The sequence below is a fragment of the Leptinotarsa decemlineata genome, unplaced genomic scaffold (assembly GCF_025532065.1).
Source record: "Leptinotarsa decemlineata unplaced genomic scaffold, Ldec_3_MD MMD2_tig00026340_RagTag_RagTag, whole genome shotgun sequence".
In the NCBI taxonomy this organism is placed as follows: Eukaryota; Metazoa; Arthropoda; class Insecta; order Coleoptera; family Chrysomelidae; genus Leptinotarsa; species Leptinotarsa decemlineata.
The window spans coordinates 16,398,412-16,459,050 of NW_027412694.1; the positions used below are offsets into that span (position 1 = coordinate 16,398,412).

The following is a 60,639-nucleotide window of genomic DNA, read 5'->3' on the forward strand; positions in this document are numbered from 1 at the left end:
TTTAACTATTTGTTTAAATTGGTGTATCACGAAACTTAATGTGACGGACCGAATTCTACGCTGGAGAAGCCATGGGTAATGACTGAATGTACAATATTTCTACTGATTATTTGAATGTTTTATTTTTTATCACTAATGCCACAATGTATTATCGAACATTCCATATTACCTACCATTCCTTGCAGTCTCAATACATTTATTACAGTATCAATGAGGTTTATTTCACGTTTTTTTTTGCATAATTCTATGAAAAACTTCTAGAAAAATGTCGTATTTTCGTATTTCACAATATAATTGAAAAATCATATTGATACTTTTTATGACAAAATCAAATATTTGACTCGAATTAGTTGAAACATAAATAATGTTAAGAAAATAACAAAGGAGAATAGCAAAAAATTGCAAGAATGATAATTTGTGTAAAAAAATTGTGACTTGAAATGAAAATGAGTTAATAATTTGTCAAAAATTAGTAGCATGTAAAATAAGTGGATGATATGAAAATAATTAAAAAAAAAAATTAAACTGAGTTCACGACATTTTCATGGTAGATATCCACAATTATCTTCGTATGATAACTGGTCCATTTCTTCCGGAGAGTTGAGACCATTCATAGGTCAATCCTGAAAACTTCACCTTCTATTCTTCCGGTTTCAGTTGACTGCATCGTAGACTGTTTTTTTTATGGAAAGCAGCTTCTTTGAACGTACACTTGAACCAGGGCTGTCAGTCCCCATGGATGAACTCTGCTTTGGAAAATTTGATGCATTGTTGGTAATACCAAATATATTCCGCTTTACTGACTTGCAGGTTATCCTTGCTGTTTTTTTTGTGCCTGCTATTATGGACTTTCAGCAGCTTCTTGGTTTCATGAATAGAGTATTCACTGCAATCACAAGGATACGTGTTGAGTCCTTGTTTTTTGCATTTTTCATCATTCATCTCAATTATTGTATTTCATTTTGTTACAGTTTTCATTAGTTTCATATGATTGTTTCTCTACTCATTATTCCACAAATGTATGATTCATTTCCAGTTGTTATAATAATTAATGGCTTTTTTCACAAATAAGCATTGTCTCAATTTTTTGCTATTCTCACTCACTAATTTTTTCACGTTATTTTTGTTCTCACTAACTCAACTAGCGAAGTCTGGTGACAGATCACGAACACTTCATTTTAAAGATCTGGCCTCGATTGATTGTCTTGAAGTAAAAGCTGGAGACAACTATAGATTACAGTTATCTTTCGGTCGAGGTCGATTTCGAAGCTTAGTTTTGTGAATAACTGTTTTCTAGAACACCGTTCAACATTGACATCTATGGATTGAGTCTTCCTTCGATTCCGTTGGTGATGTTTTCGTATAAAATACTCAATTGTCTCTATTCGCTCATATACTCACCTTTGAGGACAATTGAACCGAAAAATTATTCCTGGCTTGAGCCTACCACCACTAATGAGACATATGGCGAATTAAAGCAGCACTTTGTGGTATTTGATCGGGATTTTTTGCAAGTCGTTTGGCGGGCCTTTAGAAATCACGCATTTCAATGAAATTCATCAATCGCATAAATCTTCCTTTTTTGACAATTCCTCACATTAGTGACTCCATAGCAAATGAATATCTATTGGTATATTTCCCCCGATGACTATGTGTATGATGACATTCGAACGAAATGTTGAAGTACAGATTTGAAAATGAGCACATTCTTACATTCAACTACTGCTTCATGTGATCAAAGTGAATGGTGGGCAAAACTTTGATATTTGATCAAACTTGGCGTGCTATTTTTGGCATTAGCTCTTCTGGGCTCTTCCATTACGACGATTGGACTTTGGTTTTGATATCATCACCATATACCCATGATTAATCACCCATTATGACCTTTTCAAGCAAATTTGTCATTCAACAATATCTGAACGATGCAAATGCAGTGTTTCTTTGGTCAAAATCCATTACTTTTTTTTTATTATATTGATCACAAGTACACCATGGTGTCTGCACAAGTCACATAAAATACACATATATGACATATATACATTGTGAATTATAGATTATTTACAACGCAAAATTACAACATGATTACTAACACATGACATATGAAACAAAATTTAAAAGTGAAACATAAACATATTAAGGTCCATATAGATTATTAACAAATCTGTAAGTCATCTTTATAAATATGAGTTAGGAGTATTATGTAATAATTTGAAACGAATTCAACCGAAAGAATGAAAAAATAACAGGAATTGTAATTCAAATCAACTTAGGACAATTCGAAATAATTTACTTCGTAGCAGGCTTTCCTCAACAGAATACTCTTTATTTTCATTTTGAATATTTCCAGGCGTGTATCTTTCAATTTAATAGTTACTTTATTAAACAGTCTCATTCCTAGATAATTGCGACTAGTACTTGCTAATTTATGTTGTGGAATCAGCAGGTTGTCTCTATTTCTTGTATTATAATTATGAGTATCACTAAGTGTCTGATAGTTTCTGATATTTTATTTTATGAATACCAAGTTAGTATATATGACTGATGAAGGTAACGTCAAAATACCTAGCTGTACAAACCACGGCTTACAACTTTCCAATCTGTTTAAACTTACAATTGCTCTAATTGCTCTTTTTTGGAGTGGAAAAATAGGCTGTAAGTAGATAGAGTGTAGATAGTGAATGGTATGTCATGATAGCCGCTTCCCTAACTAAACTAATTTCAACTTGTCTAATAGCATAAATGGCCTTAGATAACCTACTCGAAAGATTGTCTGTGTGAGTTTTCCACGACAAGTTGCTGTCCAAGTGAATTCCTAAAAACTTTAATGACTGAGCACCATTTCCTTGGTTTAAGAATACCATAGAAGCTGTTTTCGCTTTATTGATTTTTAATTTATTTACCTTAAACCAATCATTAGCTGACTCAGTTATGTCCTGGATAACGGTGGTTTCCTCTCCTTGTCTTACCCTCGTATGAAATGTTGTGTCGTCAGCATATAAGATAGTCTTCATATCAATTGAAGAGGTCGAATCATTAATATATATAAGAAACACCAAGGGTCCAAGAATACTGTCTTGTGGTACTCCATATTTCATTGGGGATTGTTAACTGAATTCATTATCATGGTACACAGATTGTGTTTGATTTGTCATATAAGATCGCATCAAATGAAGAGATATACCTCTGAGACCATAGTATTCCAGCTTTTCGAGTAGAATATTTTTAAGACACAATCGAAAGCTTTACTCAGATCAACAAATACTGCCAAAGTGGATACTTTGTCTTCGAATCCCTCTCCTATGAAATTGGCTAGCTCAAAAACTGCCCCAGCAGTACTTTTCCGCTTTCTACATCCAAACTGCGAACTCGTGAATAAGTTATTTTGTTCTAAAAATGACGCTATTCGTATTGCAATTATTTTTTCAGCAATTTTACCCAAAATGGGGACCAATGCAATTGGTCTGTGGTTTGATATCGATGTTGTGTCTCCTGATTTGAATATTGGTATCACTTTTGCGATTTCTAGTTTATCCGGAAATATTCCAGTTGTTAATATATTATTCATTACCTGAGTTATTGGTTTGAGTAATGCATCTAGGTTTTCTTTATACATACACACTGAGTGGTTGTAGATGTCAGTTGAATTGGAATTCTTGAATGATTTTACTTTTGGAACGAACTTTGCTAATACAGGCTTCATGTCCAAAATTTTCAAAAAATTTACATGGCATGAGCCATCCGATATGCCGACATGCTCAGCAACTTCTCTAATAGTGATTTGACGATTCTTCATGAAAATATTCCTTACTTCGTTAACATTTTCATTGATAGTTCACGAGTTGGGACGTCCAGGGCGTAAGTCGTCATTCACAACTTCTCGATCTTCTGTGAAAAGCACACTTTCAACTTTTATGCCTCTCACCAACAAACTCAACTTGCCGACAACTGAAACTGTGCTCCTGGCCTGCAAAATTCAAACAATCACTGTATTTTTTGAACAGCCCACGTATGTCGTTTCATAAAATTTTCTACGCAACATAATTTCCATACGAAAATGAGTGTTGAAATTTTTATTCATTTCAATTCTGAATTGTCATGTTATCACTGAAATGTTTCATTATAGTAGCCGTGAATTATTCAAAGAAACATCATCATGGCATCGAAAATGTCAGTGGGTAGGGTATGTAATGGATTTGGTCAGTACTACATAAAGATCCATAACGTATTCAAGTAATATATCGGTAGCCAGGCGGTTCGACGTGGGTGCTTTCTTCACAAACTCGAATTGACTGCCGGGTTGGTCGATGATTCAAGCCCTAGTCTGAACGATCGATTTTCACCTAGTATCGTCCAACCCGTGTTAGGAATCACACGTTAAAAGGTAATACCTCATGAATCCTCAGCTCGTACAAGTTTCGACTTCTGAGGGTTGTCGTTCGTAGGGATACGACAGCTGGTTAATGAAAGAACAGATTTTAAACAGACAGGTTCCATAACGATAGTTATGGTATTAATAGAAAAAAGTGTTTTTTTTTTGTATAATCCAGTGAATAAGTATTTGCTTGTATAATTCGATGATCATATAAAAGTAACTGTTTCGAGATGGCTTTTTTCAGTTTGTGTCTGAAAGTTACTTCTTAGCATGATCCAAACATCTTTGTATACAGTTAATTGTTGAAATTGGTTGCTTTCTTTTTTTCTCTCTTCTTTTCGAAGTCAAAACACAAACACTATACCAACATCATAAATACGCTCTTAAAGAGGTGCTTGTACGAATGTAGTGATTCACATTGGATTTGAATCGCTGTAGATCAAATCCATTTGGAAAAATGTTCTCAAGAAGTTTATTACACATCATTGCAGTTCTCCAGATGGAATACTCCTTGAAGAGTGACGTTCGAGGTGTACTGAGTTGAACCTCGAAACGATGAGCAGCCACAGTTCGTCGCTCTTGGTGAAATAAAATATGCCAAGTTCAATTTCCAATTGAATCCAATTTATTCATTCAGTTAACATTCAATTAAATATTCAGTTAAATTCAGTTAAATAATTAGATAACATGAATAACTATTTTATGTGCTATTTTGAATTAATTAAAAAGTCGAGAATTACACCTAAGCATAGAAAATGCTTGTATTGTGCCTATTCTCCCAATTTAAATGAATATTTATGACTATAGAAAACAAAACAAAAAGTTTTCATATTATATGTTATATAATATATCGGAGAGAGATGGTGAATGCAGTGGACCAAAGAAAGGAGTGAGAGCGGGTATTTCATGTATAATTACTCCCTGGAATTTTTGTATGATATAAATTTGTGTCAGATTTGTACTAGGGGATTCAAAAGATATTGTTAAATATTGTTGCATTTCCAGCAAGGTATAATTTTTTATTTTTTTAATTTGGGAAGAGTATTGATATTTTTCAGAGGTGCTGGGAGCATATTGTAGAGTTTTGGACCAAAAAAGAATACAAGTCTCTTAGTGTGAGTATTGTGAAACAATGGTAGTTGCATTTTATTAGTTAATCTACTTATTTTGGATTTACGTTAATCATATTTTTCATTGTTTGAATAAATCACTTGAACACTTTCCATGAAAGTATCCATAGAATAGAGTATCTAACACTTCTTTGATGTTCCAGGCTCTCAAAATTACACGTGTTGTTCGCATCTCCAATCAGGCGAATGGCTCTTTTCTGGATGGAATACAGCAACTTCAGGGTTTGTTTAGGGGCAGAGCTCCATACATGAGAATAATACTTCAAAGAAGGTCTGACATAAGCTTTATGAAGCATCAAAAGTTGCTGAGGTATGTACAATTTACTGATTCGAAACAGTGTTCCAGCTTGTGAGAAGCAGCTTTTGCAATTCCAGCGAAATGATTGTGCCAAGACATATTGGTATCCAATTCAACCCCCAACAAACTTATCGAACCAGAAAGCAGAATTGTCTGACCTGACGTTATTATATCCGGTTCGGAAGCATTTATCTTCTTGGAGAAAACCGATGCTCCAATTCGAAATCACTTCTAGATCCCCATCGAGATATACAACCTCCTGCTGAAGGAAAAGATGTGCCACCGTAGCCGATGTCCTGGAATCCAACTGAAACGACGAGACAAGTGTGCTGTCGTCATCATAGCAATATACTGGATTATAGGTTTCTTCCAATAAGTCGCTGATATAAAATGAAAAGAGAGTTGGAAACAATATGGATCCCTGGAGAACATCAGCATTGATGGTGAATTATTCGAGAGATACCCAACGACGGCCACTTGCAGGGAACGTTTTTTCAGAAAGCTGAAGAGCCAAACACAAAAATGATACGACGAGCCATAGCATCGAAGTTTGACCAGCAAACCCTTATGGCACACCCAGTCAAAGGCCTCAGAAATATCAAGCACAACAGATCTTGATCCTTCATGTTTTTCGGTTGCGTTATTTCGAATATGGGTGACATACGATAGAAGGTCGCCAATCGATCTTTGTTTCTGAAAGCCATATTGATAATCGCTCAAAATGTTGAAGCCTTCCAAATATTTGAGGATATGGTGGTTTACGACTTTCTCCATGATTTTTCATATCACTGATAAAAAAAAGCGACTGGTTTATAGTTATTTGGGAGATTTTTCTTGCCCTTTTTGGGAATAGGCTGAAGCGAGCAGTCTCCCAACAAGAAGAAAAAAACGCTTTCTTGTAGGACAGGTTGAAAAGTCTGTAAAATTCGCTCATTTTCTAAGTACGATGGGCACTTCATCAGGGCCAGATTGCAGCTGTTTAGAAACTCACCCGACTAGATACTGTCGAAAAGTAATTTCCGGCATGGTGGATTCTAGTCTGAGAATAGTGGAATGGAATAGTGAAAGATTTCCACAGTTTTTGTATAAATATGGTGGAATAGAAAACCAAAACCTTCGTTTTTCAAAAATGATCCTCTTCTGAAAATATACCCCTTTCAAGTAAGATTCCACTGCAAGATTCTCATGCGTTTTCATTATATAAATATGTAGTACATGAATAGTGAGAAGAATACTTTTATTCAGTTTCTCAAGATACAACTTTTTCATCTATTTCACTTGTGAATTTCATGATCATTGAGGTAATATAATTTTCAACAGATTTCAATAATTATTTTTGAACCACAACATTTCTCATGAACAAACAGAAGATGTGGACAGAAAAATTCCTAACAGAACATTACTACTCCATCGAATATTTTCATACAAGAAAAATCAAAGGAATATACTCGAAATGCACGGATGCTTCAAGGAATCGAATTTCGTGTAAGATAAAGCCAGCGCAAATATTTGGAAATGTAAGCTCCGTGCATTCCTCAAGTGATAGCTAGCAGGAATACTGATTCGCTCGAGGTATTTTGCTAGTCATGTGCATTGACAGGATTCTAAATGATGTTTGTTGTTTTCATCCTGTCCTGAATGGTGATAGCTTCCGGGAATTTTTTGGTGCAGTAGTTGGTTAACATGTCGATTGACATTTACGAGGAGGTCATTTTCACATGTTAGTCTTAATTAGAATATAGCAGGCCTGACTTATTGATTTCGTCACTATACTTTCTAAAAGTCACTAGCTCCAAGGAAAAGGCTACTAACGCCAGACGAAGAATAATATATTGGCAACTCACTTGTCTCCGGTCACTTGAGATATGCGAGGGTACAAAAATTCGCACTCAGCTCAAAGTTGGTGAGATTTTTCAAACCACAATCATGAATGGAATCTAGAAAATCGTCGTAGATCCGATACCCGTGAAAAAAAATTATCGCGGTCAAATTTCACAAAAGCGGGTTTGTCGCGATTTTCAGCGTAACGGAGAGTTTCATTATGAAATTATTGCAGACAAAAATTGAAGATCAAATAATTGTCTATAATGACATTTTTCTCTTAGCGCCACGGTTTCTGAGATATAACGATTCAGAAAGTTTGAAGAGTTGTTATCGTCATAATATGCACAGATTTCCTCGCCACCTTTGAGGTAGGTGTACTTAGCGCGTTTTTTAACGTGATTTCCTTGGTAGGCTTATTTCACGAATCTGTTGTGATTCTGTTCAATTTGAAATTGTTGAATAATGAAAGATATTCGCCTTTGTCTTATTCATATTCATCTAATACTTTTGCTTTCTCTTCTTCTCGTTCATCTTGCTCTTCTTCTCTTTGTTTTTGTTTCTCATTCTAGGTGCGAGTATATGTATCTGTAGAGTAGGGAGAGTGAGTGTTTGCCCACAGCACTGAGGTCACATGTGACCCATTGTACATCCTCCCGAGGAGTCGTCTGTCATGTGAGTTCTAGATACGACCCTGACTCATCTCGTATTCATAGAATACTTTTTATGTTGTTCTCGATTCGTGTGCTCGGATATGGCATTTCAAATAAAGCAGTTGAAATATGAACGAGTATTATTTGACATGGTGTCAGAAGTGGGATGATGTCATTCATGTACCTACTATGTACTACCAAATCAGGTAGGATTGTGAAATTACCTGATAGACTGCATTATGAATGATATTGTTGTGAAATTTCAAAATTTTTTTTTATTCAAATTATGATTATTATTGTATTGTATTGTTGACAAGTTCTTTCCAACAAGAGAAATGTCGTGTAAGTTCTAGATACGCCCCTGGCTTTTGTCAGTTATTCATATTTCCCAGAAAACTTTTTATGTTGTCCTCGATTCGTGTGCTCAGATACGGCATTATAAACGAAGCAGTTGAAATATAAACGAATAATATTTGACATTGTTCTCATAGGTCATCGTACATCCTGTCCTTTTCAGGAAGTTGGACAGGACACTAGAAGACATCTCCTTCACATCGGCAGGTGTTGGCCAAGACTCGCCGAACACACACTCTCTTATTGACGGTAACTCCGACTGCCTGACAGTCTCATCTTCCTGTTCATATATTCTGTGTTCCCTAGCCCCATATTATGGGGGTGTTTTCTTAGTTGACAGTGGCCAGTGAGAAATCCTGCTATTGAGCGTAGATTTTTCCTGGTCATCGCCAGATATTTCTTTGGCGCCAGCTTCTCAGGGTCGCCCAAGGTGATCCTGGCAGTATTACATCCTTTGATTCAATCTCATCTTTTCAAGGATTGAGCATGGGTGTAACATTTGGCTGGTACCGCAATTGTCGAAGTCATCAGGCCGTAGGGACCACTGGGTCCCAAAATTCTTAGTCCAGCCACTTCCTTGGCTGAAGAGTCGGCAATGCCATTACCTTTACTCCTGTCGTGTTCTTCAACCCATTTCAGGATAATGTTATTTTCTACCGAGGCTTTGGCTAAATCTTGGTGACACTCTAGTACTAGCCTTGAGGTTATACGTTGTCTGTTCAAGACTAATAGGGCTTGTTTGCTACCAGTGTAGATTGTTATGTTTTTGCCAGAAATTCCTTTTCTGGTTATTTTTTTTTGTGGCGATTGAGATACCAGCCAGTTTTTGGACCTGTTTGGACCACGCTGGTATTTCTTCCCATTTCCCACTTAATCCTTTTGCTAAGTGATATGGAGTACACTCCACATCCTGAGCCTTCTTTGGTTTTTGTGTCGTCTGTATATATGCGTATTTCATTTGTAGCATCTGACTCTGTATTCGTTTTTATTTGTATTTTGAAACTGGGTTCAATTGCATCACTGGTTGCCTGCAGCAGATATTGCGCAGTAAGCGCTTCTCGCTCTGACCCAGCTTCAATTGACCCATTCCAACTTCAAGGTTTACACCAGCAGTGCGCAATCGTACCATGGTCATTAACAAAGCCTCCTTAACGTACAGGTCCAGAGGGGTCAGACCCGTAATTAATTCCATTGCCGCGGTTGGTGTTGTTCTTATGGCTCCTGTGATGTTCAAACAAACCAGAAGCTGTATTCGTTATAATTTTTGGATGGCCGTTGCTTGGAGAACTTTCGGTCCCCATAATAAGTCCCCAACGTAATAACGTTTGATTCCCATAATAAGTCCCCAACATAAGTCTTATTATTGCAGTATAGATCCAGGTGACCAGACGGGGTGAAAGACCCCATGTACGTCCCACTGTCCTCCGACATTGCTCATAAGCCACATATGCTCTTTTTGCTCTACTCTGTAAGTGAGAGTTTCATGTTAGCCTCCTGTCGAGGAAGCTAACAAACAAAGCAAACAAAAGCAAACTAAACTTCAGAGGAGTTCAGTTTGCTTTTGAAAATTTTGGGAGAATTCAAGCCCGATGAACTTCTTTTCCTAGTGAAAAGAACCATCTCCGTCTTCTTGGGATTGATTGACAGTGAGTGTTTTTCACACCAAGTTTTTATTAATTTGAGCCCATCCTGCGCTCTATCGCAGAGTGTGTTCACAAATTTGCCGGTCTGCACGATAACTATGTCATCTGCATATGCAATCAATTTTTGTTAGGGTGATTAGTCAGGGTATCCAGAACTATGTTCCAGAGAAGGTGTGGACACCTCCTCACGCCAGTCCTTCCACTGTGATGTCTCCTACATTGATACTTATCACTCCACTAGAGAGCATTTTGAGTATCTATTCGCCTACTACCAGGGATATATTCCTGAAGTATAGTTGCTGGGTAATTGTTGCAAAGGTTGTTCTATCAAACGCTCCCTCGATATCTATGACTATACCCAGGGTGGATTCTTTGTTGTCCAATGATCTTTCGATTCTGGCAACCACATGGTGAAGGACCGAATCAGTAGACCTACCCGGAGTATTTGCATGCTGATATGGATGAAGTGGGTTGTGAACCCACTTCACATATACCGTAAGGTTCTGGTAACTTGAAGGGGGAAAAGCCCAGTATGACCCATCTTATTTTGTTCTCGTCTATTACTGCACTAGCAGATTACCAGTCGTATTGTGAGGGTGTTGTTGGTACATCCGTCCAGTTCGTTGTTCCAGGAAAGACAGAACCTGGAAAGTGAGTTTTCATAAGAATTTCACCACTCTCTTGGAGGTTGGTGGCTTTGTCGCCATTTTCACTCGTCAGAATGCCGATACTCTTATGGTGGTAAATTGAGAGTGCCTTCTGAATCCTAGAAGCTAGTGGGAAGTCTTCGACTGCCTCACAGTATGCTCTCCAGGCTTCTTTTTGTTTTCATTTGTAGACTTTTATGAACTCTCTGAGCTTTGCTTGATATATACTCCAGTCCTCTTCGAGTCTTGTACATTTCGTCTAGTTGAAAGTCGTTTTCGCTGTTTTTCCTGAGGTGTTCCAGCTCAGAGCACCAACCATGGTAGTGCCATCTGTTTGAATCATCCTCATTCGGACAGAATTCCTTGCAGGCAATGTCTATTTTGTTATGGTCCTAAGATCCTGGCTTACCGTATAGATCAACCTGCGGTGGTCTGACATAGAAATATGGTCTGAGACTTGCCAGTCCTGGATTTTGTTTGATGAGAAGATAATTTTCATATGTAAACGCTTTTCACTTTCACGGGAGGCGCCCCAGTTAGAATATTTGTAAATCATTTGTTAGTACGCATTTGAGACCTAAAAAGCATATTAGATCTTAAGTCTTAGCTTCTTGGGACTTACACAGTAAATTCATATCCAGCGACAAATAAAATGGTATTCGATTGCTGAATCTCATTTCGTTACTGAAATAATATATGAAAGAAATATTCTACACTAGAATCGAAGAAACAACAATTTCATGCGAATGAAATAAAAATATATCTCCAGAGAATACAAAGACACGAGCAGTATACGTAGTTCACCTGTCTGGGTTCAAATTTATACACGAGGGGTCTCTCTGTCACATAAAACAGAAAAAAATAAAGACAGCTTGAAAGCAACACTCCCTTCGCTATTGTTTATTCTTGTAGAAAATGCTGAGGTTTCAGAATTTCAGTCGGAGGATACAGTTTATAATTTATGAGAGCATTTTTATAGCGACACTGGAAGATATGAGGTGTGAGTGGGTAGAAAACAAAACATGATAATATAATGTTATATTCATAAAGATTGTGGTGATTCACCCTTCTCCTGAATTTTCTGGATACGTAACAGGGAATTGTGAGTAGTTGAGTGTAAAAAATGTGAACAAAAAGTAAACAGGATTAGTTGGCATTTCTCGAATGAAGTAATATACATCTGGATAGGGTTGTGAAGTATTCGTCAGGAGGTTCAAAATGATGTGTCACAAGACCTCCCTTTCCATTTTATTTTTTCCCAGATGACGTCCAGTCGCCATCTTGAAAGTTTCATCTGTTAATTTCACTTCAAATTGAAGTATTTAAGCATTAATTTCAATAACCCAAATTTCAATTCTTTTTTGAGTTGACCCGTTCAAAAAATAAAAGGGGGGACATTAAAAAAATGCACTGTTTGTACTAAGAAACACCAAGTTGGAGATCAAACAAGAAAGGTTCTGAACATATTTTATCAATATCAGATCCATGAAGAATCTAGCAAACATATTCCACTCGAATAATAATACGAGGAAACTCAGTTTCACGCAATATCTCTGAACTATTTGGGATTATCTCATACAACTTCACTTATAATAATTGTAACTAAAAGGTAATATCTGAAAAACAACATAGTTCTCTATAAATCATCGACATCATTTTGGAGGCTGAAATTTTGTATAGAGGTTTGTTTTGAGTTGTGCATAATGAAAGAGTTTCAAATATTCCAACTGGGGCACTTCCACAGGAAGTAAAAGGGGATCGTTAACATATGAAAACTACATTTTCATCACTGTTTCGGAGGCTGATATTTTGTATTTGGGTTCGGTGCATGTTGTAGATGTGCAACAAGAAAGTATTTTCGAATATTCCAACTGAGGCGCTAGCCGTGAGTGGAAAGGAGCGTTCATAAAATGAAGTTACCTTTTTATCATTGTTTCTCTGTACCGCTATATTTTCGGAGGCTAGAGTTCTGTAAGTAGGTTCATTTCGTATTGTAGATGTGGTGGAAATTCGTCTTCAGTTCAAGCAGGTTGGAGCCCAGCTCCCTTACCCTTTCAGCTGGTTTTTGTCTAAGAAGGACAAATGGGTTCATGACTGAGGGGATGGCGGTATAAAGTCCTCAGACATCAGTACCGCCCTTCACGGGATACCCCTACCTGGCTGGGGTGAGACATGAGGGCCTCATTCGACAAAGTATCGGGGCCTTCTATATCGAGAGGAGTCGTCTACAGCATAGTCTACAGCTTTCCTAACTAACTGATTTTCGTGAGTTTCCGCACCTTCAAAAACTCGCCGATTCCTCGCCTGAATGGACTGCCGAATGGAAGGCAGCTGCAAATCTATGCGGATGGCTTCATTCCGCACGCACCAAGAAGCATTCACAATTATCCTCATTAGTTAGCTTGTCCCCAGACGCCTGAAGCATACATGATGACAGGCTTGAACATCGTGTTGTAGATGGTTATCTTGTTTTTCAAGCTTATTTTTGATTATCTGTTGATCAGAGGGTACAGACTTGCAATCCGATCCTCGATCCTAGATTTGACGTACATAATGTGTGGGTTCCAAGTAAGCCTACGGTCTATCAGAAGGCCGAGGTACTTCACCCGCGCTTGCCAGTCGATCTTCCTTCCAGAGATTCTCACTTTTCTGGCCAGAGAAGACTTCAATCTTCTCATGATTATCGCCTGAGTCTTGTCCGGGTTTACTCGGATCTTCCAATCGAGGTACCAGCGCTCGAAGTCGTCCAATGCACGTTGCACGTAGACGACGCCGAGCTCTCGATCCATGGAAGATGAGAGAAGAGCCGTGTCATCGGCATACAGGGATATCTTCACACGCTCGGGCCTTGGGAGGTCACTGGTGGAAACAGAATACAGCGTCGGAGAGAGCACAGCCCCCTGTGGCACCCAGCGAGGATCTCTCTGTTATCAGACAGAGAGCCCTCTACTCTAACCTGAGAAGTTCTGTCTTTCAGGAAAGACCCAATCCACCGGATCAGGCCCTGAGGCAGGTCGAACGAGTTCAGTTTGTGCAGAAGGCATTCGTGCCAAACACGGTCGAAGGCCTTCGAGATGTCTAGTAACACAATGAGCACTTTCTTATTGTTATTGAGCTCATGGATGGTGTTTTTGACCATTCTTAGAGCCTGTAACTCAGTGGAGTGTTCTCTCCTGAAGCCAAATTGTTCATCAGGCAGAACATTTCGGTCCTCAACTTCTTCGTTGAGTCTTTGCAGAACAACTCTTTCAGCCAGCTTAGCCGCTGACGAGAGTAGACTGATCGGGCGATAATTCTGTGAGAACAGCGGGTTCTGACCCTGTTTTGTGATTATGACGACGATCGCAAGCTTCCACCTTCTGGGGAAGTGTCTGAGGGCCAACAAACTGTTTATAATGTTTAGCAGACAGTCGACGCAGTTAGTATTGTAGATGTGCAATAAGGAAGGATTTTCAAATATTCCAACTGAAGCGCTAGTCGCGAGAAGGAAGGAGCGTTCATAAAATGAAGTTTCATTTTTATCATTGTTTCTCTGTACCACTATATTTTCGGAGGGTAGAGTTCTGTATGTAGGTTCATTTTGTATTGTAAATGTGCAATAAGCAAATATTTTCCAATAGTCCAATTGGGGCGCCAGCCGCGGGGGAAAAAGGACCGTTCATGAAACAAAATTATCTTTTCATCACTGTTTCTCTATCCTTCAAATTTTTGGTGGGTGAATTGATATTCAGTATCAGCATTCAGGTGACCCCGTCCATACGTATCAATGTGAAAAATTCGATGATGTGTGTATCGTTGTCAACAAATACCCCTGTGGAAAAGTGCCAAGAAATTGCTGCGTGGATTTGTATTATTGTACGCAGGCATTCGACGGCCGGTTTGCTCAACCCCCAGATCTCAAACCAATGCACTCGCCAAAAACAGCATGCACAGTGGTTCAGGCGGTGAGAGATGAACAAGGACACCCAACCCGCCCCTATCAGCACTAACAGTTATACTGAAATTATTGTTAATTGTAGAATGGAGAATGAAATGACTACACTTATACAATGAACATAATGCTCATAATTTCCCTATGGTGCTTATTTGTAGTGAACTGTTCAAAAAATAATGTAAATATTCAAATTTCGGGATCTACGTACATCCGATTAGCGATTTTTCAATTTTTTTTTTGCTTTTCCATTCGTATCGAACATAATATGCTAACAGTTTGAGATGTAGAGCATGTTTAGTTTTTTAGTGGGAGGCATAAAAGTGAGGAGTGTTTTGAGTGTTCGTCGTTTTTCTGCTATCAGAAATAAAATGGATTGATGATGATTCATGTATCAAATTTTGTGTTAGAAATGGAAATGAGTGAACAAAAATACTTGAAATGTTAACAGTTTTATGCTGAGTCAGCAAACTGCTTCACAAGTGGTACATGCTTCTCAAGAGGATCGCCCTGGATGCACCTGTACATCAACAACCGATGAAAACTTTGAGAAAGTGAGAAAAATTCTAATGGAGAATAATTGAATCACTATCAGAGAAGTTGTTGAGAATGTTCACATATCGGTTGGCCATGCCATGCAGTTTTTCTGAAAATTTTGGCATGAAGCTTGTGGTAGCGAAGTTCATTCCAAAATTGTTAATTGAATGACGTCAACGGTATTTTGGCATGAAGCTTGTGGTAGCGAAGTTCATTCCAAAATTGTTAATTGAATGACGTCAACGGTGATTCAAATTTGCCTGAAAGGTTATAACTGCTGACGAGTATATGGTCATGACATCGGAACCAAAGTCCAATCATCCCAATGAAAGAGCCCAGGAGGACCAAGACCAAAACTAGCACGCCATCTTTGATGAAATGTAAAGGTTTTGCTCAGGGTTTTTTCGATTATCGTGGCGTAGGGCATGGTCGTTCGGTCGATAAGGAGTATCATCTTGAAGTTATGCGCCGCTTGCGGGAAGCAATATGAAGAAAATGTCCGATATTGTGGAAAAATATTTCATGGCTTATCATGCATCATGATAATCCACCTGCTAAGTCGACATTACTTGTTCGTAATTTATGGGCCAAAAATAACAGCGTAATCATGCCCCAGTCACCATATTCACCAGATTTGACCCCCCGTGACTTGTTTCTGTTTCCGAGATTGAAGGGACCCATGGAAATACGATGTTGTGCCATGATTGAGTGGATGAAATCTGAACCGCTAAGACATATTAAAACTGCAGAAGTGCTCCGAGGATTGGGAAAAAACGCAAGCACATGTATGTTATATCTGAGAGGGTCTACTGAAGATGAAACAAAATTATCAAATTTTTCACCGTATCTGAAGAGATACCACAATTAAATTATCGCGATGATTATTTGCTAAAAGAACCTGCGAAAATGTTTCTCATATATTAGTGAGATATTAACTGATGACGATTGAGAATTGTTAGTCAAGATTAGTCTCCAGTATGTGGAAGGATGAATTGATGAGTTTTCAGTGCAGTATTACCAACAATGACCCTCATTGCATGTTGAATGTTTTTGCCTTTTTTGTTTCACACATTACATTCGCTTATTCGTGAGGATTTCATGACATATTGCGTTTTGGCTTCCATCTCTCTTCGTTCTCATTCCAGCAATTTCCTTTCCACTTCATGTACCCTTTGTTGGATAGCTGTCATATTTTTCTGAACATTATTTGGGTTGTCCATGAATTACTTTTCTCTTAAAATCCAGTGATGACATTCCCTGTGTGGTTCCTATTGTCTGCAGATAAACTCTCCATCTGTAACTCTGTATCGCCATATATCAAAACTCTGCCTAATTTCCAAACTTTTCGAATCAATCATTTGTGACTATATAAACTTTGATGTTGGATCCTCAATCAATAATGAACAGCATGGATTTGTAAAACATCGCTGGATTGAAATCAATATATTTATTTATTCTGAATATCTCTTGAAGAGCATGGATAAAGGCTACCAGGTTGATGCCATCTATACCGATTTCAGCATGGCATTTGACAAGATAGATCAGGCAACTTCACTCAAGAAGCTGGCGGAAATCGGTATACACGGTGATCTGCTGAGATAGTTTCAGTCGTATATTACAAATAGGTCTCAGACAGTCACTCTGGAAAAATTCAGTTCTAGATTCATTAATATTACTTCCGGAGTCCCTCAAGGATCCCATCTGGGGCCTCTCCTTTTCAAGATTTATATTAACGATATATCTAGTTGTTTCTCCTACTGCGATTCACTCCTCATTCAGAACGACATCAATAATCTTGTGAAATTCTGCGAGGAAAACTCTTCATTACTCAATTTTAAAAAATGCCACTTTATTACATTTACAAGAAACAAAAATATTCACCACCACCAATATCACATAAACAGACATCAACTAAAGAAAACATATGAAGTCAAGGATTTAGAAGTATTATATGACTCTAAGCTATTATTTGACCCACATATTAACTTTATTGCAAAAAATCCAACAAAGCTCTTGGATTTCTGATCAGGACCTGTCACGACTTCCGTAATACTAACTCTGTTTTACACTTTACATGATTTATGTAAATAGCCAGCTCAGTTCTGCATCAGTTATTTAGAACTGAAACACCCTCTTTATCTCGTATATTGAAAGACTTGAATCTATACAAAGCAAATTCGTCACCTATATCGATGGAAAATTCTTTCATAATCTCAAAGATCCATTATAAATTGAAATACAACTCAATCTGATATCTTTGGCGGATCGACGCCAAATAGCTGATATTAAGTTTGTATTAATTGTATTAAAAGTATTAATTGTTTGGACAGCAGTTTTATATTCAACCAACTTTTGATAACCATTAAGAGAGTCATAGTTACGACCGCACCGGGGGGCCTGGGGCCGGTTAGGCCTCCCAGACACACACAGGCGTTGGATGCGATCGGGTGTGGAGGGGTGGATTTTCGGGAAATCCTAGCGGGTACCGCCCCTCACCCCACATCAACAGGATTTCGCAGGGTTTCCTCCCGCTCACCAAACCCGGAGTTGCCTCCTTACATCTACTTAGCGTGGCTAACCAAGAGACAGGACCATTGGCAGCGTTCGGCCGAACGTTCGTACAAGTTAACTGAGCGTGTCTAGTCTTGGTGCCCTCCAAGACTAGACACGGATACTAGAGCCCGGAAGGACCGCGAGCCCCGACACCTCCAACGCTCGGATCCGTACAGAAGCAGGCGAGGATCACGGAACGGCATAAGCCGTCCAGTACCTTGGTATGGGGCTGCAATGCACCCATGAAATGGATTACCGCAACCCGTATCTCTTCACCCGCTAGTGGAGCCGCTGCCGCTAAGAGGCCAACGCCAGTTGGAGATGAGGCTCACTAGCCTCCAGCCGCGAGCGGGCACTCACCTCCCCCCTAGAACTCATGTTAGGAAAGTTCCCTTTCCAACGTTTGATGAGTAACCGTCGAGTACTCTTCCGAGCATCCTCTACCACACATCATATGTCGAAGATGTCGCGCCCATTACCCGTGTAGGTGCGGGATAGGGCGGTTTATCAACAACTTTTGAGTGTACGCTGTGTGGTCTGCACTGCATACCCTTACGTTACCCCGAGGGACACTCATGTTAGGAAAGTTACCTTTCCAGCGTTGGATGAGTAACCGCCGAGGGCTCTTGCGAGACACCTCTCCCACACATCTAGCTTGAAACCGGCCAACGCCTGTTACCCGCAGGCGCAGGATTGGGTGGTTGACCGATAACTTTACTGGGAGAGTGCCGTGTGGTCTGCACCGGGGGACTGTCAAACACCCATAAGAAAGAGACAGTGATTCCCCGCCGCTCACTCACCTCTTGTATAATACCAGAAGATTATATCAATTTTAACTAATTACTATTTGAATTCTCCCCTGAATAGGTGTTGTAAATCCCACAACTCTGTATCCAAATCAATAGATACTGACATATTTTTTAATTCCCTTGCAATATTCACCACGTCCCTCAAACGTTTATACAATCACCATTTTCATATTTAACTTTTGTGATTTGCACTGCACTACAGTGTTCATAACACGATATTGCATATTATTTATAACAATCGAATCATTTATTGTTGTTTTCACCTCATCATTTGTGAATATATTTTTTAGGTTCGTCTCGTTTTGTATTCCTCTGAAAATAAATGAATAAATACAGTGAAGGTGATGACATCTGTATCATAGCCATCTATGGGATCGACAAAAGACTCAATCTTTGAATATCGATAATGAACAGTGTTTCCAAGGTGATCAGTTACAAAGACAAGCTCTGACATCAACCGCCTGAGGAGATTCACTTCTATCTTTCAATTCAGTGGAAGCTGCAGCTGTCACTGCAAAGCAACTAGATGTTTTTGTGATTCAACTCCAGACAACGCTGTTTCCATACACCAAGGTCTCATCAGTGGATTCAGGATAAGCCATTCAACAAAAGTAAAGGTGATGGCGTTTTCCCTGAAAAGACGCCATCACCTTTGGGTTCAGGTTAATTCATTCACGATATCTGAGTGATTCAGCGTAGCATCACTGGAGGGTCGAAACAAAGCAAGCTGCTGTTGGATCACAAGTATAGTCGAAGTAACCGGAATAGTGCACAGTTAAAGCTGTCGGCGAACTCTCAGGTCAAAAAAACCAATACTGAAAAATGAATCCGCTACCAACTAGTCCACGTGGACTGTCGACTTGGCGCTTCGTATTGGATGATTTTCACTAACCGAGTCATGAAATTAAATATGAAATCATGTTACGGTGACGAATAAAATGCGAGGATGGTTATAAGAGTCGTGTTGTCAATGTTCTGTTCAGGAACTGATCGCGATTTGAGTATTGAAATTCGATATTGGTGCAGTTATAATTACTTAAAATTTTCGTTATCTGTTTCAAATGTGGCGTCCTTGGACTAGTAAAAATAGTATTAATGAGTGTGATAACAACGCATACTTTTTCTTGTGTAGCGATTCCAATAGTGATGGCGAACAATGCGAAATAGAGTTACCATGCATTTGAATATTGAAACACAGAGAGTGAGTTTAGATGTATATAAGAATCTACATCTCAAGTTTGGTTTCGAGGGAGACAAGCTATCACAAGCAACATCAGATTTAACAGAAATTCCTTTCTCAACTGTACGTAAAATAGTCAAAAATAAACCTTATGAACGAAAGACGCAATGTGATACAGGATTACCAAAAACATTAGATGTTCATCTAATAAAATCATTGGAAAAAACAATATACCACTGTTATAAAGCAATGAGATACCTACAATTGAAATCATAAGCAAGAAATTGAATACTTCCGGCCATAACATGAGCTGCTATGACAAAACTTTTGAATAAAGAAACTGGGATTTAGATTCAAAATAATAGCAGTTATAGAAAACAGAAGAATTGTGGAATTGCGTAACAAATACTTTGAACAAATAACCAAATATAGACAAGAACAACTGCAAATTTTTTATTTGGACGAAACTTGGTATTACACTCATGACACAGTAACGAGAGGGTGGACTGATGGTTCAAAAATGTATACGCTCAACATGCCTGCAAACAAAGGATCGCGATTAATCATTGGATATTGTGGAAGGAGTAAAATATGGGTCCTGAATTATTTAAAATTATGTTGATCTCAAATTTGGATGCGAATAATGTGATAATTTTTGACAACGCTTCCTATCATTTGCGACAGCTCATCAAAGTACCGAATAAAAATTCGAGGAGAGATGAAATACGAAGTTTTTTTGATGCATAACAATTTGTATTTTGAAGATAACTATACCAAAAACCAACTACTTTAAGTTTCACAATAAGTAACTTATTGGAATTACACCAAAAAACTCAAGGATAATAATGAAAATTGTATCAATCAACTCTCCCTTTATAGTAAAAGATTATCAAATCATCATGCCCATTAATGAGATCTTGGTGAGTGGAAATAGCACTGTCTGGTGTTACAAGTTCGTTTCTCTATGTTACACCAATGGACTATAAAATAACTTTTGCATGAACAGACTTCGGTGAACAGCCCTGTAAATATTTTGAGTTAATCCATGCCCTGTTCTAGCAATACTTTTTTCATAAACTACACCTTAAGATTTTATTTCCACAAACTCCATTTGAGAAATATATCATGACATGTTTCGCTAACACAGTAGTTTCTTCCACAGTGATTTGAATTCAATCAGAAAATTTAAGCAATACCCCAACTTTTTCCAAACGTTTCTGTTTGAATAATTCCCTGTAAACCCTGTTTAGGTATATTTTTTCATAACTTTTTATCTTTCAAATTGACCCATTAGGTACCTCCACATTTGTTTTATGGTTCATATATGGAGCTAATGATTCGTATCTAGTAAGCTTTTTCGTTTGCTGTGAGAAATTTGCAAAAAGAAACAGCTGATTAACGGAAACTATTTTGATTTTTCTCCATTCATTTTAATTTTATGTTTTAATCACTTAGAATCACTAAGTATATCATGAAGAAATATTCCGCACGGTCACCAAAACAACTGATATCAACTGTTACAACCGAAACAGAAACAACGCAACAGTACCACATTCAATAAACCTCAAATCCCGCTTTCTTGTGCTCTTCTAATTGTTTGCGGCAAACATTACACGTACGTGTAAATAAAGAGATATCCCGGCAGGATGTCGGCTGGATAGCCTCGCAATTATACATTTCCTATTTCCTACGGTTGGTGTGTTCGTGATTCCGGTCTTCCGGAATGCTCCGGTTCCTTTAAATTGTATTGCGAATGTGAAATAGGCGCCTCTGTACAATACTGTAATAACACAATCTTCTCTTTTTCAAGTTGTTATGTGAGTAATTGTTATTTCAGATGGAGTTTTATGATTATTATTTATGATTATTATTAGATGTTTATTATCATATATAATATTATAAATTCATGATGCAAGAGTGAAACTTCGGTTTTGTATGAGCCAATGATGAAAATCTCTGTTTATCAATTCCTATCGACAAAAATCATGGGAATAATTTAATCTGAGGTATATAAAGGATAACTAAATCAGAAGGAGCACATCTGTTATGAGCGGTTGGCTTCTGTTGTTGACCCCGTGCATATGAGTTGTTTCCTGCTTTCGACAAACAAGTGTTGCTCATCTTCATACTTGGCTGCACCGCGCTGATGAGGCCAATAGCCAGAAACACATGTCCGCGCTTTGCCCCCCTTGTTGTTTCATCTTGTCATCATCTTGATTTGTATCATTCACACTCGATAAAATCTGTATCTGTATATATATATATATATATATATATATATATATATATATATATATATATATATATATATATATATATATTAATATTACATTTCACAAAAAAGATTTAAAGCTCCATATCTTCTATTAATTATCTGCGAGCGCTTTCGACAGCTGGTCGTACTGTCATCTTCTAGGCCTCTTTATACGGTCAGAACGTCTCAACTCAGGTATTTCAGGTACTTTAGGTAAATTTGCCTGTATCTGTACCGTTTCAGGTACTATTCTTTGTGTTAGACCTTCTATAGTAATGTGTATGGTTTTTTTAATATATTGAATGTGAGATCTTGTTGTGTTTTGATTTGTACTTATTCCTCGATAAGTTATTTATGACTGTTAAATTTATGGATGTTCAAGTTTTCCCAAATGTCCATGCGGTTTCCCTTGTTGACTTGTTTTATGAATTTTTTGTTCTCTGGTGAGAGGAAATTATGTTTGTTTTGTATGGCGTGTGTTGTGAGGTTTGATTTATATACTATTGGATTTATGTATGCCTTTTTGTGTTCATTGTACCTTTGGATCAGTTTTTTCTTGGTTTGGCCGATATAGAATTTGTTGCAGTCCGAGCATTGTATACTGTATATCCCGTTTTGGTCTTTGTCTTCTTTTTTTTTTCATAGTTGTTCATTTTTTGTGTTATCTTCGTGTTTGGCTTGTACGTGATGTTAATGTTCAGTGGTTTGAAGACGTTTGTTAGTTTTTTGGTTTGGTGTCCTACGTACATAAATGCTGTCCATCGTTGTGTTGTTTTGTCTGTTGGGGTGGCTTAATCCTTGTTCTGTATTTTTTGTTCGATTCTGTTTCCTAGTTTATCTATTCTCTTTTGGGTGTATCCGTTTTCGGTCGCTATTTGGTATATGACTTTCCGTTTTTTGTTTCGGGCTTCATTGCTGAGTGGTATTCTTAACATTCTATATATGAATACGTTATAGGCAGCCATTTTGTGTGATAGTGAATGGTTTGAACTTGAGGGTGTGGTGGAGCTTGTTTGTGTAGGTTTCCTGTATGACACAACGAGACCTCACATTCAATATATTGAACAAAACCATAGACATTCCTAGAGAAGATCTAACACAAAGAATAGTACCTGATGCAGTAGAAATACAGCAAATTCACCTAAAGTACCTAAAGTACCTAAAAAAAGTTGCTGCATCATTCAATATATATATATATATATATATATATATATATATATATATATATATATATATATATATATATATATATATATATATAGAGTTTTTTATCAAGCGCTTCCTGTTTTTGAATTTGGATAAAACAAAGTGTGTGTGATGTATCATCAAGATTTTGCATTCATTTGAAAAAACTATTGATGCTGTGATATAACATCCTTCAAATGTCTGTCACGATTTCTTTGGGTGGAGCTGCCTGGGTGGAGCGCATCCGAAACTCCCAATTTTCCGTGACTCTGGCGCATAAATCAGGCTGAATTCTACCGACGGTATGAATTATGTTGGATTCGAGGACCACTGTGTTTTTTCGTTTATTCGCATATACTTGCGACTTGAAAAAATCCCATAAAGAAAAGTCTACCGATCTTGGTGACCTTCGCAAACATTCCCTCAAAGTGCTCGTGCAAAATATCCAATCTGGCAGGAGATGTTGAAAATACATATCGTTGTTATCCAGATCTTCAAATTCTGGTAATCATAGACCAATAGACCTTTAACAATGGTGCCCTTGCTAACGTCGTTGTCACAGAAATATGGACCAATGAGGCAACCAGCCCAAAATCCACATCAAACAGTAACTCATTCGAGATGCATTGAAAGCTCTTTCATTTCATGTGGATTGGTATCGTTACAAATTCGACAATTTTGTTTTTTCACGTACCCAACCATCCAGAATTGGGTCTCATCGCTGAAGATGATTTTTCGATGGAAATAAGTGTCAGTTGCCAACTGCTACAGAGCCCGTCCAACAAACACGTCGGTGTCTCTGGTCCTTTACCTTCAGTTCCCCGATCAGTTGAATTCTGTTGCTGAATTGTGATCTGCGGAAAGACGAGTTTTTGTGAGTGACGCGAAATCAACTGTCTCGGATTCTCCCACGCGTTCTCATAGACAGCGACAATATTTTTGGCAGATCTTGCGTTTCATCGACGTATGTGTATTGATCGATCGTTAACTCAGCCGATGAACTCAAATTTATTCACCACATTGCGACGGACGATTATAGAGTACGTAGAATTGGCGAAGCACGCGGTACGTTGCCCGAAACCTATTTTGATTAGACGCTCTTTCAAGAAATTTTCGACTCTGCCTGACTGTTTTTACTAGTCAATGAAATTGCTCGTAGATTTTTTCTTTGCTGTTAATATTTGTTGTTGGTGACGAATTAAATTCAAGAGAATTACTCCCTGTATAAATCATTCTTCTGCACATTCACATTCAACAAAAGTGAATGTGAAAATGGAATTAGCTATTTGGAAATTTGCGATGTGCTTCTTCATTCATCTCATTTGCTTTAATTGGTATGCATATTATACATAAGATAAATATATTTTATCCAGAAAACATGGTCATTGGGATACGTAACGTTTTGCATGTTGGACCGGTTAATCTTAATTCCTCTAGATATCCACTTTTATCTCCAAATGAATTATCACCCCAGAAATGAATTTGAAATAACCTTCAGACTCATATTCATATTCATTAACGTTATACTCACACACTTTTTGTTATTTAAATCTCAGTTTCTTTACTCCTTCTCAACATTATCGACGAATTTTGGTTCCAGTTGAGAACAGTAAGTAGAATACCTTTCATTTTGATATAAGGCAACTATTATTATGGAAGATGAATTATTTTTTCCATTTTACAACAACAAATGCTGATTTGTTGGATGTCGAATCACAACATTTTATTCAGTGTATCAATTGATAACACAACTCAACTGAACAAAAAATTTGAAGTGACATTTCGAGCTCGGTATATTTCAAATACATAAAAGGTTTTTCTTAAACTCAATAATGAAATCATTTTCAACAAGGAAAACTAGTTATAGGGAGTTTGTGATATTTCTGAAAACTAAGTTCCAAACTATAGAACAAGATTTACCATTTTATGACTTATCTGAACAATTTTGTTTGAATTTTTTTTATGTTTATGTTCATAGCTTTTTCATGGCTTGAAAAAACTTCATTCATTCAGACAAAATAACTATACTAAAAGTCCATAAGAATAGGCGCTAAATTACCAGAAATGGTATTGCGTTGAAACGAAAACATTGTTGTTAGATTGTGATGGTATATATTTCATCATCTTCTATTTGAATCATAGACACGCAGCTAAATGGTCATAGAACAACGGACAACGTGTTCTATTCATTGAAAAAACTTCCTGCCAATGAATTGGAAATACCCTTTTCAATACTATGATAATACAATGAATAATGATTTTTTTGAAGAACACCATACAACAGGTAAAAACCCAGACATTTTTTCAAACACGGGATGGAAAAAGGAAAATATTGTTATAAATCAGTTTAATTTTGTACTGTGAATTGTGAGCGATATGGAAAGTTAATGCAGTCAAAGCAAACGCAGACGTCCGAATTTATCTGAAGGAGAAAAAACGCTTATATACAATGTGTATTGTGCGCTCCGTGAAAGGAATGAAAATATGTTGCATAACAACGTATTCAATTTGTGTATCGAAGTAACTAAAGTGTCGACGAGAAATGTTCACTGAATTTCAAAAACTTTGAAGAAAATGTAGGTAAATGTGACTGAATGCACCAAATTTTCGTAAAAAGTTCCAAATGTTCTTTTTCCGAAATGAAATTCCAACATTAAAAAAATTCACAGACGAAATAACTTCAAATAAATCGATGACAGAAATATCACGACGTGTTTATGGCGCATATTGAAGAAAATGAACATTCAATTTTTGAAAGGAGGTTGAAAAAGTGCTCTTATAGAAAGAGGAGAAATTGTTTTGTGGCGGAGAAATCAATTGAAAAAAAACGGAGAGTACCGTCTTGAGGGTAGAAAGATTTAATATTTGGATGAGAATCCAGGCCATACTGTGTCAAATGTATGGCAAAATTCAGAAATGAAAAGCTTTCATTGAATGCCTCTCAACCGGACCGAAAGCGTTAGCTGGCAAAGGATGGAGGCTCATAATAACTCACACAGGCAGTGACAAACCTGAAATGAAATGATAGTGAAATAAAATACAGTAAAAATAAAACAATTGAACAAAAAATTAAAATCGAAAAATCAAAATGAAAAGTTGAGAGATTCCAAGCGAAGTTACTTCATTCGAGTACTTTCACTTATCTCCGCTTTCCTTTTGCTGCGTCACCGGTTTAGTGAAAGATGACCGTTTGGCGGGAGTTGGTCACTTTTCGTTTATTATGGGTTTCCATATGTTGCATATTTCTACGCCAGCTTGGCTGAATACTTTGTTGGACAACATGTATGCGGCTCCATTGAAATTCCTCTTAAACCAATGTTCCTACCTGTGTATGATCTCAGCTTGGGACCACTCGATGTTATGTTGATGGGTCCAAACATACTCTGCTATTTCTGATTCGCTGGTTTCTCCTGTGTGTATTTTTCGTGCTTGGCAATGCGAACATTCAATGGCCTCTTGGTTTCACCGAGATAGGATTCTCCGCACTCACAAGGTATCTGGTAAATGCAATTTTTAAAATCGCATTCCGCGTTTATTGGCCTGGTTTTCGTGAAGCTGCTACGGATAGTGTTTCCGGATCTGAAGCAGGTTCTGAGGTTGTACTTGGATCCAATTCTTTCTATCTTTTCCGATGAGCTTCTGATGTAGGGAAGTGCAAGCACTGGTTGTGACGGCTTCTCTTCCTTGCGAGACAGGTGGGTACTTTCCCTTCGACTGTTGAGGAGAACAGACGTGTGTAGGAGCTATAGGAATACGGTAGGAATACAGTAGAACTGTCAAGAACGTGTTTAATTCTTATTTCAATGACATGAATCGAAGTTGAGAAGACTGCGATAGGACATTTACAAGTATTGATTAATAATCTGTGATAGTGACACTTGGTACATCTGTATCTGTAGAGAAGGGAGGGTGACTGTAGACCCTCAGCACTCAGGCCACATGTTAGCCATTGTACATTCTTCAGAGGAGTTTTCCTCCTAGGTCATCGTCCATCCTGTTCTTTCCAGGAAGGTGGATATGTCACCAGGAGACATCTCCTTTATATTGGCAGGTGTAGGCCAAGACTCGCCAAACACACACTCTCTTTGGCAACCTTGAGGTGTCTCACGGTGGCCTCCGCGAAAGTTTTGGAAGGTGCAGCGACATAACTGTCGTTGCGCAGCTTCTTCAACCTTCTTGGGGTTCCCTTCGTGGAGGTGTACAAGTGAGGGAGCTTTCCTACAGAGGCAGCCGGTTCCTTGCCTACATTCAAGGCGGAGCTTTCGGCGCCTGACGCAGGAAGTGCCCTTGCTGTTGGAGGTGGGATGGGAGAGGAGGAGGGTGCACTTATAGTTGCTGCCACTCCTGCATCCTTCGCTGTATTTCTCTTTTTGGCCTCGGCTCCAAAAATGCGCTTACGCCTTGGCCTTTGTATTACATCACGAGGTGATCTGCTATGTCCAGCCTCATTCCAAGCGCCTTAGATTGAGGTGAGCACTTCTGTAGAACTTGGGGATTAGTTTTCGTTTCTGTTGTTTCTGTTTTTGTGTTTGTTCCATTCATGTGTGTTTCCACGAGGGAAGGGAAGAGTTGGTCTCCTCTGGCAGAGCCCCGCATTACCAGAGGTAGGCTGATTACAATAAGGTTTTGCCCAGTTCTCCATGGGGATCGTTTGTAACCGCATATCACCCTACGGCCATCCAGCTGTCGGCACGATTCCTTACACCTTAGCTTAGGTAGGCTGGTCCACGGTGGCATGTTTCGCAAAGGCTCCTGGGGATTCTTAGTTCACCTCACCAGCCACCAGGGGACGCGCCCGATAGGCAGCCCAACCCACGGGACTTGCTGCATATAATGAATATGAAATACAGAAAATGTGAATTGATTGTTTTTTGTCACAGTTATTGACACTTCATATCCATGAATATGAAAAATAGACACATACTTTTCGGAAAACATTTTCTGTTGAAATTCATAATTCCAATTATCAGGAATCCATAAAACACAGATGGTATTTTAAATCGTTCGAACAAACAGCCAAAAATTATTTCCCAAAAAGGCGTGCTGATAAGGCCATAAGCTTATAGGCCATAAGCTTATAAAAAAGAAGATAACGATTGGAACTGTAATATATATTGGTATTTTACAAATAAACTATATTTCAAAAAGCGTAAAAAACCTTGGGTATAAGAGATTTCTCCAGCGATTAGTCGGAAGTTTTCGTAGATTCCGAGAATTATAGAAATAGACTTCTGGGGAGTCTATTTCTCGGAATCTAGGAGTCTAGGAAACAGAAAATGCTTAACAATGCGATTCAGGAGGCGAGAACTGTAATGGAACAGACGGTCAAGAATATTTCAAATCAATCTGGTGAAAGAATCGAGCAACTGAGGGAAAAACTAAACAGGACAATTCATATAGGTGGAGAAAAGTAGACTGGAATGGGAGATAAAGACTTTGAAAACGGGGCAGGGTTCAAGCGTTTTCTAGATAACAGGAACACACACTACATGCCGTCTGATATGTCTGACAGGATAGGGGTGCTGGTGGAAAACAATCACCGGGCTACCACCAGATTTTCTGGAAGTAAAGTCCAGTTTATCAAGAAGGAGCTAACTGCAGTGAGTGGCAGGTTGCAACAAATGGGTGGACGCATAGGTAAAATAATAACTGAACTGGAAACAAGAGAGATAATGGTAATGGACAGCACTAACAGTAACGTTGGAAGGTATGGTAGGCTGGATGAATTAAATGGGGAATAATGGAGAGCAATGAAGAGGATACTTGAAGAGGTTAATGGGCAGCTTTAAAAAGTTAGGCCAAATGATATGCAAGGAAAGCGTAAGCAGGCGAAACCCATTATGATGTAACCTATGCCATCTGGTGTCTCGGGACTCACCGACGGGACTGTACGGCACACCACTGGAGGAGAGGCCGATATGGACACAGATGTGGGTTTTCAGGTGGTAGAGAACGAGAAAGAAAGAAAGAAGAGGAAAAACAGGAGTGTGCGTACTTCATACGACAGAACTTGGGATGGAGAGGGAGAGCAAATCTAGGTCAGGGTAGAAGACTCCTCCCCCGTTGGAGGAGGAGATCATTGTAGTCAAAGCCGTGGGAATTGTAAGCGAGCGACCACGAAACGGGGGGTGTATGTGTTATGTGAAGGCTATTAACCGCAATCGATCCGGTGTTGTGGTAGTGAAAGGAAAGAATGAAGATGCACAACAGAAGATACGGTACGTGCTCCAAGATGAAAGTTGGGTGAACGTAAAAAAAGTCACGAGCCTAATCCCCACGTCCTTCTTACTGGAGTTGAGCAGAATTCAGCGCTGAGTGAGGGTCTCACGCAGTTGGGAATGGAACGCATGACTGTGCGTAAAAGGAAGGAACGCATTGTGAATACCTGGAAAGAGAAAAAGTTCTAGAGGTGAGTGCGACGCTCTTCCCGAGATTGATGAGGCTGGAAATGGTGAGTCTGGACCATCGAATGATTGAGTTTTGCTCAACGGGGCTACCAAAGGTGAGAAAAGTTATGGTGACGAATATTAGAGGAGCCAACTGGGCGGGTATGGAGCGAGATTTGCAGAACTACAGTTCAGGGAGGCTTGGAATGATAGAAGAGATTGAGCGAGGAGCGGCTATGCTGCAAGGAACAATGAGGGAAGCGTGCACGAGGCATGTGCCTAGGAGAAAAAGGACGATCGGAGGAGCGTGGAGTGGAAAGCTCGCATAGGTATATGACGATGATGAGAAGAGAAGCGCAAGGAATCAGGGACGAGGATGCAAGGAATAGAAGTATAGTTAAGTACAAGAGAGAAAAGAATAGGTATGAAAGAATGATAGGGAACGCTAGGATGGTGTGGTTTAGGAAGAGGGTGGAGCGGATTCAGGATGAAAATCTGTGGGACCGTGTCTACCGTCTCCTCAACGGTGTTCGCCAGAGAAATCCCTTTTAATGTCGAGAGAGATGATGTATTTTCTACCGAGGGGAAGAAAGAAACCAGAAGGTATTTGCTGGGAAAGAACAGTTACCTGTGAAACAGTCTTTGAAACAATATACAGAGGCTGTCTATAAAGTTCTAGTCTAGGACCGATCATATGGAAGAATGGTTCGAACGAATGTGAAGCATGAAAAGACAAGGCATTGAGAGTATCGAGAAGAGATGGAATCTGGTCCGGAATGATTGCAAAGCATGAGAGGAAGAAATCTGGTTGGGGTGCAATGACATGAAAACATAATGCATATATATATATATATATATATATATATATATATATATATATATATATATATATATAGGCCGGAAGGGATGAAACACCTTCGGTCAAAAGAATGAATAGCAGGGAGGTTGAGATCAGAATGAGTGTTAGATACCTGAGAATTGTGTTGGATTCTGGATTTTTGTTCGTAGACCACCACAAGGAGGCTAGAAAAAAGCAGAGTGCGCTAGCAGAAAAAACAAGAAAATGGACCGTGCGGGACATCGGACTAAGGAGAGAATGTGTCAGAGTAATACGAGAGGTTAGCCAAGCCTGCAGTCATGTATGGAGTGCAAGTATGGGGGAGCAGAGTGAATGATAGCAGAGTCAGGAGACAGCTCAGCGCGGCCCAGAGTCCTTTCCTAATCGCCTCATGTGGGGCGAACAGGACGGCACCGTTGAAGTTAGGGTCAGATACTATGAATGGAGAGCAACTGGGGAAAGACAGATTGAGGACAGGGTGAAAGGGGTGGATAAGGCACTCCCCTGAATGCAAGGGATATAAGTGGAGGAAGTGGAGGACGAAGGTATGGCCGAGGTGTACGTGGATGCCGAAGCGAATATGGAAAACGGAAGAATGGGCATAGGTTGGGCGTATGAAAGGAATGAAGGTGAATGGGTATGAGGAAATGAACGAATCACCGGACAGGGTATCGTGAACGAGGCAGGACTGATTGCGATAGAGAAACTGATAGTTATACTTGGAATATGGGGAGAATGGACAGTAAGAATGAGTAGACAAAAAAGATAAAAGTGTGCATTATGGAAGAATGACAGAGGGAATGAGAAGACGGAACGACTGATCGGCTGTTATACATATATTGTAAAACAGGTGGGTTTGAATTTCTCAATCTGTCGAGAAAGAAAGTTATTTCACAAAGACATTTCGATTATTAGTATCCACAATCGTCTTCCACTTTGGTGGATGATCCTTGTACAAATGAGGCGACACCAACAATCCTGCTAACTTTGGGTCTATTTGTATGCTACCTATATCTGCTAAAATTATAGAAAAACTTGTAATACGAAGAATCATGATGTTTTTGAGTGGAGTAGCAGTCAGTTCGGGTTTCAGAGTTGAAAAACACTGATTTTGCTATGTTTCATCTACTAGAAAACATATATCTTCATTTGTGTGATAGTGAAAAGGCAGCGGCAGTTTTTTGCGATCTTTCAAAAGTTTCCGATTGCTTCATTAGAGATATATCTTAGAAACGGTTCAGATCATACCTGTCAGAACTCACTCAAAAATATTCAACGAAAGTCATTTTATGTGGAGGAAAAAATCAGTTTTTTATCGACTTTTTTTGGGTAATTGTTACCTTCCACAATCTGAAAAAATATAAAAATTATAATGGAGAACTTTATACAAGTGTAGAAGGGCAAACTTTTTAGTTTGTACTTTGTATTACATCGAATATTTCAGTTGTCAATCAACAACATTGACATAATTTCATATTTCAAAACTTCTTTGACATCTGTCGAAGAAGTAAAGAAATAAGCTCTCAAAAAAGGTATAACTGCATATTGTATATTCGAATTTTTATCCATCCCTGAAGACGGAGGCAGATTTTGGCCTCCGAAACGTAAAAGATAAGTATTATTTCTTAATAATTTTTTTGATAGGCAAAATTGTTAAATACGACAAGTTACTGATAAATAGAAGATTTTTCTTTGTGAAAAATACTTTGATTTCTACGCAGTAACTTATCGGGGTAAACTAAAAAGTTTGCCCTTCTACACTTGTACAAAGTTCTCCATTATAATTTTTATATTTTTTCAGATTGTGGAAGGTAACAATCACTCGAAAAGTTACAGTTACAGAGAACATATCCAATTCCCCCACAGTTACTTGCGGTGTGCCACAAGGATCGGGTGTAGGCCCAAGTCTCTTCTTGTTATATATTAATGATCCACCCCGCATTGATAAAGCTGCAAAAAAATAACCCAATTCACAGATGACACTACATTATAGAAAGTTATTGACCTTCTACTTCTCTGTTTTGATACAAAAATGTGGAAATCTCCTAAAGAAATGAAGAAAGCAATCAATTTTGAAAATTTACTCTATACTCTTTGCGTAGATTATCGTGCAAAGAAAGAACTTTCAGACTCCTATTGATCTTTGTTTCTGAAAGCCATATTGATGATTGTTCGAGCAGTTCAAGTTTCTCGAATATTCATGGATATGGTGGTTCACTGTTTTCTTCATGATTTTTGATATCACTGAAAGCAAATTGACTAGTTTATAGTCATTTGGAAGATTTTTCTTACCATTTTTGGGAATAAGCTGAATGCGAGCAATCTTCCAACAAGAATGGAAGCTAGTGCGAGTTCATTGGCGCTCTTTTAAAGTACGATGATGAACACTTTATCGGGACCCTACGCATTGTTGATATTAGGCTGTTTCAAAATTCACCTGACTGGACGTTGTCAAGAGTAATTTTTGGCATTGTGGACTTTAGTGTAGGAATAGTGGGTGGTGCCATTTCCAGAAAATCAACTGTGGAATGAGACGCGACTTATTCAGCTAGTAGATTTGCTTTTTCTATGGTATATTCATCTATGACTCTGTATCTAGTGCTGCTATCTCTTCTGAAGAGTGTTGTGTTCCATTTTCATGTAAAACAAAAAAATAATGGCAGCAACTACAACTATCTTCACCTGTAACAGTGGGTAATCAATTTCCTAAAATATACCCATTCGTTGAACTCTGATAACGGAATAAGTAATTTCGAAAATGACCATGGAAAATATTTCATTACATTACAGCACAAAATTTTATCTTTTCGAACAACCGTAATCTGTTCGAACTTTAGCATAGATATAATGATTTATGAATGAGACATTTCTTGTTTATTCAAATCAATGACCAAAAGTTATCAATTGGAATTTATATCTATATGTCTGATTCGATTTTTTTTGACACTATGTACCAAATTGTATTTTCATTCGTTTTTCAATTTCACCTGCGATAATATATCATGTTAACAATCTACAGGTATCAACTACTCATATGCTTCATTTCATCAACACTTATCTTGCGTGTCATGATATGTAGTCACATTGTAGATAGACACATCTTTTCTGAAATTTCGAATCCAACCCATATCTAATTTGTCTCACTTTCGACCTATTACTATTTCATCATCGTTATCTCGACCACGATATACTTTGTTTGAAACTTCGCTTCCTTGCAATTAACTTCGTAATGAGTTACTTGAGTGATTGCCATCGAAGAATATATAGATGGAGCAGTTTCGGAACTATTACTTGTGTCGAAGGGAGTATCACAAGGATTAATTATTAGGCCCTCACTGCTCAGTGTATATATTGTGCCTTCTGCAAACCTATGAGAAAATCTAATATCACTCACTGTACAGATGCTACTCCAGTTTCAGTAATTATCGTCTTTTTCTCCCAGTTTTCATTTTGGGAATTCTTCTACATGTCTTCTGATGGTGAATGGAGTCGATTCATCATTATTTTTAACAATTTTTTTCAATAACTTGATAAAAAAATAATTAATTTGAGTGGAACTTAGTAGGACATGTGAATACTTACACGTGGAATACATCACCAAAATCTATCCCATCATTATTCCAATATGCATCTCATTTTATTCCGTAGTTATACCAATAACATTATTTCTCACTCTCCTCTGTATCATACAAGATCTTGAAATAAGAAATTCCAGTAACACATTTGCTTTTTCAGCTGCAGGAAAACCGGAAAAACCTGCAGCACCATATTATATGAAGATCTTGATCCGCCAAAGTCCTCTCTCTCATAAAATAAAATGTAGGGTGTCTCCGGAGGCTCCAATAAATTCAATATATCGCTAGAATACTTAGTGACACGACTATTGTCAAACTTAAACCAGTACGTTTCGTCTTTGACCATAGCGTAATAATGACCAGGTTCAACGCCAAAACCACAGTAAACAATAACTGCATGAAGATTATAATAGTAGTCTGCTAGATTGAAGAGTTTGGTGCTTCCGTCAGAGGTTGAGTCATGTTCAAAGATCATTAGTGTTATTATTAGATCGACTGGTGCCTCAGCTATACTTATTGTTTTTTAATAGTCAGTCAGTTTGGCGCATGTTCAGCAATACAATCGATCATCACCTGTTGAATGTTCCATTTTCAGATGATTTATCAATAAGCTTCACATGGACTGGGTATTAGGAAACGCTAGTTGAAGTTCCAGAAATTCACATAGTTTTTGCTACCTCTTGAATATTTACTACAAAGTAGGTGAGTGGGGATTTTTCCAGCAGGAGATTTACAAACACAAGACGAGATACTGTACGGAATCATTCAATCCAGAGCAGTCAGGAGTATTGAATCTGCTTTTGTTTTGCTCACGAAGAGTATTCAATAAAGACGTCAAGAATTTGGAACAATCCTCTTATTGTCCTAACGAGTATCTAGTGGACAAAGACTCCGGGAAATCGGTTGGAGGGGAAGATGATACATTCTTACAAAACTGCAGCTGCATGAACAGGTGTTTGAGTTTGGTGAATAAGTAGAAAATATTCTCGTTCTCTTCCATCATTGAAACATCTTGTGATATAGAAGAGAAGGAGAATTATTGTTATTGGTGAATTCACGGAATAAAATGGGATGACGTGTCTCCCTACTCGAGAACTAATCTAAGGCAAACGCGCACCTCACTCCACATCTTCCAAACTTCCATAGAATCATGAAATGTGATTTCACGTATCACTTTTTTTTCAAATATTTCAAAATTGAGGAATAGAATACAATCTTCTAGTCTTCAACACATTCAGTTTGAAAACCAATATTTTCAATCATACCAATGAGAGTATATTACAACAAACCATCCATTTCCTAAATTGAAAGGGGTATATTTTAGAGAGATTGATTTTTGGGAAAGAAATGATTTGGATTTCTACTTCTGCATCACAGGGTGTCTATTGAACGTGCGGCAAAAATTTAAAGGACTAGTCTAAGGATATTTTGTCCTATTGTGACTTTTGATAGGGCGCTATGTTTCGAAAATACAAAGCAAAAAACACTTCCGATAATAACAATGTATTATAAAAAAATACATGTTATGTTCCTTAATCTACAAGAACTGTTGAAAATGACTACCTCCCGCTCGGATGCAATACTCCAATGTTCTCCTCATCGACTTCCGAACTCTTTCAAAAATATCAGGTTCACTTACAAGACATACTATTCAAATTGAAGAATTTTTCTAGTTCGGACTTCCATTGTCTAATATATAAGATGATTTGGAATCCCTGAACCAACTGTAGAAAAAGAAGAATTAAAAATGAATAGCTGTAAATAACAATTATATTAAGCAAAAAAACCTGATATTAAATAATAGTGAAATAAAATACAAGTAAAAATAAAACAATTGAAAAAAATGAAAATAAAGATATACAAAATGAAAATAAGATGAAAATGAAAAAGTTAAGAGATTTCAAGCCAAGTTAGTTCACGACGTTTCGATTGTTAGTATCCACAATCGTCTTCGGGTGATGACTGGACTGATTCCTCCGAAAGATTACTATTTATGGGTCGTTCGAGTACTTTCACTCATCCCCGCTTTCCATTTTTTTTATTTTCCGCTTCACTGGTGTTCAGTGGGAGATGACCGTTTGGCGGAATTTGACCATTTTTATCTTGATGATGGGTTTCAATAATGTTGTTTCAGGGATTTCAAATCATTTCATATATTAGACAATGGAAGTCCGAACTAGTGAAATTCATCATGAAATATTGTCAATCACCTTCAAACAAACATTCAAATTGAATGTCTGCAGCTGTTTGTAGTAATCGGAATTTTATTGATTGGTACCAATGGAATAGTTAGTTTTTTTATCACTTGGTAGATCTAGTGTAGTACGCTACACTTTCATTTCAGCTACGTTAATAATTAAATTACCAAAATTGTTATTGTCGAAATTCTTTCCCGCCCCGTATCTTCGAAACAAATCGCCCTATCAAAAATTATCATAAGACAAAATATCCTCAGAATAGTCCAAGGAATAGTCGCTCAAAGTTTTGCCGCATGTTCAATAAACACCCTGTAAACGAAACGAAGCAAACCATTTGAAAAAATTAACTCTATGCAGATTTACTTTTCTGCATGAAATTGATTGCTCCCTTCCTTCTTAAGATTCCAGATTTTTGTATGAAAATGGAGAAGTAGAAAGCCAAAACTTTTTCTCTCCCAAAATTAATACCTCCTGAAAATATACCCCCTTCAATTTAAATAAGATTTCTATGGGTGAGATTCAATCAATGAGCGAATGTCATAACGTACTGTCTTTGATGACAAAAGTATATCAAACTCTTTCGTAATATTAGATCGTAATTTTATGAATGAATTGAGTGGCTCGTCTTATGATTATATCCAAATTTAATGCTGAAGAGACAATAAGACATGTTTATCATCCCGAAACATGATGTCAGTGCTCTTCCACTCACCATATTGTGAGTGGAAGAGCACTATGAATGATATCTGATTCAATTCCATAACGAATATTTGGAATACAAACTGATAAAAGAGAAATATTTTTTGTATAATTCAGTGTTGATATGAAAATATTTGTTCCGAAACATATTTATATCAAACTTTTTTCAGTACATTTGAGAACAAAAACAATTATTGCAGAATGGACAAAAAATATGTCTATATGGCAGACATAGACATAGACGTAAATCAGAAATGTCATTCTCCTGACAAGCTACAATCTTGCTTATCTATTTTCCTTGTGGTATTTTCATTGTTTCAGTTGCTGCGTAGCTTTAGATACTGTAGCTTCAGTTGTTTATGTCGGGCAGGAAAAAGTTTTTTTGCATAAACTTCACATCATTTTCCATTGGAATTATTTGCTCTCTTTCTTTCTTTGGAAGTTTCCCATATTTTTTGGATAAAGAAACTTTCTTTTCCAAGAATTATTTTCTGCTAAAAATATATCACTTTCAATTCAAACAACACTATGTTTCTTCACTATGGTACATACTGCTTCGAAGCCTAACAAGAATATCTAGAACCAAACTGGCAGTGATGTTATCGTTTCTAATTCACGTGCCATCTTGCTTTTGCGATAATGTGCTTTTTCTTTGATTATTTTGTTCAGTAATCCATAAAAATGAAATTAATTATCATTACAGCACCGATGGAACATCTTCCAATGAAATTTCCAATTATTTTCTCAATAATCAAAATAGTGTATGATTCTCCGTCAAATTAAGTTTTCTTTTTAGAATATTTAAATGGTTTTGAGTTTTTGAATGAACTTACAGATAATCAGACCATTATTTACTAATCTCAACGTTAAAGCATGAATATTCATTTCACAATCTACTACCTACATAAGAACTTTCAGGAATGATGGACATTTTTATTCAAATTGTCATTTTATTGTTCTATTCGATGGTAGCCACACGCTTTGCCTCTTCAATCAGCGTGATTTCTCGTAAGATCTTTCATAGTAAGTACAACTGCCATATATTCATTGATGAAAATATTGTTTCTTTATAATATAACCCTCCAAATTTATCAATAATAATATTAATGAAGTCTTCAAAACGCTATTCGTGGAAAACATGAGTCTTCCATGAGAACACATTTTGATAAAAATACTGATTCAGATCTGAGAGATCGAAATGGAAATATTATTGCATTCCTGACAAAAATTATCATCATTATTTTATTATTATTTATCATTATTATAGAGCCTCCCTCCCTCCATCCCGCGTTTTAACCGCGTTTCTTTGATCATTTTCAGATGATTTTGTGAACTGTTTTCTTTTATTTCTATTACTCGTATCTATAGATTATTTTATAATTATGAGTAACATCTGTGTTCTTATTATGGATCAAGTTATTATTTGTTCAGTTCAAAGTTTTGTATTTGAACTCCTCACAATTTTTCAGGTGAAATGGTTGATTTGGACAACTGGCTAAAAACAAATAGAGAGTTAGTGCTGGAAAATTCTTTGAAGTCTTTGGGGAGAACAGAAAAACAGCTTCATGAGCATATCAAAATTCTTGAAGCATGGTTGGAAACTCAACCTCATCTACCGGAAACTCCGAGTGAGTATAATTTTTTCTGTTTATTGTACTACAGAATTGAATGATGAGAATTTTATATCAATTGACAAGTTATTTTTAACATGTGTTCGTCTTGGGTTCTCACGGTTTCACAGTTTTTCACAACACATAAAGTTCGCGACATATTGATGTTTTTTTATTATTAGAAATGATTAAAATGCGACTTCACAGTTAGTTTGTGTTTGAAAAATTTGTAGAAAACAGCCCTCTCGTCATGTGCAACTCTGAACTTCACACTTTTCTGTAAACTCAACATCAAGCTACAGTTTTATGACTATTGAAATGACTCGTTTTAGCAATTTGTAGTAAACATGAACAAGTGTTATATGATTAACCAAATAGTGGAAGTGAAACAGTGACTCAGTCAGATGTTTAAAGGCAGAGTCATAGGACAAGCTTGAGAAGATTATTGGTCACCAAGATCACCGGACTTATCTCTCATGGGCTTTTTTCTATGGTGTTATCTGAAACGAATAATGTATAAGCACAGAACATTTGCAAACATAGAACATTCAGAGAGTACCATTTGGGAGTGTCGTGCTAACATAAATCCCCTATTTATTAAAAATGCCACAAAATCTGTGAATGAAAAGACTATAATTTGTATAGAACGGGATGGACGGCCTACTGAATGTTGAATACAGGTTTCTTATAAGATTATTGAGATTAATCGACACTGTTGTAACTGCATCAAAATATTTAGAACTCATCTGCAGCTAATGGAATACAAATCTGCTTGAAAACGGAATACTAATGTAATAAGAACGAAGAGATATATATTTATTTGATTACTGACAAATTAACGTCAATACATTGAGAATCCAAATCAGTTTGACAGTGAAATGAAAAACTAGATGAACTTTGCTACAACAAAGACGAATTTCTGGAGGTGTATTTATTTTTTTTTCTGATAACAGGCCAATGCGAATATTTTCTGGGCGAAATATGACGTTGAATTCTCGTATTCATCAAAATGATAGAATTTGAATCATGTTCCATTCGAATCGATAGAGAGATAGATTTGAAAATTAAAGAATTGGAAAAACATTTAAGTGACAGTAGAGAGTCCAAATTTCGAGCAACGGTATAAAATTGGAAACTAATCATCTTTTTTTTTGGCATTCTCCGAAACTTTCAAAAAAGAAAAATTTTCAAATTTGACAGGTTCACAGTAATACATGATGAAAGGAAAGAGGCTGTTTTTTACTCATTTGCCAAGCTAAACTAACTGTGAAGACAAATTTCCATTACACCTTCAATGAAAAAAAACTTCCATATGTCCAGAACTTTATGTGTGACTACAAAACTTAGGAACTATCTTTGGGTGGTCAACAGAACGGAATTGTACTCTTATAACACAAGTTATTCCAATATTTCGATAAAGTTCATTATCATTATCAAGGAAGAGCTACAAAAAGTGATACAATAATATGAATTTGTTACATAATTAGGAAATATATGGACTATAATTCAACCAAAATCTTAGCTACTGAAGAAATACTTCCAAAAAGTTGTTTTTGGAAATGTCATATCACAATCGAATAATTGCCTCAACAAAAGATCAGACATTGATAACCTCAGTGACATTTATGTCTGCCTTTCTACTCAATATTGATAAAAATTCACATTATTTTCAAATCAACAATGATGCTGAATACTCATTAACCTAACTCAAAACTAAAATTTTCAAAATTGCAACAAATTTCCAACCTCCCTATGGCAGGGATTCACTTCATTTTAATAACACTTTCTCATGTATTCAACATTGGGTTTTCTTATTGATAATCTCACAAAACAGCAGATGACTCCGATCACAGTTGCACCATAGTTGTTCTCTTGTTCCATAGTTCAACTGTTTCATTAACTCTTTCTGTGGTCTGTAGTATCCTCATGGCTTTTACCAGTATTTTATAATTTCAAATCGTATAACGATTTCATTATGTAAATTTAAATGATCTTCTTTATATCAGTGAGGAGTCAAACCATTTTTAATGTAGTGATTTGTTTTATTTGATTGACATGTTTCAACTGTTTAAATTAACATTGTTTTCGACACGGACTTCTTCACGAAATGTTAATTCTTGTGCATTAACAGAACATGTTAATTCGGAGGATCATAAAATGAATTTTGAAAACCCACATATTTTAGATAGAGAAATTAATACAACTAAAAGAATATTTTTGAAAATGATACATATCGATCACGAATAACATTCAATGAATAAAAGAACTGATATTGAGAGTCTCAGTAAAATTTACACATACCTACTGAAATATGATAAAGAAAATAAAAGATCTAGTAATTCGAGTATTTCATGTTTTTTTCTATCTATCTATCTATCTATCTATCTATCTATCTATCATTTTATATTTTATTCTCACGTTAGTAAGCTCTCCATATTTATATATTTTCCACAAGAATAATCTTATTATTGTAGTTGTCCTGACGAAGGTGTGAAATATACCGAAAGCTTGACATATAACAAAGAGTTTTTTTTGTAACAGCTCAGCTATTGACTGCAACCTCACAAATGGAACCGATTTTTGATTAACGAATGAAGGTGGTAAATGTAGGTAGGGATTAACGGGACTTTCAGTTAAACACGTTCAAGAAATCAACTCTAATGAATATTGGAAGATTGTTTTCCAAAATAATTGAAGTTTTCCAAGGTGAAACAATTATCAAAATTTGTTGATGACATCTTTAAAAAAGAAACTGTTTCTGAAGTAGTACTAATTTTTGAATGTTATATAAGACATGCTCTCTGATTACGATTTTGCTAATTTGAGACAAAGAAGTTTTAACTTGATACTATTGGTCAAGGAGAAATGTTGTTTTTATGTTATTTTGGTTGTCCATAGAATTTTGGGAAAGTTGTGTTATGTATTTTGAGCGTTTGTCTTGCAATTCAATTGATTGATTGTAACGTAGTCTATTCTATTCAAAATGACAGATTGATAGCGTTTGTCTAGTTTTAGAATATTTCATTGTTATTTTCGAAAGTGACTTTGTTTTTTTAAAGTTTTTCGTTAGTACTTTCTAGGTGGAGTTGAAACATTTTTGGTTGAAATAATTGATTAGTGTTTGCTTTTCATTTTGTTTCTATAATTTTAATAATAATAATAATGATAAATGCTTTCATTGAGAGATCACTCAGTAGAAGAGATACTGCTCTAACCTAACAAATGTCAGAATTCAACTCTGCACATGACAAATCAAGGCAGAAATTGCTCTTCCATCCAACCTTCTATCTTGGTATATTCTCTATGTAACTTTCGATACTGGCAATAATATCAACAGGCCGAATATCTTCTGGAGTAGGCTATATTTTCTTGAATGTGATCATAACTTTTGTTTTAATGAATCATTGTATTTTTAGGTACCTTTTCATTTTTTAATGATTCCGTACAGTCCATCTTGTCTTATGTTTGTAAATCTTCTGGTGGAAAAATCCTCACTTGTTTACTTTGCAGTAAATATTCAAGAGGTAGTGGAAACTTATGTGAATTTCTGGAACTTCGACTAGCGTTTTCTAATATGACTAATAACCAGTCCGTGCAAAGCTTATTGTTGAAAAGTCTGAAAATGGAATTTTTAACAGGTGATGATCGTCTGTATTGCCAAACATGCGCCAAACTAACTGACTGTTATAAGGAAACAAGTATATCTGAGGCACCAGTCGATTGACGGGTGCCTCAGATATACTTGTTTTCTTCCAGATATACTTTAATAATAACACTGCTGATCTTCAAGCAAGACTCAACCTCTGACGGAAGCAAAAAATCTTTCGAAGGTTCAAATCTAGCAGACCACTATTATAATCTTCATGCAGTCATTGTTCACTGTGGTTCTGGCGTTGAATCTGGTCATTATTACGACTTGGTCAAAGACGAAACGGTCTGGTTTAATACTGACTATAGTCGTATCACGAAGTGTTCTGGCGATGTATTGAATCTATTGGAGCCTCTGGAGACACTCTTCATTTCGTTTCATGAGAGAGGACATTGGCAGATCAAGATCTTCAGACGATGTGGTGCTGCAGGTTTTTCCGGGTTTTCCTGCAGCTGAAAGAGCAAATGCGCCACTGGAATCAATGAAGTCGCCCTGGAGCGCCAATTGATTTTCATTGTTGTTTTTATTTTTATCGTTGTTTTATAATACCAGGAATACTATTTCTGATAATATTTTGTATGATTTTGTCAAATCTTTCAGTTTCTTATGTCAACTGAAAAGATGGTGTAAATATAAACATTATGGATTCTACTCACTCAGCATGATAACTGTTTTTAGAATTAGCAAAATGTTGGAAAAATTACACAAAAATAACAGGAATTACCACAAAACCGAATTTTGATATGAACTATTCTCAACCAATTGGAAACTTTCATTTTTCCAAACTTCAATTAGGTCAAAATACTAGGTTACGTTTCATCAAAAATTCAATTATGTCTCTAAGAATTTCATTCTGCCAAACTATATTCTTCCAGAGTTTTGAGTCAACAAAAAGTTATTTTGTATCAATTGAGTAACAATAAAAATACGCTTTCAAAGAATATCGAACTGAAAAGTTAATTTAAAAAAAAATAAGCCGTAAACAATGACGACCAAAAATTACTATGATTAATGTGAAAAAAAGCGACTAGCGCTTGATATACAAAAATAATGGCAAAAGGCGCCCATGCTGTTTTCACAATAATACCAGTATTTTTCGTTCGTTATTGTTTTAAGCTTATTCAAAATAAATGGTTATATTTTCAACTTTTCAGTTCGATGTTTTTCAAAAGCGTGTTTTTTAGTGTTTTGAACTATATCAATTTTTCATTTTTTAGTTTCGTATGCTATAAAAGCGTGTTTTTTAGTTTTGCAAACTATATTCCGTACATTGTTCAGAAAAAGAAAAAACCCAAGACAGCAGGCACGCAAAGTTGGGTTACAAATAAGGCAGCAGGCGCGTGTGTTAATAAAAAAAATACTTTCTTCACATGAAGAAATGCATGTGAAGTGAGTTCGAATCATATCAAGGAGGTTATGTACAGCGCCATCTGCCCGCGAATAGATCAATCAATAATTTCGATTCATCAAAGAGGTTATGTACAGCGCCATCTGCCCGCGAATAGATCAATCAATAATGTCGATAATTCTCTCAAATACAGATCCCTATATGAAATGAAAAGGAGAGTTACAAACAAACAAGCAAACATACATACAGATAGAGCTTATATAAAGCGTGTGATAGTGTAAAAATGAACATCATATGTTAATGATTTGATATTGTGACGCCTGAATACGCTTTTGTATAGCGAAACACGTGTCACGGTTCTGTAATCTTTCCAGAGTGAATCACACTTTAAAGTGTGTGTTTTGAATACGCTAAGATGTGATATGACTAATGTTCGAAAAATAATATTCATAAATCAATCATTTTGTAGCTATCCCATCAACGGAATTGAAAAAATATCAAAATCCTATATATGATAGTGAATTTAGTATAAACCGTATATTACTGTGAAAAATTACATAGTGTTTCATCGCCCCTATCTCAAGTGGAATTTCGAAATTAATAAAATAATATATTTTTTACTTAAATGTTAAAAAAATCGAATTGAATAAATTTATTCCAAGTTCAAAAACAATTACTGTTTCTCTTTTTTCCATTCATTATACCATTAGAATGATTGGTATTTGGGTTGCTATACTCATCTGATCCATTTTTTTTCCAGGAGAAAATCATCTAATAAATAGTTTGCTGATAAATAAGTTCAGTATCGAAAATTGTAAACAGCGCCTCGATATGTATTACACAATAAGAAATTTGCTTCCTGAAATCTACGAACCAATGGACTCCAAGAATACACTAAAATTTGCAGATATTTTGTGAGTATCATATAATTGAGAATTATTCGTGATATCATCAGTTCTGAACTTGAAAGAAGTAGAAATTCAACCCACGTAACCCAATTTTCTCGTAACTTCATTTTGATTATATGAAAATCATATTTCAGTTGAATATCAATCTCCTATTGGAAAGATGTGTGATACTTTTGTTTATTGTACTTTTCGCTAATGTCCTCCCATCTCTTTCTCAGTTCATTGAGCCTTTCAAAAAGCCCGTTATATTCTTCTCAGCAAATTAAAGAAATTAGGACACTCTCACCAAATGCTTACTCTAATTGAATCATATCTAGTTAACAGAAAACAATTCGTTGAATATGAATCTTTCAGATCAGCTCATTACGTAGTTATTTCTGGGATGCCACATGGTTCTAATCTTGGACCTCTTTTACTTTTACATGCTCTATATTAGCTTCACCTATATGTATGTGACCCCCTTTGTGCGCCTGCTGCCTTGGGCTTGGTAGCTGATTTTCAGGCTCCCTCTTCGAAATCGTAAAATATCAATGGTCATTTTTCTAAACAATATACGGCTGATTGATCCCAAAGTTTTGATAAACTAAATATAGTTTAAAAAAACTGAAAAACGCGCTTTTATAGCATAAGAAACTGAAAAATGAAAAATAAATTTAGTTAAAACTAAAAAACACGCTTTTAAAAAACATCGAACTCAAAAGGTATTTTTTTTCAAATAAGCTTAAAACAATAACGAACGAAAAATACTATCCGAATTTTATTTCATAACGAATGTTTGGAATACCTACTGAGTAGAGAAAAGTATCTTCTGTATAATTCAGTGTTCATGTAAAAGTATTTGTTGCGAAAGATTTTTTTCTTTCGTGTAATTCAATGTTTATATGAAAGTAGCCGTTTCAGGAGGGCTTTCTTCCAGTTTGTGTTTGAATGTTGCTTCTTTGCATGATCTACTCATCCATGTATATAGTTACTTTTTTTTCAAATTGATCACTTTCTTTCTTTCTTTGGAAGATTTCTACATTTTTTTAATCAAGATGGAGTAGTAGAAAGCCAAAAACTTTCTTTCTCAAAAAGTATTCACTCCTAAAAATATACCCAATGGTCACTCACCCCACGGTGTAGGTCATCGTTCATGATAATAAATATACTTTATTGTCCAAAGAGAAACTCTGATTTACAAAGCTTTGTTAAGTATTCCTTTTTTGAGAAAAAAAAAAACATAGTCAAGTACATGAAATCTGAGTATAAGCTAGTAGATCAATGAAAATATTCAGAGTCCTACCATGAAAATAAAAAATCAAAATTTTAAATGTCACATTTTCTGAAAATCATTTGAGCCTATGACTTCGGTTTGGTACTCAGGAACACTAACACTGTACCAAGTCACCGTCAAAATAATTACTATTAAGTACGTGAATTGGAAGTGGAATATTTTCAGGAGATATTAATTTTTGGCAAAGGAAGGTTTTGGATTTCAATCAAAAAGTTAGTCTTCCCTAAAAATATTTTGGATTTAAACAAGATTCCAATGGCTGGGAATGAATCAAATAAGCGAATGAATGTCATTACGTACTGTCTTCGATGACACGAGTAGATTAACTCATTCGTGACAAGAAGTCGTGATTATATGAATGAATAGGGTGCTCCATCTTATAATTTTGTTCAGATTCGTGCTGAAGTGGCAATACAGTGTCTTTTTCCGAAATACCGGATTTCCACCAGTGAGGATGACAATGTTTCATAAAAGTAAAAGTTTACCTGATCCACTGTCTATATTGTGTAGCAATCCTGTGAATGAAATCTGATATAATTTCAAAAGTGTGTTTGGAATACAAACTGAATAGAGGAAAGTAGTTTTTGTATAATGCAGTGTTCATATAAAAATGGTTTTTTTGGAAAGTATTTTTTTCTTGTGTATTACGTAATGTTCATATGAAAGTAGTTGTTCAGAGAGGGCTTTTATCATGAATTCCATCAGTTTGGACCTTCATTGTCGGATATTGTAAAAGGTGATTTGAAATCCTTGAAATAACTGATAAAAAAAAGAAGAATTAAAAACGAACAGCTGAAAATAACAATTATATTAAGTACTTGTGATGCACTGTTTGGAACCTTTGGTGTAGTAATGAATATTACTGGAGTTTTTTCCCAACACCAAATCGTTATTTTCAACACCTTGACACGTGTTTCGATCACCAAGTGATCATCTTCAAAGAGGAAAATTAAAACTGAGTTTTAATCAAATAAAAAATTAAGAGATTCCAAGCCAAGTTACTTTACAACGTTTCGATTGTTAGTATCCACAATCGTCTTCGGGTGTTGACTGAACGAATTCCTCCCTTCCCTTCATGGGTCATTTCGGTACTTCCGCTTATTTCCGCCTTACTTTTTCCGCTTCACCGGTTCAGTGGGAGATGACCTTCTAACGGGAGTTGGCCATTTTTCGCTTGATTAAACGTTTCCTTATGTTGCGTATCTGTACGCTAGCGTCGTCGAATACATTGTTGGACAGAATGTATACGGCTTATTTGAATTTTCTTCTATACCAATGTTCCTTCCAGTTTATGATCTGAGCGTGGGACCACTCGATGTTATGTTGGTGGGACCAAACATGCTCTGCTATTCCTGATTTACTGGTTTTCCTTGCTGTGTGTTCCTTGTGTTCGGCAATGCGAACATTCAATGGCCTCTTAGTTCCACCGATATAGGATTTTATGCACTCACAGGGTATCCGGTAAATCCGTTAATTGCATTTCCTGGATGCGAAAAATGCTATATCGCTGAAACTAAGAGGCCATTGAATGTTCGAATTGCCACACAGCTAGGGGAAACCAGCAAATCAGGAATAGCAGAGCATGTTTGGTCCCATTATTATAACATCGAGTGGTCCCAAGCTGAGGGAGGAACATTGATTTAGGGGGAAATTCCAAGTAGCCACATACATGTTGTCCAACAATGTATTTAGCCAAGCTAGCGTAGAGATCCGTAACATACGGAAACCCATAATCAACTACCGCTATCTCTCGCCAACTCAGTCATCTCTCAATAAACCGGTGAAGCGGAGAAAGGAAAGCAGAGGTGAGTGAAGGTACTCGAATGACCCATAAATAGTCATCTTTCTGAGGAGTCCAGTCATCACCAGAAGATGATTGTGGATCCTAACAATATACTTGTTATTTTCAGCTATTCTTTTTTATTCTTTTCAGAAGTCCGAACTGATGAAATTCATCTTGAAACATTGTCAATCCCCTTCAAACAAATGCTTTTTTTTCAGTTCGTGTCTGAAGTTCACTTCTTTGCATAATCTACCTACCTTTGTGAAGAGTTGAATTTCAGAAATGTATGGCAAAATAACTATTACATATTTCAGATATTTTTTGCCATGGCCAAAACGGACAGCAGATGGGGACAGAATTACTTTCGTGAAAGCAATAAATACACATAACTATGATTTTTATTCTACGATTGGCTATTGTTTCAACGTTTTTGATTTGAGGATGGCCGAAGATATTTGTAATTCCGAAATTGTAGTCACCGATTTGCAGACAGCGAATTTAGCACAATTGACTATAATGACTCCAGTTCATATGAAGAAATTTGTTATGATTCTGGAGGTACGTATGACGACATCTTTCATCAATATCCTAATTATTTCCTTATCATACTAACTTGGTTAGCGAAACGCGCCGCAAGAGACAGTAGTTTCGTTTTGGTGTTGAAAAAGTGTTGCCAATAAAATATTTCATCGAGTTAATCTAATCTGCTTAACATTGAAATTCAATAATATGAACATATCCAATCAATGCTATGTGAAATATGCCAATAACTAAAATTCATTACTGATCGAATCAAATCAAATCAGTTTATTTTCAGAGACTTTACACCATTGAAAAAGTCAATAATGGCACTGTACAATGTTAACGATTACTGTTGTTGAGATTATGTACGAATGAAAGAAAGAGAATAGGTCCTAGGACTCTACCCTGGGGAACGCCGGTGGGAACGAGACAGGTTCTAGAGTGAAATGTCTCAGCCTCCAGTTCAACCCTCACAGTTTGCGTCCTGATATACAGATAAGATCTCACCAATCCAGAGATGAGCCACGAATTTCTAGACAAAACAGCTTGCTCAAAAGTAAATCGTGATCAAAAGTGTCGAAAGCTCGTGACAAGTTGAATATAACACCTATCGTTTTCTCACCTCTATCAAGTTTATAAATGACTTCATTGACTAAATTCATCGTCGCATCCTGAGTGGACTTCTTGCAATAAGAAAAGAGTCTTCTTTGATAAGTTTTCTCGAATATTTTGGAAAATGCAGATAGTAACGCAACTCCTCTGTAATTGGAAACCGAGTGCTTGTCATTTTTCTTATGAATAGGCACTATTATTGCATGTTTGAGTCGAGTAGGGAACATACCTTATACTGAGGAGATATTAATGAGGTATAAGAGGGGTTCGATCAAATTTTCAACCACCTTGAACAAGAGGTTGCAAGGTGAGTTGGAGTTGATGTCACAGTTATTAACTGAAATAGGAGATGTTTCTTTAACTAGTTTTTGGACAGAATTCGAGAAGTAATCGCTGAATGTTTGGGAGATATCAACACTCTCGTTTACAGATAATTCATTTTCATCAATAACATAACTATTTCAATGTTTCTTTCTTTTGTCGATGCTGTTTCAAAAGTAAATCATATTGTTGGTTAAGGATTTCATCAGATCGGATTTAACTAAATATCTCTGAGTAATTTTCCTTCATTAACGATCTTTTTAGTTATCCAAGGTTTATTGTTATTAGATTTTTATGTGTATTGGTTTGATGTAATTCCTGAGGCTTCATCGAATAGGTGAGAAAAAGTCATAAAAAATAGAGAATTTTTCATCAGCATTACCGTTGCTGGAATTATAGATAGCCAATTCTCGCAAGCCAATAAAGCACTCAATAAGTGATTGTTTTGATCACAGAAGGATCTTTCAAGAAAATAATTGGTTTTCTTTACAGAAGGAGCGGTGATTGGAGTGCATGATCCGAGAAATCTATGTGACTGACGGTAGAATTAGAGATATTAGATGTAGATGAAAAAATATTGTCCACCATAGACATGCTATGATAGTTCCATTTTATGTATGAATGATAGACTATTGGAAGATGGTGGTCTGTTAAAACAGTTAACGCGGATTTTGGAGTTGTGAGCGGTTATTTCGACAGCAGCATATCCAAACGTACCCTGAGATTTTTTGACGGTAGTGTGTAAGACTGTATAATCGTGAATAATTTTAACAAAGATAGCTACCCCTCCACCAACTTTATCGTTACGGCAAAAATAATCGGAAAGAGTATAACAATTGACATTGACAGCTAATATTTCATTTTCTTAACACCAAGTTTCTGTTAAACAAACTACATCCGGATATTCAAGAGACTGTAATAAAGAATCAAGTTCACTTATTTTGTTTCTTGAACTATGAATGTTCAGATGGAAGTTTACAAAAATTCACTCTATTGCCAATAAAAGGATCAATCAACGCATGAAATCTTATCCAACGCCATTGAAAGACATCAAATAACCTGTCCTTCGCTTTTCTCAGGTTGAATGAGCTGAGGTAGAAAACTGAGGGTTTCATCTTGGACGGCCAGAAAGTTGTCTACCGCAGTCGCGTGAGGGTTGAGAGGTTCCTGACAGGGATACAGGGCCTGCCGAGAAATACTTTGTACCCCAGGACAGTCACTGTCAGCATGTCCACCATATTCCATTTCACCCTATATCTATTGATATATTCTGGCCCTGAGGCCCAGGCACCTACGGCACTTTTACGGTATTGACGAAACACCGGTGTTTCTCTACGTTCTGGGGCATATGGTATCCATTGTGAGGAATGAAATGTGCCAAACTCATAGAATCATTTGTTTGGAAGTGGTTGATAATGTTTTATTTTGCATTCAATAAGGAACTACTATTTCCAACTGAAGGACGAATTCTTCACGCAAGATGAGGGACTGCCAAAGGGATCATCACTTTCACCAGTTATAACCAACATAAATATGAAGAGAAGCTCACAAGAAATCCCGAGTCTTGTTGAGATACGTTGACGACATCTTCATAATATGGAACCATGGAAATACTGAACTAGATACACATCAACAGCGTAAGACCTTCCATCACCTTCACAATGGAGAAGAAAATCTACAACGAATTGCCATGTTCAGGTGTATTGGTGGAGAGGACTTAGTGAGGAACATCTTCATACCAAAAACCCATCTATCCGGGATAGTATCTGAATCACAAATCCAACCACCATCAATCTACCAAAAGAAGGATTATCAAGACTCCAGTGAATCGTGCTATCGGGCTCCGTAATACGAAGGAAGGTGTCGAGAAAAAAACTAGGCATCAACAAAGTGATCTTCAACAAAATGGTTACTCCAAAGCGATGATGGAACAGACTTTGGCTAGAAGACATCAAGAGCCTCACAAGAAAGAGATGTCGTCACAACCAGTGCTTGTTCTCACCTACGTCAGCGAATTGTTGAAAAGAGAAAGAAGAATTGAGTCCAAGTACAACATCAAAACCTGTTTCAGATCCGGAAACACTATCCGTAGCAGCCACACGAAAACCTGGCATGAAACGTGGAATGCGATTCTGAGAATTTCATATACCGGATACCCTGTGAGTGCGGAAAATCAGTTAAACTATAAGGGGCCATTAAAAGGGCGCATTGCCAAGCACTTAAAAGACTTACAACGAGGAGAAACCAGTAAATCGGGAATAGCAGAGCATGTTTTGACTTATCAACATAGTATCAAGTAGTCACCACAAACAGAAATACTAGTTTAATGGGAAGTTCATAGAAGCTGCATGTATGTTGTTCAACCACGCAATTAGCCAAGCTAGCGTGAAGCGGAAAGAGAGAAGAGGGGATAGGTGAAAGCGCTCGAATGATCTATAGATAGTCATCCCCCGGAGAAATAGTCTAGTCATCACCCGAAGACAATTGCAGATGATGACAATCGAAATGTCGTGAAATATCTTGGTTCAAAATATTTTTTAGATTTTTAATTATTTTCTTGAATTTTTTGCCAATTATTTTTGCACTATGTGGCATTTTAAGTTTGTATTCTGATTTTTTAATTCGTTTTATTGTATTTTGATTTCACGTTATTTTGCTTGATATAATTATTATTTCAGCTCTTCATTTTATTTCAATTTGTTCTTCCATAGATGTCGAATCATATTAGAATCATTTCAGACAACGGAAGACCGAACTAGTGTTATAGTAACTATCCAGTCTCCATCCTCATGCTATAATAGGCCTAGTGAAGTTCTTCGCGACCATCAGAGTAAAAATGTATTCTCCCTGAAGTTTTCAGCTCCACGTGAGACAAATATGGTTCGAATAGAGGAGGGCGAACGGATGAAGTATCTAGATTTTCCCTTCGAATTCCACATACCCTATCCTGATCACTCTGTTGGGACGGTGGTTCTGATAATTGAAGTCCCTTGCAAAGGAGGGTGCTGCAAGCAGCTTCGTCGGACCAGAACCTGTCATTGGCATTGCTTTAGGCTTTGCTAAACAAAGATTGAACACCTGGATGACAAGAAGATTTATGGACTCCTGCCAGAATCTTTCAGAATTGGCTCACACCAAGGCGTTCATCTACCCTTCGAAGCCCAACAGTTGTTTGACTACAGTAGGGATGAACTACGATGTCTAACAGGCCTTCTTACAGGTCACTGCCATTTGAATCGTCATATGCAGAAACTCGGACTGTTGGAAGACAGTGTGTATCGTCACTGTTTAGAAAATGATGAAACAGCAGAGCACATACTTTGTGCCTGCCCCACTGGGAACTGAATCAGGTTTTTAGTGTTCGGCAGAGCCGTACTCTTACCATTCGACCTGAATGACCACTGACCATACGAGTTAATCGGCTCCGTTAAGGAGCTGGGTTTATTTGGTCGACTGTGAATAGGCGTGGCCCACGATAAACCCTTGCGGGTTGCGATGGAGGGTCGAATATACCCACTCACTTTGGACCTAACCTAACATAACCAAACCTTGGTGACTTGTGGCTTGCCGCACTGAAATATTTTCCAGACGGATGCAGAAGCTTGCCATTCTTGGCTCATTGTATCTGTGTAGAGCACATGTAGAAAATGTAAAATAAATAGAATTTTTGGTATTGAGTATTACAAATCATTTTAATCATTCCTGTAAAGGATTTCATATAATTTTTATTTTTCAGAAAGTCTACAGCAACCGAGTAAAGCAGTTTCACTACGTAAATTGCCCATCATTTGCATACAGTATACTGACATTTCTCAAATCACTCATGAAGCCAAAATTAGCTTCGCGGGTAAGTACGAATATACTATTTGAAAAATAGTTATTCATAGCCACGGTGTGTTATTGCGGCTGACTCAAGTTAAATCATTCCTAAGAAACATGGCGATTCAAAAACGATTCGTTCCATCACATCATCAATTCTAACCTATAAAGGATCTGTTTGGAGTCTGGCATAAAAAATCACAAACATATATGGTGAGCCGTTTTGTAGATCAGGCAGGTTAGTTCACCATGTAAATAACTTCGGACAAACAACAATGTTCCAAGAGACAGTGAAGAAGACAAATGGGCGATATAATTTTGGAGTGTGAATAAATTCGAATGAGTGTATCACTCATCTATAGAAAATCTACAGATAGACGCAACACTGATGTCAGTATTAATAATAATAATGAGATTCATTTGCCAACACAGTAACCAATGCCAATATCACAAATAAATGAAGAGTTACACATGATGCATTGCTTTGTATAATAGTTGAGAGGAAATAGAAAAAAAGGGAAAGGATTACAAAAAAAAGAATGAAAGTTATCACTTTATATATATCAATGATAAATACTAACACTCTTCAGTCAATATCAATGCATATCAGTCGTTAACTCATGTGATCATAACTAACAATGTGTATGTACCAATTTTGGAACGGTTTCAAAAAAATCTCATATCTGAACATAAACCGGCTTCTATCATTCAGCAGTACTCCACAATTATGATATGTTTGATGATCATTCGATGAGTCATAGTTAAGCTCAATAATAAGATGTAGTTGTAGATAAAAAACCGTGAATAAAGAGAAACCGTGAAGGGAGAAAGGAAAGAAAGGATGAAGAAGGTCTACGAACTAGAGTTGATTCAAACAATTCAAGTGATGCGTATTTTTGAAGTAATTGAAAAACAATATCAATATTTTCTTTTAGGTATATTTCCATGCAGACTCTTCCAAAATTGGAGAAATCCTACCACTTGACTTATTACCCAAGGATTTTGGTGGTTCGGAAATATCACTTTATGAAATGAATGGTATGTGTTGAAGGGAATTTAAATAGTATATACATAAAAACATATCATTTTGTTGAAGATATATCTTTTCGTCTTTGGGAGAAGAAGGTTTCTGCTTTTCAATTCTCCATATACAAAAGTGGGAAAGTTTCAAAAGTTGAAAGAAAGTAATTAATTTCAAAATGGAATCTCCACAAAAATGTCTTGATTATGCATAGAACTGACTTTCATATACAATGTGGAAAAATAACCCTTGTGAAACAACTACCTTCATATGAAGATTGTATTAGTCATGTATTTGTCTTATTGCCTCATCACCACCAACCTGGATAACATCACAAATCATTCACAACATCACGACTTTATGTCACGGATGAGTTAAATCTAATCATGTTACTACGACAATCATACCCCTATTTGATTCAATCCCAGCCATAGGAATCTTGTTTGATTTGGTAAGTAGTATATTTTCAGGACAGACAATTTTTTAAGACGGGAATCTTTTGGCTTTGTACTTCACCAACTTCATCTAAAACGTGGGAAACGTGGGAAAGGACGGAAATAATTGATTAGAAAGTAGATTCTTCACAACTATGTGTATGTATGAATTTCACTAGTTTGGACTTCCATTGTCTACTATATAAAATGATTTGAAATCCCTGAAACAACTAAAAAAGAAGAATTAAAAATGAATAGCTGAAAATAACAATTATATTAAGCAAAATAAACCTGAAATGAAATAATAGTGAAATAAAATATAAGTAAAAATAGAACGATTGAATAAATAAAAATAAAGAAATGAAAAAAGAAAATAAAAATAAAAAGTGGAGAGATTACAACTCACGATAGTTCACGACGTTTCGATTGTTAGTATCTACAATCATCTTCGGGTGATGACTGGACTGATTCCTCCGACAGATAATGGTCGTTCGAGTACTTTCACTTATCACCACTTTCCATTTTCCGCTTCACTGGTTCCGTGGGAAATGACCGGTTGTCGGGAGTTGGCCATTTTTCGCTTGATGATGGGTTTCCATATGTTGCGTATTTCTACGCTGGCTTGGCTGAATACGTTGTTGGACAACATGTATGCGGCTTCCTTGAATTTCCTCCTAAACCAATGTTCCTCTCTGTGCAGGATCTCAGCTTGGGACCACTCGATGTTATGTTGATGGGTCCAAACATGGTATGCTATTCCTGATTTGCTTCCTATTTATTCAATTGTTCTATTTTTACTTGTATTTTATTTCTCAATTATTTCATTTCAGGTATATTTCGCTTAATATAATTGTTATTTTCAGCTATTCATTTTCAATTCTTCTTTTTTAGTTGTTTCAGGGATTTCAAATCATTTCATATAGTAGGCAATGGAAGTCCGAACTAGTGAAATTCATCATAAAACATTGTCAATCACCTTCAAACATATGTGTAAGTAATTGTCACATACAAACTGAATGAAAAATTTTTTCTGGAACAACTTCCTTCATATGAACATTAAATTACAGGTAAAAGAAAGTACTTTGTAAATAACTGGAATATTATGAACGAATTAGGTTCTTCATGTTGGAATGTTATTCAGATTGGTGCTACGAAGGCAATAACACGAATTCTTCATTCCGAAACTTCGAAGTCCGCTATTAAGTGATAGTGGTCCATGTATATTGTGTATTCCCATGGATGCCAAAATGCCTCAATGAATATTTGGAATATAAACTGAATGAGAAAAAGTTATTTTTGTTCAACTCAATTCTTATGTGAGAGTAGTTGTTTCAAAAGTATTTTTCTTTTTTCAATATTCACATGAAATTGTTTGTTGTGGAAGGGTTCTTTCTATCAATTTGTATCTGCAGGTCACTTCTATGCATGATCTAACATATCTTTGTGAATAGTTCATTTTGAAGTTCCTTCCTCCGTAAGTTTTCTACATTATCTGTATGGACATGGAGGATCTGAAAGCCAAAACCTATCTTTCTCAAAAACTCCCTTCAAAAATACAACTTTTTTCGATTTATTTATTTTAATCATAGGGAAATTGAATTTTGAATGTTTTCAATTCAAATAGCTCAGAAATATAAATTCCATTCAATTTTCTAACTCAGTTATTCACATCATGTATTCCTTTTTTTCAGAATTATGGAAAAAGAAGTTGGCGAAAAACGGAGATCGATTTGATGCTCTATGCAAAATGAAAATCAACGAAAAGTTAAGACCATCACCTTTGGTCAACGATGAAATTCTTGGGTTTCATGGAAACTTTAGGAAACTGGAAATGGATTGATTGTTGTAATCATTTCGTGATTCACTGTTTGTTGATCCCTTTTTAATTTAATATCACAGCTAAAACACTCATATTGCATAGAAACAAAAGTGTGTCAATAAACTGCAGGATAGTATGAAACCCTCCAGTATTTTTTCACGCCATATTAAAAAAAATAGTAAAATTCCACAGCTTTCAACAGTATAACTTTCCCTGATTATATTTAAGTTTCAATGTTATGTACCTATATGGTGGAATGACAGAAATATAATATATATTAAATATTAAATAAAACTCATTCGACAATATCATATAATTCTCCAGTCTAGCAAAAAAAAGCGATTTATTTCCAACAGGAGTACCCAGTTACAGGAAATGCTATTATTACAGAGTATATATGTATATATGGAATAAATATTACAAATAATTGAATGTATAAAAGTAAAGGCTAAAACAAAGTATATATAAAATATTCGTATCAGTAGAATTTCAAAGAGAAATGAAAAATTCAGTATAAAACACAAAAAGTTGCAAATCATGCAATGTTACAGTACTGACACAAAAGTTATTCATAGTATTATTACAAGTAATTATGGATACAAGATATCAAGGCGTTCAGAGAGTCTAAATGAATATCGCAGTGTTCACAGATTTTATTGATTTTTACTTCACATAAAATTCAATGGTGATCGTAGGATAATATTTGTGCAAGATGCTTCACTATAGAATTTCAGATTGTGTTTACCTTCACTTCTTGGTACTAAGAAATTGATCTCGGGTAAAGGAACCGTACTCTCAATATTGTTGTTGAGTAATCGATACAGAAATTTCATAACAAGGATAACCACTCCTATTTTCCAAAGATGTCATATAAAATCGTGTCAACAATATGTTATGATCGATGCTTCTCGTGGGGTATTGACCATCAACTTTTAGACATAAATATTTCAGGAACTTCCTTTGCACGCTCTCAATTGATGTTTTTTGGTAGTCGTAAACCGGATTCCATAACAAAGAGCCACCCAACCAGCAAAGTTGTTTTATAATTCCATGGTGTTGCAACAGTTTCATTTTATTATTATTTTATGATTACTTCCAAAATGCTAATTGATTATATTAGATGATCGGTGAACACAATATAGTTGTAGGCAATAAAAGTGTTTTATAAATTTTTCATAGAAGCGTTTATAAAATAAAATTAAAAAACTATTATAAAATAGTCAGGAACTTACTTATCACAGAAACGTTTTTGCAACTAACTTTGCTTATTTTATAAGTGTTTCCTGTAGCTTTAATGAAATTATTTTATTAGAATGCTTTCAGATACTGTGACCCTATCTTTCATGTAATACAAAACTTATAATAGATTTACTCGAAAGATAGGCACAATACGTACGGCAGCTCTTCGTCGGTATGCACTATGGATTTCGTTCAAAGAAACTTTTCTGTATCATGAAATTTCAGCAATTGAATATTTTGTTTTATAAAGATTCAAGTTGAGCGCCACACAGTCAATAAAATGAATGGATACATGATCTGGTCGACTGTGAAACCAAATCTAATCAAATTTAGTTCTTTAAACCACGGCAATGAAATGAAACTATAAAAATCAGATATTCTAAAGCTACTTGACATTCACAAAATATTGGCTGGTAAATTGAATACGGGTAGAAATCAAAATCTGAATGTACTCCAAATTTGCCATTTAATCATGTGTAAAACAAATTGTAATAATCCAATAATGATCGTAGTACGCTTTCATTTACCTAAGGATAGTCCAGGTAAAAATATCAGGAAAATAATTACTTATAAGATTCCAGTCATAAAATAGCTATTAGGAATGGTATTAAAATTACCTCACCAGAGTATACTCAGTTCAGGTTTGCATTATGAATGGATTAACTCAAAATTCAATAATTGTATCATGTTAATAAAACAGTATTTCTGAAGCAAAAAGTTGTGATTTTCGAAAAAAATGAGTCAAATGTAAGTAATATTTGCCTGTCAGTTTCTCGTCGAGCTGTAGCTGCAGTTTTCTTCGATCAGGAACGGGACAGACTTGGAGCACGTACTCTTCTAATAATTAATATGGACTTAGACTATCTTGTGGACGTAGACAATAACATTTATCGGACTGGACGAATGAAAAACCCACCATTCGGTATATTAACTGAAAATCTATTCCATAAAGCAACCAGAGAAAGAAGTCCTTGTTTTTCCCTCTTTAATGATTCCAAGCAAATTCTGTAGAAACTCTTCAGCAGAAAAACTATTGTAAAAAGTCTCCAATACTAAAACCCTAAAAAAACAATTTCCATAATGGAAATTCATTCAAAAGTTCGATTCACTAAAAGGTGAATCTCATACGCAATTGAAAGGTTCGAAATGAATTTTCATACCTTCTTAAATGAAGGGTTCCGTTAACCAATAAAATCACGAATAACGTCTTCAAGGAAATGGCGTCACTCGTTCTGGAAAAGTGGTTGTGACCCAGTAGAATCTTCAGGAAGTGCAACCTTTTATGGAACTCTCAAAATTTATACATGAAACTATATCCGAAACGATATCGTTCTAGTTCTTGAAAATGGACCACACGGCTCACCACTCAACAAATCCCCTCTCGAGATTCTCGTTCATCACTCCTTTCCAAAAAATAACACCACTCCTTGCCGTTCTCATAATCAAGAATCACCTACAGCGCAAGTCTATTCTGAGGAATTCACCTAAATAATTTTGGCAACATCTCATTCCTGACTTTCGGTTTAACGGAAATAGAAAATCTACCTCGAAGGGATCCGAATGAATCGGTCCCATTGGAAAAAAACTTAACAATCTGTACCAGAAACTAAATACCATATGTGTAATGAGAAGCGAAAATCCTAGCGAGGCAAAAGGTGTAAATTGGATTGCCTACTCCTCAGAAACTTTCTTTAAAATCAATTAGGATTACCTCCGGTGAAATGAAAATTAAATGAAAAGTACAGTAGGTTTTTATAAACGCTACAATACTATTTTATTTTCATTACCATATTGTCACTTCGAAGATAATCTCTATTTTATAATATGGTATATTCACTACAATTCCAAAACACTAATATAACTGTTATAAAATCAAATTGCTTTTGCTGATATATATTTGCTGCCACCAAGAATAAAATGCAGTATTTAAGAACAACCAGCTGACATCTATTCCTGATCAGAGTTTTGAAATATTCTTCAAAATTTTAGTTATGTTTAGTGAGAATATTTTTGTTTATTTATTCAAGTGGGACACCATCGATATCGTGGTGGAAATTAGTTCTTCAGCAACTTTTAAATATTTGATTTTTATTGAGTATAGGTACCCCATAAGAAAATTCAATATTTTCAAGGCATTGGGTTCAGTAACTCAACCTTATAATTTGGAAGACTGTAAAATACAAAGGGTTTGCACTTTCAAGTTTCAGTTTTTAGTTATCTATTTAGAAAACCTGAATATTTTGTTCTGAGTGAAGCAGTTTCGTGTTACAACCCGTTAAATGATGACAAATTCAGGTACATCAAAGTACCATAAATCACGGTGTCCACTAAAAGATACATAACTGTGGCTTTTCCATACTTTCTGTGAAAATAACCCTGCTTGCTTTTTGGGTTGCATAGAATTATGAATTTCTTCTTGTTCTGTATCGTCATTCTTCAGCTTTCGCTCTAATAGTTCTTCAGCGATTTGATAGGTCATCAAATGACTTCCTTTCAGTTTATGAATTCGTATTAGCTCATCAGCATCAATTTTTGGCCATGAGAGTTGGTTAAACGTAGATAAAATGAGTCAAATCCAGCTTCAAAGAGACAAAACAATCATCTGAAAATATAGGCCTGAATTATCGAATATCTGGTCAATTACTGAAGCTAATTGAAAGATATCAAAAAAATCACCCGTCATTTCCTCTAAACGCACGACAAATTAAATATCAACAATATTTCATCGGCGTTCATATAGGTTATGTCTAATATTCACCATGCATTTAGCATTAGACAACGGATATTTATCATAAAAAAAGTAATATATGATGAATATAAGTAATTTATATTATAAGAGTCACCAAAGTGTCGTTTAATAGCAAAAATGTTGCCAATGTTGTCACAATAGTTGTGTACCGACAGCAGAGCCACAGCGAAGCAGAAAGGCATACAAATATTAACAGGGCCGTATTCTTAGTATTCTGTGTAAAAACCATCAAAATAACGGGGTGCTTAGTTGTGTTTCAAAAAAATATTCCGTGTAGAAATGAGTTGTTAAGGTTGGATGGGAGTTCAGTTTTAGCAGCTAAACCATACAAGGTGATTCCCGGCATTTTATCCATTTGAGAGTATCTTGGTTTCCGATAATTTTGTGATTTGAGCGTATATGCGTTCGCATTCGAATTCGATTGTATAGGTTCGCTACCCGCTTTCTATAATCAATCGGTGACAGTGTT

At 36.3% G+C, this 60,639-nt stretch overlaps 1 protein-coding gene across 1 annotated transcript; it reads left to right on the plus strand.

Annotated features, from left to right (window-relative positions):
- Positions 1-24,820: 24,820 nt before the first annotated feature.
- On the plus strand, positions 24,821-56,323 carry LOC111501837 (alpha-tocopherol transfer protein). Its single transcript, XM_074183564.1, has 7 exons — positions 24,821-24,976; positions 38,533-38,691; positions 44,431-44,584; positions 47,949-48,192; positions 52,826-52,936; positions 53,844-53,946; positions 56,055-56,323. Exons 2-7 carry the CDS (start codon positions 38,538-38,540, stop codon positions 56,201-56,203), a joined length of 915 nt encoding a protein of 304 aa, XP_074039665.1. The 5' UTR covers positions 24,821-24,976; positions 38,533-38,537; the 3' UTR covers positions 56,204-56,323.
- The last annotated feature ends 4,316 nt before the right edge of the window (positions 56,324-60,639 follow it).

Bases quoted from the DNA above. Each gene is read 5' to 3' on its own strand.
- LOC111501837 (XM_074183564.1), top strand. From the start codon at position 38,538: ATGGTTGATTTGGACAACTGGCTAAAAACAAATAGAGAGTTAGTGCTG. The intron at 48,193-52,825 runs GTACGTATGACG...TTTATTTTTCAG, and splicing joins AATTTGTTATGATTCTGGAG to AAAGTCTACAGCAACCGAGT. The intron at 53,947-56,054 runs GTATGTGTTGAA...CCTTTTTTTCAG, and splicing joins ATCACTTTATGAAATGAATG to AATTATGGAAAAAGAAGTTG.